Source organism: Pinus tabuliformis, chromosome 4_2 (genome assembly GCF_031772625.1).
Source record: "Pinus tabuliformis cultivar Carrire ecotype Pingquan chromosome 4_2, CPIR1, whole genome shotgun sequence".
Taxonomy (NCBI): Eukaryota; Viridiplantae; Streptophyta; class Pinopsida; order Pinales; family Pinaceae; genus Pinus; species Pinus tabuliformis.
In genome coordinates this window covers 488,655,906-488,727,994 of record NC_142304.1, presented here as the reverse complement: position 1 = coordinate 488,727,994, position 72,089 = coordinate 488,655,906, and the positions used below count along the sequence as shown (strand labels likewise).

The 72,089-nt window shown below is 41.2% G+C and overlaps 1 protein-coding gene across 1 annotated transcript; it reads left to right on the top strand.

Annotated features, from left to right (window-relative positions):
* Window positions 1-27,901: 27,901 nt before the first annotated feature.
* Window positions 27,902-56,690, top strand: LOC149170098 (uncharacterized). Its single transcript, XM_089427249.1, has 3 exons — window positions 27,902-29,008; window positions 29,264-29,414; window positions 56,425-56,690. Exon 1 carries the CDS (start codon window positions 28,026-28,028, stop codon window positions 28,731-28,733), a length of 708 nt encoding a protein of 235 aa, XP_089283375.1. The 5' UTR covers window positions 27,902-28,025; the 3' UTR covers window positions 28,734-29,008; window positions 29,264-29,414; window positions 56,425-56,690.
* The last annotated feature ends 15,399 nt before the right edge of the window (window positions 56,691-72,089 follow it).

The following is a 72,089-nucleotide window of genomic DNA, read 5'->3' as shown; positions in this document are numbered from 1 at the left end:
CAGTCAACCGTTAGGGATCCTTCCTAAGTTTCCTATTACTTTGGGAGGAAATATTGTCTATATCGATGTGATGGTAGTCCAAGGCCCTTTGGATTTTAAATTACTCCTTGGGCCTGACTATGCTTATGTCAGCAGAGCTCTTGTCTCTTCACTCTTTCGTGTGATGTGCTTCTCGCATGATGGAAGAATCGTGACTATTGACCAAATTTCGTTCATTGGTCCTAATTTGACTCCCAATCAACCAACTCCCCTAAATGGTCCTTATATGCAAGTGATATATTCCCTGCCATAGGTTAATTATGTGGCAACCTATCTCATTCACGTACCTACTGCTGAAGATGAGCCTTTCACTATCTGTTCAACTTCTTTCGACCTAGACCCGGTCAGTGATATGTTGAATCATTTACTCGGGGCATTGGGGCATGATATTTCATTAGATCCTTTGATCCCTTCCATAGCGTTTTTCTCCCATCCGATGAGACCCTCTTGGAAGTCATGGTCTCTTGGAGGCCATGATATGATTTTGGAGCAGAGTTCCTTTTCTTGTGTCAAGCTCCTTAAAAAATGAAACAAGGTTCCTGGAGCAGAGTTCCTTTTCTTGTGTCAAGCTCATTAAAAAAATTAAACAAGCTCTTATGAGGATAGTTCTTTTACTATGTCAACCTCGTTAAAAACTGAAATAGGTTCCTATGAGCATAGTTCTTTTCCTGTGTCAAGCTCGTTAAGAAATGAAACAAATCCCCTTTCAATTAGAGTTTCTGATTAGATCTCGTAAATTCCGAGTCAAGTCTTTCACTTGATCTTGTAAATGAACCTTCACTCCATCCACTTGTTAGTACCTAGTAGTCTACTTAGGTGCATGAAATGAAGCTTAGGGGGCATATACTTCGAATTGAATCATTATGTTGGGGGCATGAAAACTTATGCCAAGCATAGTTTGTCTCTGTTTCAAGCTTGTGTAAAAATGAAACGAAGCTCTTATGAGGATAGTTCTTTTACTATGTCAACCTCGTTAAAAAATGAAATAGGTTCCTATGATCATAGTTCTTTTCCTATGTCAATCTTGTTAAGAAATGAAACAAATCCCCTTTCAATTAGAGTCTCTAATTAGATCTCGTAAATTCCCAGTCAAGTCTTTCACTTGATCTTGTAAATGAACCTTCATTCCATCCACCTGTTAGTACCCAGTAGTCCACTTAGGTGCATGAGATGAAGCTTAGGGGGCATATACTTTGAATTGAGTCATTATGCTGGGGACATGTAAACTTATGCCAAGCATAGTTTGTCTCTATTTAAAGCTTGTGTAAAAATGAAACCAAGCTATTATGAGGATAGTTCTTTTACTATGTCAACCTCATTAAAAAATGAAATAGGTTCCTATGAGCACAGTTCTTTTCCTGTGTCAAGATCATTAAGAAATGAAACAAATCCCCTTTCAATTAGAGTCTCTGATTAGATCTCGTAAGTTCTCAGTCGAGTCTTTCACTTGATCTCGTAAATGAACCTTCATTCCATCCACCTGTTAGTACCCAGTAGTCTACTTAGGTGCATGAAATGAAGCTTAGGGGGCATATACTTCGAATTGAGTCATTATGTTGGGGGCATGAAAACTTATTCCAAGCATAGTTTGTCTCCGTTTCAAGCTTGTGTAAAAATGAAACCAATGTCAAGCATAGTTTCCCATGTTTCAAGATTTTGTAAAAATGAAACCATTGTCATTTTATCCCTCGTTATTTCCATTTTTATCAGCCTTTTTTTCCAAATGAGCCTTGGTTTTTTTCATTCCATCGTCACCATCTGCGTGGATGATCATACACTTTCACTTGGTTTTTTACCCTTTCCCAAGTAACCGCTGCAATGAGCGGTCTTATTAGCCAGCCTCTTGACCTTTGCGTGTTTTGAGTGGTTCCATCATGACCAAAACCAATTGTTATCTTTTTATACCACTCATTCCTTTAGGAGGAGTTCTCTTTCAGCGCTTTTCAGACTCCCAAAATATGGAAAGATTGTCAAGCACTTGCCTTTTTGAACTCGTAAAATTAAATGAAAAGACATCTACTCAGTGTAAGTTTAACCCTTTTCCGAACTGAGATAGTATAACTACGAAAAAGGAATACCTTAGTCAAACATGGCTAAGACGTTCTCTTGGGTATTTTTTTATACGTTTTCGGAACTAAGGGACTACCTACGAAAAGGGACTTTTCGAGTTTACTTTTTTGCCTCTTTTTCAAACTCTCTAAACATGAAAAAGATGTCAAGTTTAACCTTCGCTCGACTTGGAAAAACATCAAACAACGATGGAATCATCTATAATTATGGAGCCGAACCACTCCTTCTCAAGGTTCGTTAAATATAATTGGAGGGATTCATCCGAAGGATGAACTTACAGATCAAGCATATGTTATCCTCCTCAATCTTGTTAAAAAATAAAGAGGTATTGACTAGGATGGCTGGGAAAATTGGGAAAACAAGGGATTCCATTTTGCTAATTGTTACATAGCATTTTGTCACTGTCCCTGTACCCCCCATTCCTTGATCCTAGAGGACTTCTACAGTGACCCTCATGTGTTTTCCTATTATGAAGAACATTTATTTACATAACTCTTCATCTACAGAACATTTCCCTCTTACATAATTTCCCAAGAATATTCCTTCAAACTTAGTTTTCAAGGCCGACGTTATCACTCGGTTTCTTCCCCGCACTGATTTGCAGAGTCTAACACTAAGCCTAGCACCGGTCAGCACTGGTAGTCCATCCATGACTCGCACCGATCATGTTTTAGAAAGTTTTCAAAAATGGAGTCGAAGCTTCCAGGTCTAGAAGCTTTGTGAATGGAAGTCTGATAAATGGTTAGTCAAGATAGAGCCAAGAGAGACTGTTTGGGCTTCTTTCCCCTATTAAAATGGAACAAACCAAAAGGGATAAGGCCTCTCCCATCATAAGAGGATCCATTTCCCCTCTCTCAAGCTATATAAACTTCTCCTTTTCCAACCTCAACTAGCTAATGAAAGGGCTGGAATAATCTGCAAAATCTTGATAACCAAAACAACTCTTGAGAGATTTAGCCTTCTAGTTTGTGCTTGTAAAGGGAGAATAAGTTTGTAGTTTGTTTGGTTTGGAGCAAAGAGGAAGAAGCCTTGAACTTCCATTGTTTGAGGTGAACCATGAGATGCTAACAGTGGTGCTGGAACCTGGACACGTCGAAGGAAACCTGCAACGCTAAGGCGAAGGTTGTACTTTCCTTTTTGTCATAATAATACAACTGATATTTTGTTTCCTATATCAATTGCATATGCTATTTGGTAGCTTAAGATTCCTTAGCCTCTTAATTAGGTTGAATATATTGTATGCTATCATGTGTGCTTTGGATTCTTGATTAGGTTGAATATATTGTATGCTATCATGTGTGCTTTGGTTTCTTATCCATTTGTTTCAGGTGCTTGATTGACATCAAGGAGCTGATCGATGGAGCAAAGGCGCAAGGACTTCATCAAACAAGGATTAGCGATACAAGAGGTAGGATCTTATCCATTCTCAATCTAAGGGAACTTATGTCAGATTTACTTGTTTGTGGCTAAACCCTCTCCCCTAGGCTAAAGGGATTGTCTCTGTCCGCAGAGAGAATCTTCCTACTCCACAAATTGGCGACCATACTAGGGATCCATCCCTCTCTTTGGATTGTTTTTTATTTCATGATTTGTGATGAATTTTCTCATATCACTCTTTCTCTTTTGTAATCTATCCCTTTGATTCTTTAATTTAGTGTGACAAAGTTGGTTTTGTTTTGTGGAATTTTTTAATTTTTCTTTGAATCCCTTGATCAACGTTGTTAATTTTCTAACAGTAACGCCGACCAGCACGAGCTCCTCTTGAACAATCACACCACAACCCCTTATGGTGCTTGTTTCTAGTTAGACAGTCATGTTGATTCCTGTAGGTTAAAATCAGGGTTTCTCTTAAATCATTTCCAGTGTGTCTTGTCCTCATAGATTCTATTTCTTGGCTTGTTTTCCTTTATTCTCCTTGGCTAGAATGCTTGGTTAGCTTGATTGGTTTGAGATTGCATCACTTCATTTTTTGAGTTTTTGGATGGTTTGTGTTCCTAGGGCATCTAAGTCATTGTCCATTCATTTGTTGATCTACTCATCAAGTCAATTGTTGATTTGTTGCTTCATACATTTCATTTTTTAGTCCTTGCATCTATATTGCTTTTTTTTCAATTGAACAAGTGAAAAAGTCTCGTTTTCTCTTCTTTTTTTGAACATCTCTTTTCTGAGCATAGATTGCATTGCTCGGTTTGTTTCAATTGAATCTTTGCATTATTTGAAAGGAGTTCCTCTATTGTGCTTTGCAGTTGATTGAAGTTTGGTTGTTTGAAAATTTTCATTGAAATGTTTGTGTGAAAGATTCATTTTAGCATTCCATTGAAGAAAATACATCATTCTAGTTTATTTAATTTATATGTTGCATTGAGTATCGTCATTTAAAGCTAGAATTACATCATCATGAGCATTTGAAATGAAATGAACTTCTTTTACTCTTAAAAGGACTAGTTTGAAGTGAATCTGATAGGAAGAGTAGGAAGTGGAAAGAATTTTCATTATTTTGTTTTGAAAAGCGAAGTAGTGAAGAGTCATCTTACTTTTAGTTACTTGTTTGTTGCATTGATTGTTTTCTCTTCTCTCAATTAGTGTAATCATTCATCGAATTCAAGGGTTTTTTCTCATATAGTTGCACATAAGAGTTTTTCATGTGACATTGATAGGGCCAAAAAACTGAGACTTAACTTCAATATAAACCTTTAAAACATATTCAATTAACCTAAGGCGCATTTGAAACTAAACGCTCATGTTTAGAGGTCTAGGCTAGAGACGTGTTTCGACATCTTTAAACCTAGCAGTTGTCATTCGCTTCGACATTAGACAGCGTTATTACGGACATGTGCTCCCCATACCATTGCGTATATAAAGGGAGACCCCACTAGGTTTGCAATCCTTTATCTGCAGGAAGCCGAGACTGCTGCCTTGTAAACGTGATACACCGAATACATCATTCGGGGAGATCACCTGCTCATACTTCTCTGTTTGTCAAGAGGTATTCTACAGTTCACGGTTACCTGGTTATCCCTTTTGCCTAGATTATCCTGAGCATTCGTTTTGGTCTTTTTGACTCTTTGAATTTAAAATATCTTCGAGCACTTGTCCTTTCGAGCTCATTCAAACTGAAAGTGACTAGAGTCATCTTTGCCTTGTTCTAGACTCTTAAAATATGAAAAGGAATCAGTCTATTTCAGCATCTTAAATTTTTTTTGCCCACGATCACATCACATTTCTGATAGTTTTATTCTCGACCACATCGCAAGTATACCCTTAATATATTTTGAAGAAGCCTTGAAATTAATATCTCTTCTCTTTTGTTTGAGACAAAGTCATCATGGTTGAACCATCAGGTTTGCCTCGTTCCTCTTCCTCTCCTCCATCTGGAAGGTCATCCAAAGAAACTTTCCCTAAACTTCTGCAGTCACTTGAGGATCAAGGTGTTGAAATTGGCATTGTTCTAAGTATTCAACCTTTGTCTTCTCGTCCGCCTCCATGAGATACTGGGTCACCTTACGAATCTGGCCCAGAATCCCCTGATAATCCTATCTAGACTCTCGAGAGCCCGCAGACTCTTGATAGTCCACAAAGACTGGTTTCTTATCCGCTGAACCCTTTTGTGGTATCTCCTCAGCACCCTTACAGCCCGTTCGATCAGCTTGGTATTCCGTTGGAGCTGTCTCCTAGTTCATCTTCAGATCATCGCCGATTGTTTTCTATGGAGTAAGAAGGTGAAATCCCAATCTCCTCTCTGAGTTAGCTGAAAGTTTCTGCTACTCGCACTCCACAAGTGGGCGATGAGTAGGGATACAAGTTCCCTCCAGAAGGTTTCCCTTTTACGGGAAGAGTCTCGTCCCACTCTTATCCTAAGTTTAGTGAGCCCATATTGCTGCATGGTTATACTTCTCTAGCTAAGTTGGTTTCGGGCACTCCTAGTGCCTCGTCATTATATCAGAAACCCCATCTGGTCTTCTGACGCTATGCCTACCTTAGGTCCGTTCGTTCAAAACAAGACCTCTCGACCGATTGTACAAACTGCAGTCACTTTAGTTCTGATTCAACCTACCATTCCTTCTCAACTTGTTTCTTCATTTCAATCGACTCTCCTGGTCCAAACAACTATCTCAATTTAGGTCTTGGTAAGTTCTTATACCCTTCCAGTGAGTGGACAGACTGTGCCACCACCTGGGGGGGAGATATGAATGCTTCTCTTATGTCAGGACAAACTAATGTGGGTGGATCACAAACTCACATGGTTGGAATGAATCAACCTTTTTACAGTGTTGTTCCTAACCCTGTTGATCCATCCGGGTCAGGTAACGTCCCATACTAGAAGCCATATATGGCTCAAGTTCCATTCCAACTAGCTTATGTTCCATATGGTTCACAAGCCTTGGTTAACCCGCCTTACATTCCTCAATTTGGACCTTACGTTCAGCCTGGCCAATCCACTGTGCCTGGTGGGTATGGCTAGATTCCATTCGGGAACTATCCAGGAACTGTTCAACTACCCTTGCATCAACAAGGGCAACCTTCAAAGCAGCAAGGGCAAGCATTGCAGTAGTAAGGAAAACTGCTACAACCGCAAGGGAAACCTTTGCAACAGTCACAACAACCTTTGCAGCCCCAGACATAGTTTTTTCAGAAGTCTTCCCAACCTTCATCCTCACAAGGCCAGCCTTTGCAGCAGCAGGGGAAACCTTTGCAACAACCACAAGGTCAGTCTGTGTAACAAAAAAGCTAATCTTTGCAATAGCCACAAGTTCAACCTTTGCAGCAGTAAAGCCAGCCTTTGCAGCCACAGGTCGTATATGCATATCAGCAAGGTCAGCCCGTTCAGGGCCAAGGTCAACCTTTGCAAGGTCAAGGTTAACCCTTGCAGCAACATGTTCAAAATCCTTATGTCTAGGGAAAGCAGGTTCAATATCCTTATGTCCAGGGGTAGCAAGTGCAAAATCCTTACTTCCAGGGTCAGCAAGTGAGAAATCCTTGCTTCCAGGGTCAGCAAGTTCAAAATCCTTACGTCTAAGGTCAACAGGCTCAACAACCTTTTAACTCATATGCCTATCAACGACCTATGGCAAGACAGTATCCAATCTACCCAAGACCGAATCCTCCCTAGGGGCAAGGTAACCTTCAGTTGGGGAAAAACCAAATTCCATATGGACAAAATCCTCCATTGTGGGGGGGGGGAATCCTTACCAACAAGGATGGGTCCCGTAGTTTGGGTCTACTCAAAGGCCCTAAATGCCTTTTAACATGCAATTGTCATTCTTGGCCATGTTGGAACTACCAGATGTTTCGAGGCTCACCAATGATCCTATCCTTCATTCGCCTTACTAGCCTCCAGTTCCAATGAAAGTTCTGAGCGATTGCCCCAAATTTGAGGGAAAAGCGAAGGAGGATCCACAAGCCCACATGATGACATATCACCTCTGGTGCTCCTCCAATTCGTACGTTGATGATTCCATCTGTCTCCAACTTTTTCAAAGAAGTCTCACAGGGGCTGTAGCCAAATGGTACATCGAATTGCCTTGGGTACCTACAGTGACTTCAACTCTCTCGCTATGGTTTTCCTCATTCATTTCCAGCTGCCAGTTCGCTATGAAAGTGGCACCTATCTACTTACGTCCCTTAAGCAAGACATGACTATATCTTCGATCACATCCATGAATGGAGACGTTGGCGTCGCTTGATCAAGTTTGAAATTGCTGATCAGTTGCTGACAGAATGGTTCACCAAATCATTCATCAACCCAATTTATAGGGACATAGCTATGGGTGGGTGTATTAGTCAAGAGCAAGCCATCGCTCATGCCTAGTATTTAGACCTAGTCTACTCACAATATGGCACATTATATGAGATTTTACCCGATGCTCCAAGACCATCATCTGATCTGATAACATCGAAGTCTCCGGCTACACCACATGTTGATGGAGTGATTGGTTCCATGTCTTAGACTCCTATGAAATCTTCTCCCAAGCAGAAATCGGTCTCGAACACTGGTTCCAATGATCCCTCTCGGAATTCACCTGGTCCTAGTAAGACCTATGAGGTTCATGTTGTCTAGTCTACCACAACGGACAAAACCTCTAAGGGTAAAAATAAGGGCAAAGGCAAGACCAAAGCCGACGCCCCGAAACAGGGCCTTCCTAAATCTTCTGTTGGCGATGCTTCTCAAAGAAAGTCCAATTATCCCTGCCTCATCTGTGAGGAGGATCATTATACTAAGGATTGTCCCCGCCAATATGAAGTTAGTCACTTGCTAAAAGGGACCCCAGCTATCTTAAAAGAACCAATTCCATCCCAGAAGACCCAAATGGGAGACCAACCTCAGTCTTCTGCTTCCGCAGGTTCCCAAGTGTTTATGATGAATATGCCTATAATGTGACTACCAGATCTAAATATTATGTTATTCTCTTAACCTAAAAGACGATACCAGAATACCAAATATGCGAAGAAATATACCCAAAACATAGAATAATGAGAAATAACAACAAGTATTTTATTATTCAAAAAGCAATGTTCACTTACCTCTTCGAGGGGGCAACCTCCAATAGAGCTGAGATAAATACAAAATAAGACACGATTCTCCTCGAGGGGAGTCTCTATCCTTTATATAGGATTCATATATGCAATACCATGTACTTCGCTTGGCTCCCGGGCTCGGTTGCTCAGTTGCGCTCTGCTCGGTTAAGCTACTTGGTTGGGCTACTTGGCGCTTTCTCATATACGTCATTCCTGATAGATTGAATGATGATTTCGATGGTGGCCATATATCTAATACCATGGCCCATTTGCAACTAACTGTGGTCCCTTCATTAAATGTGGGTTAACCACTTACAATTATTAATATGGGCTTTATTGATTGTTTACTTAACTATAACTATGACTTGATCCTATTACATAAATAAGGGGGTTAGGGTGGGACCCTAACATGCCCTCCCCCATAAGAATAGCCTTGTCCTCAAGGCTGAAGCTGCGGAAACTGCTGAAGAATAGTGGCTGGTTCCCAGGTTGCATCTTCCGGAGAGGTGTCTTTCCACTTGACAAGGACTTCCTTGATCATGCGGCCACGCAGGTGCCATTCTCGTGTGTCAAGAACCTGTTCAGGTTGGAGCCAGATTGACCCTTCTTCATCTAGTTCAGGTAGACTGGTTTGAATTCTGCAATTGTTCCCAATCACTTTCTTGAGGCATGAGACATGGAAGACTAGATGGATTTTTGCAGTGGGTGGCAAAGCTAGCTTGTAGGCAACTTCTCCAATGCGCTGAAGTACTTGATACGGTCTGTAGAATTTTGGAGATAGTTTCTGACAACCCTTGTCTTTGAGTGATGTTTGCTTATACGGTTGCAGCCTCAAAAATACCTGATCCCCTTCTTGAAATTGGTGTTTTGAATGATGTTGATCTACCTGTTTCTTCATGCGGTTTTAAGCTTGATGAAGATTCTCTCTAAGGTGGGCCAGCATGGTTGTGCGGTTCTGTAGGAGGTGATCCACTGCTTGTACCTTCGAGCATCCCTTGATATAAGAAGTAGGGGAAGGAGGGAGTTGACCATAAACTGCTTCATATGGAGTCATTTTGGTGGTGGCATGATAGTTGGTGTTATACGACCATTCGGCTAGAAGTAACCACTGTACCCAGAGATGTTGCTTTTCTGAAGTGAAACTCCTAAGGTAGGTCTCCAAACATTTGTTGATTGCTTCAGTTTGACCATCAGTTTGTGGATGATAGGAAGTACTGAGTTGTAGTTGGGTACCTTGTAGCCGGAAGAGTTCCTGCCAAAAGTTACTAGTGAAGATCGGGTCACGATCAGACACAATGGAAGTGGGCATGTCATGCAATTTGAAGATCTGATCCATGAAAGATTGAGCAACCAAAGTCGGTGTAAAAGGGTGGGGTAGGGCGCAAAAATGAGCATACTTAGAAATTCTGTCCACAACCACCATGATGACTGACTTGTTTCCTAACTTTGGAAGACCTGTAATGAAATCCATAGAAACCTCCATCCAGATTGAGGCCGGGATGGGCAATGGTTGTAATGTGCCTGGGAATTTGACTGTTTCTCCTTTGTGGCGCTAACTAATGTCGCATTCAGCTACAAAAGTAAGAATGTCCTTTTTCATGCCTATCCAAAAAAATTATCTTCAAGTGTGAGCATACGTCTTCTGAAAGCCTGAATGTCCTGCAGTGGGAGATGAGTGCAACTCCGCCAAAATGCGGCTTTTGAGGGTGGATGTTGGTGATATTATGACTCTGTCCTTGTAGCGAAGAATCTCATCCTGCCACGAGTAGCCCGCTGTGGAATTTGGATCCGCCTGTAATTGATTAATGAGTTGGGAGAGCCAGGGATGTGAAAACCATTCCTTGCGAGCCTCTTCAATCCATTCTGGAATGGGAAGGGAAATTGCGAGCAGGGTACTTTCCTCCTCAAATTGGCGGGATAACACATCTGCTACAATATTTTCACGCCCTTTCTTGTAAATTATCTCATAATCATATCCCAGCATTTTGGCAAGCCATTTATTTTGTTGTGGTGAGGATAGGCATCCCTCCAAAAAATATTTAAGACTTTGATGGCCTGTGCAGATTTGGAAACGTCGCCCCAATAAGTATGGTCGCCAGGTATCTACTGCATGTAAGATGGCCATCATCTCCTTCTCATAGGTAGATTGTCCCAGATTCTTCCCACTTAGTTGTTGGCTCGTGAAGGCCAAGGGTCGACCTTCCTACATTAAGACCGCCCCAATACCCGTACCTGAAGCATCACATTCAATCACAAAAGATTTGGTGAATTCAGGTAGTGCTAAGACTGGAGTGGAACACATGGCATGTTTGAGAGCTGTAAAGGCTTGTTGTGCTTCATCATTCCAAAGGAATGAATTTTTCTTTAGGAGTTGAGCGAGGGGCCTAGCAATGCAACCATAATTGCAGACAAATTTGTGATAGTAGCCTGTGAGACCCAAAAATCCTCTCAGGCTCTTCAAGGTCTTAGGTTGAGGCCAATCCTGCATTGCCTGGATCTTTTTGGGGTCCACCCTGACACCTTCACGCCCCACAATGTGGCCCAAATACTCAACTTCTTCCATGCCAAAAGAGCACTTGGACATCTTGACAAATAATTTATGCTTGCGGAGCAGTTGCAAGAGCAGATCTACATGCTGAAGATGTGTGGCCCAGGTGCGACTGTAGATGAGGATGTCATCAAAGAAAACAAGGACAAATTTTCTGAGATATGGTTTGAGCAGGTGGTTCATAAGGCTCTGAAAAGTGGATGGGGCATTACAAAGACTGAATGGCATGACTAGGAACTCATAATGGCCTTCATGAGTTTGGAAAGCAGTCTTTGGAATGTCTACTTCTTTCATGCGAATTTGGTGGTAGCCCGAGTGAAGGTCGAGCTTAGTAAAGAATTGAGCCCCATTTAGTTCATCCAGCAAATCATCGACAACCGGGATGGGAAATTTATCTTTGACCGTCAACTTATTAAGGGCCCTGAAGTCTGGACACATACGCCATTCCCCATCTTTCTTGAGCACCATGACCACCGGTGATGAATAAGGACTAATGCTGGGACGAATGACGCCTGCTTCCAAGAGTTCCTTGATTATTTTTTCTATTTCATTCTTTTGGGCGAACAGATATCTATATGGGCACACATTTGGTGGTTGGGCCCCTGGGACCAAAGTAATGCTATGATCATGTTCCCCTCTCGAGGGTGGAAGCTCATGAGGCTTGTCAAAGACTGGTAGATGGTTGTTTAAGATCTGTTGCATCTCAGGATGAATATGAAGAGAATTGGGTTCTAAGGCCTGGATGGCATTAAATTGAGCTATAACTCCATGTTGGCCCTTTTTAACAATTTTTCCATCCGATGTGAGCTAATGATAGAGGGAGCTCCCGCCTGGAGTCCGCGGAGGGTATGTGTGTGGTTTTTCTGATTAAAGCTCATATATAACTCCTGGAAATCCATTGTGATTGGGCCAAGTGTGCGAAGCCATTCAGTACCGAGGACAATGTCACACCCTCCCATGTGTATGGCAAACATGTGGGTCTTTAACTAATAATCCCCCATTTAAAGTTTGACATTTTCACAGCGGCCTTCAGATTTCATTGTCCCCCCATCAACAATTTGGACCTAGAAGTTAGAAACTGCTCGAACAAAACAATGCACTACTTCTGTGACTCTTTGATGGATAAAATTATGTGTACTTCCACTATCAATCAAGACTACTACTGGGCGATGCTTAATAAAACCTCTGATTTTGAGAGTTTGGGGCGAAGAAATCCCTCACAAAGCATGCAACGAGATAACTGGTTCTTCAGGTACATTGTCCTGTTGGTTGTCCTCTTCTTCCTCCTCTGGTTCCTCAAGTGGTGGCGCTTCCTCCAATGAACTGTGATTAGTAGCATCAATTTGAAAGAATTTGGGCTCCTTGCATTTATGCCTCGGGGAGTATTTCTCATCACAGTAGTAACATAATCCTTTCTTTCTTCTTTCCACCATTTCTGCTGGCGACACCTTTTGAACCTTGAGTGTTTGGGTAGTGCTTTGAGCTTGTGGGGGGCGACCCTTGGCGATGAAATTTGGGTGAGTGGACTGGGCCGCTAACGCATGTTCAACTTCACGAGCTATCCTACAAGCATGCAGCCATGAGCTAGGGTGGTGCAGTCGGACGTGGGCTTGTATAGCTTCTTTGAGACCACTGAAAAAACATTCCATGTAGAACTCATCTTGTAGACCTCCAGTGCGGAAAGCTAAGGCTTCAAAGGCTATAATATATTCGTTCACTATTCCTGTCTATCAGAGCTTATTGAGACGACCCAAAGATTCAGATTCATGGTCAAAGCGATCCATAAGAGCTTTTTTGAATGTCTCCCAAGTCAAGGGCCTTCCATAGCAACGTTGATGTCATTGCCACCATTGCCATCTTTCATTGTCCAAGTACATGATACCCACACTAAGCTGAGTCGCATTATAAATATTGCTCCATTTGTGCTATCCATGCAGCCAGGTGAGAGCCATCAAATTTATACATGTCCAGCTTGGGTGGTCGCGGATGGGATTGTTGGTGGGCGCCAAAGAGGTGAAGAGACTGGCTAGACTCACCCTCACTGTTTTCATTTCCAATATATGCCTCCGCACGTTCCTCCTTCTTGCCCTTTGAGAGTGTTTCATTGATGTTCTTCAGCAACAACAGTGCCTCATTCAATGTTGATTCAAGTTTGTCGATCCTCTCATTGGCCATAGCCTCTAGTTTGTACCATGCACCGATCCGATGCACTTGAAATTTGGGACTGCCCGAATTTTTTGGCACTAAAAATTGAATGATACCGCCTTGCTCAGCTCATCGTCCTAATTCTTATGGGCTAAGTCACAAATAAACGCCCCGAGGGAACTGATTGCTGCTGCTGCGACAAAACCCCACTTGCGAGATCTGATCTAGCAAAGATTATACATGATCCACAGATAGAGAATGGAACTATGGTCTCCAGGAGTGTCAGGTGCTACAGATCACAATATACATAAGGGTCTGACAGTAGTACTCAGCCCAATTTTTCAGGGCACTAACCAAGGAGGACCAACCGTACCCTTAGCCGTACAACCCAACTACCCTATCGTATGCGCGAGTAATCTCTCTGAGTGTTGTTCTTGGTGTACTGTAGTAGCAAGACGGCCGACGGTTTATCTATGGCGAGGTTTCAAGGGAGCTAGGGGGCTTTCGATATACCCAGAGGGTACTTGGAAGACAGTCCGTGTGCGGTTCTGTCTAATGCGCTACTACTCAAAGGGGTACCCACAAGGGTTACAAGGGAGTCCCACAAATGTGACCACCTCTTATATTTCCTGCGTGCATGCCTCCCCAAATCTGCAGGTTTATGCGCTCAACGACAGATCCCGTGGTCTAAAGACGTCGAAACACGTCTCTAGCCAAAATTTGTTTTGCTAAAATTGGAGATCCCACAGCCCTGGAAAGCGCTCTGATACCACTTGTTATGCTCTTAACCTGCAAGACGATACCAGAATACAAAATATGCGAAGAAATATACCCATAACATAGAACAATGAGAAATAACAACAAGTATTTTATTATTCAGAAATCAATGTTCACTTGCCTCTTCGAGGGGGCAACCTCCAATAGAGCTGAGCTCAATACAAAATAAGACACAATGCTCCTCGAGGGGAGTCTCTATCCTTTATATAGGATTCATACATGCAATACCATGGGGCAATACCATGGTTCTTATTAATACCGTCTATCTAATACCATGGCCCATTTGCAACTAACTGTGGTCCCTTCATTAAATACGGGTTAACCACTTACAATTATTAATATGGGATTTATTGACTCTTTACTTAACTATAACTATGACTCGATCCTATCACATAAATAAGGGGGTTAGGGTGGGACCCTAACATATTATCAAACCCCAATGGGAGGGAAAGAGAAGGAAAGTACCCCTTCCTCCTCTATCTCATCTACCTCCAGTCCTCTCCATATAGAGTGACCTAGTCATGATTCCGCTATCTGACCACCCTCTTGAGGTGTGTTGTGGAAGTCCTCGTATAATCTAAACACTCGAGCTACTCAACACTACAATAGGGTTGAGGATTTAGCTCAAGTGCCCTCAGGTATGTCTTCCCTCGAGGTCCTTCAAATTTGTCCCTCTTAGTGGAAAGCATTACTGTCGACCATTAGAGGTGTTGATACATCTGATTCCAATCTCATTTGATTTGATCTGGAAAACCATGTTCCTTACCCCATCATATTTCCTTTCTCATTTAGGTGATTATTAATGAGAAGACAATTCACATGACAATCATTGATGAAGGTGCTTATACCTGCATCATGTCTGTGTCTTGTTGGAAGGAAATTGGTTCTCCTACCTTGAACTAATCGCCTAACACATTGGAAGCCTTTGATGGACGTGATTCTCGACCATTTGATGTCCTTCCTAATCTTGTCATTACCTTGTAAGGTAAGACAGTTAATGTCGAAGTAGAAATTGTTGATGAAAATATTAACTATAATCTTCTACTCGGACAGAGTTGGACCCATGCTATGCATTGTGTAGCCTCCTCTCTTTTCCCCGTGCTTCGTTTTCCTCATCAAGGGAAAATCGTCACAGTCAACCAATTGTCTTTCTTTGCATCTTCCTCTTCAGATGGCAATGTTCCTTACGTGAATCATACCAGTGCTCCATTTGAGAGTGTGGGGGTTAGACTTTTCAAATATCTTGCCTTAATGGGTATTTTTCCCCTCCCACCTCCGCATGTTGCCTCAGTCAACATGATCTCGGTTAAGTCTAATCCTTGGGTCATTCCCCCTCTTGATCAAGTTGACTCATGGGGTGATGTCATGCCGTTAAGCCCTGTCAAGATTAATTATGTGGATATTGTTTCAACCTCGGCCTTGATATATACTAATCACACTACTTTAGGTACTTCTCTTGACGCGTATTCTCAATCTCCTTGGCTTGGTTCTTCAGATTCTTCCGATACCTTAATCGAGACGTTTCCTACTAACGAAAGTATCATGGAAATTATGTCTCTTGAGGAAGCACCTTGGAATGATACTCATCATTGTTCCTCGTTCTTACCTACCCTGGAAGTCATGTCTACTTGTCTTGAGGAGTTCTCTTCTCGTTTATCAACCCAACCACTTCAGACGCCTATCATGCCCCATGAAGTCTGGTCAGAAGGGAACATGGGTAATATTACCTAAACGATGCCAATTGACATTTCTATTAAACCTGGTATCGTCGAAAACGTTCATATTGGGGTAACTTTTTCTCTTGATGAGATCAAGATTTATACTTGTCATTTTCAAGAGTTTCAAGATGTTTTTGCATGGACGTATGAAGAAATTCCCGACATTGACTTGAGTATAGTCGTGCACAAAATTCTGACTTATCCTAACGTGAAGCCCGTTCATCAACGGCTTCGTCCTGGCACCCTAGAAAAGCGTCTGCCATCAAAGGAGAGATTGAAAAACTTCTTAAAGCTAGATTTATTTATCCTATTCCTCTGACAGATTGGGTGTCCAACATCGTACCAGTGACTAAGAAACAAGGCACCATTCAGGTCTGTGTTGATTACCGTGACATTAATCGTGCCTGTCCGAAGGACAATTATCCCACTCCTTTTATAGACCAGATTATAGATGAATGTGCTAGGAGTGAGATTTTCTCCTTTATGGATGGTTTTTCTAGTTATAACCAGATAAACATTGCACCCGCTGATCAACACAAGACCGCCTTTATCTGTCCGTGGGGGACTTTTGCATATAAAAAGCTCCCTTTTGGCCTTAAGAATGCTAGGGCTACTTTCCAACAAGCGATGTCTTATGCTTTTCATGACATTAAAAACATCATTCAGCCTTATCTAGATGATCTTCTTGCTCATTCACGTAAGCGCCATGACCATCCCGATCACCTTCGACAAATATTTCTTCGTTGTAGACACTATAACATTCGGCTTAACCCGCATAAGTGTGTCTTCTGCATTGAGTCCAGACGACTTCTCAATTTTATTGTTTTGAAGGATGGTATTTGTCTTGATCCTCTCAAAGTCGAGGCTATTGTTAATCTACCCCCTCCCTCTTCATTGCATCAATTACAGAGTCTACAAGGGAAAGTGAATTTCCTTCGTTGCTTTGTGCCTAACTATGTTGAGCTAGCTTCAGGGTTCACCCGCTTACTTAAGCAAGGAACTTTGTTTCATTGGGATGAGACTGCCCAAAAGTCTTTTGATGACTTGAAAGCTATCCTCATTAATGCTCCTTTATTGCACCCTCCGAACTATCATCATGATTATTTCCTCTATCTAGCTGCAACTTCTATCACTATTGTTATGGTCCTGGTGTAAGACGACGACGAAGGTCATGAACATGTCATTTACTACCTTAGCTGAAATATCCTCAATATTGAGACCTGTTATGCTCATGTCGAGAAATTGTCTTTGATTGTTGTTCAGGTTGTTCAACACTTCCAACATTATATTCTCCTCCGCACTACAACCGTGATTTCTGATTGCAATCCCATGACTTATATTCTAACTTGTCAGTTGCTTGGGGGAAATATTCCAACTGGATCGTCATCATACAAGAATTCGATTTGGTTTTCACTACTACCAAATCGAAGAAATCACTTGTATTTGCTGAGTTGATTTTCTCTTTTCCCTCTGCTTCTCTCCCTACTGGTGTTGATGAGTAGCTCTCCGATGAGACTCTCTTTCTGATTAGCACTCTCGATCCTTGGTATGGTGATATCATCGTGTATCTCCAAACTTCTACCTTCCAGTCTGCATTGTCCAAGGATGATCATCGACGCATTCGGCATCAATCCCAACCTTACCGCATCATTGGGGATACTTTATACCACGTTGGTGTTGATTCGATTCTTCGCCGATGTTTAACTCTCGATGAGGCTGAAAGATTCTTAAATGACTACCATTCTGCCGCATGTGGTGGTCATTTGTCTAACTATGCCACTGCTCAAAAGATCCTCCACGATGGCTATTTCTGGCCCTCCATTTTTAAGGATTGCATTCTTGTTGTTCAAAAATGCCACGAGTTCCAGATTTATTAGTGAAAAATGTGCGCCCCACTCGCTCCTTCACCCCGTTACTACCGTTGGTCCCTTTTCCAAATGGGGCATTGATTTTATGACATGTAACCCTCGTTTAGCCGGGGGGCATGGTTATATTATCATTGTCGTGGATTACTTCACCAAATGGGCCGAAGTGATGCCTACATATTCAGCTGATGGTAAAACAATGACGCAATTTATCTTCAATCATGTTATTCCCAGGTTTGGAGTGCGTCAAGCCATTGTCACTGACCCTGGCTCACATTTTCATGATTATATGATGGCTGAGCTGACTTCTAAATTGGGCTTGCGTAACGACAACTCAACTCAGTATTACCCTCATGCCAACAGCCAAGTTGAAGTGGTAATCAAAGTCTTAGTTACTATGCTTCAGTGCACCATTCGGATGCACAAATCCAATTGGCATCTCATTCTTTTTTCAGCTCTGTGGGCCTACCGAACCTCGACTAAAGATGCAACTGGATTTGCACATTTTCAGCTAGTCTATGATCTGGAATCTACCCCTACCAATTGAATGTGAAATTCCCTCACTCAAATTTGCTGTCGAATTACTCCCTGAAACCTTGCCTCAATAAGAGTTTCTCCTAACATTGGAACGATTGGATGAAACCTGTCGTCTTATTGCTTTAGTTATTGAAGCACAGAAAAAGCGAGTTAAATCCCATTTTGATCAGTCGGTCTCTCCTCGTGCTTTTTCTGAGGGTGATTTGGTCTTTCTATATGACCAAGCTAACGATAAGCTAGGGGTAGGAAAATTCGAACCCATGTGGCATGGGCCCTATATTGTTAAGCGTGTATTACAAAAAGGGGCCTATGAGCTAATTGATTATGAGGGTAACCCTTTGAGCAAGCCCCGCAATGGGCTGTACCTCAAAAAGTATTATGTGTGAGTCATCTCGCATGGTTACTTATGTACATAAGTGTGTTATTCATTTTTGTGTAGTTTGGTTTGGTGTGTTTTTCAAGCAACTTTCCTGCTTATTATGTCTTCACCTGCTTTGCAGATGTCTGTGACTCCTTATGTCGGTTTCACTGATGGTGCTTTCCATAGTACCTGGAATTTATCATCCGCGACATGGGCTATTTATGACCCTCATGGTGAGTTGATTGATCTTCAAGGTATTTGTTTGGGTCAAACAACTAATAACATTGTTGAATATAACGCAGTTCTCAAACTCTTGTCAAAAGCCATTTCTCTTGACATTCGAGAAATGGTTGTAAACCTTGATTCGCAACTTGTTGTCTTCAACTTAATGGGAAATATTCCGTCAGAAACCCTCAATTATTGAGAATGCATTTGCGTATTCGTCTATTGGAAAGAAATTTTGATTATATCACATATCATCACATTCCTAGGCATATGAATACATTAACAGATGCATTGGCTAATTATGTTTTAGACAAACATTTACAAAATATGTGAAAACATTGAAGAAAAACATTGTATCATAGTAAACATGAAATATAGCGTATATATGTCGATAATTTTTTAGGGTAATACATCAAAATCCAAAAAATAATATATGTGTTCCAAGTACATCTGTGGCTCGCAAGCCTCAAAACTATAAATGCTAAACTATGGACTACTCTGCGTGATGCTCGTGATAGCATGTCACTGTTCGCACTACCCGAGTCAGTAATCGATGGATCCGATCTGACACTCCCACCATGTGTCGCTGATAACGGTGAGGAATGTCCTTGATCCGTGCATACTCTGGAATCCCTCTCGTCAAGCCCTCCATATTTCGAGCAATCTCCTCTTCATTGTCGACCCCTTCCTGATAAGGAGCGACCTCAAACTGTCAAGCCACGCATCTAGCTATTGGGGACATCCCTGCTGATCTCTGTGGTCCAACATCTGCAATTACAAAGTCAAGATGCCACGAATACATATATGAAGAAACAATAAGAGACCAAAAACAAAATTGTTTTGCTCACCTCCATCATTAAAGTCTTCTCCCTATGGGAGTGGTACGTAGGGATCACCGCGGAAGTCAGTCTTGCTTTACGACCAATCCTCCACGACGATCAGTTGTTGTCTCAACCACACAAAGAAGGCGGGCCTGCAAGACATATGTTGGCCCCCTCTAGATTTGGGCATCAACTCGCTCCATCGAACCATCCTTGGATCTTGTGGTACTGGGGGGTTCACCTCCGCCATCTGATAATGGAATAGTGGGATTCATTCGAGGAAGAAGGTTACTAGGATGGAACCATATCCAAAGTGCCTCAAATTCCCTCCTTTGCATTTAGATAGTTGTTGTTTCACGTTTACCTTCATTGCTTCGGCCCAGTTGAAGACAGTGGGCGCCATGCAGTCCACAACATATTGGAAGCGTGATTTGTTCGACTCATGTAGTGTTTGGGCCCTAGCTACTTGGTTGATGGTCAAGAGTATTACCTTCAATAGAAGATCGTTTATGGTCATGATATCGATCTTCCCGCTCGTAGATTTCAGAGCTCCCGGGCAATGTTGGGAAAGCAACATGTTTACGCTCGCCCCAATGGGCCTACCTCCATACAGTTGGATTGGTTCCCCTCTACGAGAGAGTCTAGTGATGAAATAGATGTCTGAAGTCTCTAACTCCAGCTCTTGGTCATGGATCAAAAATACCTCTTATCTCATATCCCATACACTGATCAGGTACTACAGTAGCTCAGGTTGAGCTCGTAGGCCCGGTCTCAGAAAGAACTTGAGGAGCCCATAGTTCCTCAATGCATCAAGACAATTTGGATCTTCCAAGGCCATTTGGTAAATTCTTACGTGTTTGTGTTCTTTCCATTGAATCACCATTTTATCGCCTTGATTTTCCTGCACACACCCTACATTTAACTCAACATCAGTTCTTGCAGAGGAAAAATCTGGTTTAAAGCATTAAATTTTGGTAAAAATTGAAAAAATCTGGTTCTCTGCGCCAGCGTGACTGTTTTTAAAATAAGTGTGCCGGCTATGCGAGACCCAGTGGTAAGAACCAACGATCGGCGTAGTCCCGTGCCTGAATCTTGAGCCGACTATCGACGATAAGTTTTTGCAAAAAGCCTCCTAAATTCCCCTAAAAGACAATTAAATGCTCAAAAAACAGGTATTAATGCGAAGAGTAGGGCCATTGCTCTTACTTGCAATGAACAGTTTGACGATTGACTTCCTGGATCCGCAACAATCCGCTCGTGAATATTTAGGGCACAAGTGGGTAAAAATTGCTCCAAATGAGGTATATGGTGAAAATGTTTTACTCTTTTCCCTTTTTATAAGCTTTTTGCTATGTTTTATGGTTTTTAAAAGTATTTTTCGCCATTTTCCCTTAGAAATGGATAATGCATTTGCTCCTTGTGCAGCAAACGGTGATGGTTTGCCGATGATGATGCAAAACAGGAGTCGTATTTAAGCCCTTTTCCGGACTCGTAAAAAATGAAATGAAAAGATTACCGAGTATTTTTCCCTTTTTGACTCGTTAAAGAAAATAAAAACAAGGAGTCTTCTTCAAGCTCTTTTTCGACTCTCAAAACACGAAAAGATTGCCGAGCTCTTGTTGTTTTGACCTCATAAATGGTTTTGAAACGTCATTTACCCAGTATACGTTTACCCCTTTTTCGAGTTGGCATAAATTATTTACAAAAAAGGTACTCCTTGGATGACATGGTCAAGAGGTTCTCTCGAGTATTGTTTTCTACCTTTTCGGGCTCAAGAGACAACTTTACGAAAAGGGACCTTTTGGATTTTTCTTTTCTGTGCCTTTTTCAAACTCTCTAAACATGAAAAAGATACTGAGTTTTTCCTTTGTCGAACTTGTTAAAATTTAATGACATCGGATTCGTCACCATGACGGACGTGAGCTTCTCCTTCCTAGGGCTCGTTAATCTTACTAGGTCGGATCTATCCGAAGGATGGAATTATATTACAAGCATATGTTATCCCCTTCAAGATTGTGATAAAAAATAATTGGGGTACCTGCCAGAAATGGTGGGGGAAAATGGGAAATTTTTACTAGTTGTGTTGGCAGCTTGTCACTCTTGAACATGACACTCTTCTGCTTTGTGTCAGGTTGGGATATCCTCACTTCATCATTGAACTTCCTAGGTTTGGGTCATTCACTTTTTTCCTTTCCATTTGATCTCTGCCACGTCATCATGACCCCCGATCCTATGGATCCAAAAAGTTTCCAAACTCTGAAGTCGTGTCGTTGATATGTTCAAGAGTTAATCCTTCTGCAGTTTACACTCATTCCTGATTCTCTATATCATCCATAATCATTGCATCCCCTTGTCTCGTGTTGATGATGTGGGATACATCATGGCCCTCCTTCGACAAGGTCACTTCTTGTCGACTTCAGCTCATTATCCGGGAAGTTGGCTGAGAGACTCCCTTCCAGTACCTTAGAGCTTGCATGCCATAATGACAAGTTCTTTACACTCGCCGATAAGTTCTCATCATTGGCTTTCGATCGAGTGACTTCACAAGTGTTCGACTTTAGTACCTTATTTCACACTCTGTGAATTGTGTTGATGGTACCTTGAGAGCCATTGTCATTATTGGTGGTTTATCTCATGCTTGTTAACGGTTCATTGACCAGTAATCAAATGATTTTCTAGTATGTTCAACTGATCGATTCACATGTTAGAATTTGTACTTTGATCGGGTCATGTTGGAGCGCAAGACCCTGGGCTCAGTTACAAAAGTCCAGGTTGTGAGACAATGTGACATGATCATGCTTCTATACATGTCTCTTTAAGATGGATGGCTACGACCATACCATGAGTTTGTTATATGTGATCCTTCTCATTATTAGATGGCTGCGACCATACCTTGGGTTAGATATGATCCTTCTTACTGGATGGCTGCACCCATACCTTGGATCCATTTACATGATCCTTTTTTGGATGACTGTGTCCATACCACGATTCATGCATCTTTTATCAGAGATTTCAGTGATGTATATGTATCTATGCTTTCTTGCAAGTTTTCTGACGACAGTCTCTAGTTCCATGCATCTACTCGTAAATCATTTCACCCCTCACTCTTGTTCGACCTTCATTATTTAGGGGGCATCTGTTACAACATTTTTTGTTACTGTCCCTGTACCCCCGTTCCTTGATCCTAGAGGACTTCTACAGTGACCCTCATGTGTTTTCCTATTATGAAGAACATGTATTTACATCACTCTTCATATGCAGAACATTTCCCTCTTACATCATTTCCCAAGAATATTCCTTCAAACTCAGTTTTCAAGGTCGGCGCTATCACTCAGTTTCTTCCCCGCATCGATTTGCAGAGTCTAACACTGAGCCTAGCATCGGTCGACGTCAGTAGTCCATCCATGACTTGCGCAGATCATGTTTTGGAAAGTTTTTAAAAATGGAGTTGAAGCTTCCAAGTTTAGAAGCTTTGTGAACAGAAGTTTGGTAAATGGTTAGTCGAGATAAATCCAAGAGAGACTGTTTGGGCTTCTTTCCCCTATTAAAATGGAACAAACAAAAAGTGATAAGCCCTCTCCCATCATAAGAGGATCCATGTCCCCTCTCTCAAGCTATATAAAATTCTCCATTTCCAACCTCAACTATCTAATGAAAGGGCTGGAATAATCTGCAAAATCTTGATAGCAAAAGAACTCTTGAGAGCTTTAGCCTTCTAGTTTGTGCTTGTAAAGGGAGAATAAGTTTGTATTTTGTTTGGTTTGCAGCAAAGAGGAAGAAGCCTTGAACTTCCATTGTTTGAGGTGAATCATGAGATGCTAACAGTGGTGCTGGAACCCGGACACGTCGAAGGAAACCTGCAACGCTAAGGCGAAGGTTGTACTTTCCTTTTTGTCATAATAATACAACTGATATTTTGTTTCCTATATCAATTGCATATTCTATTTGGTAGCTTAAGACTCCTTAGCCTCTTAAGTAGGTTGAATATATTGTATGCTATCATGTGTGCTTTGGTTTCTTGTTCATTTGTTTCAGGTGCTTGATTGACATTAAGGAGTTGATCACTGGAGCAAAGGCGCAAGGACTTCATCAAACAAGGATTAGTGATACAAGAGGTAGGATCTTATCCATTCTCAATCTAAGGGAACTTATGTCAGATTGTCTTGTTTGTGGCTAGACCCTCTCCCCTGGGCTAGAGGGATTGTCTATGTCCGCAGAGAGAATCTTCCTACTCCACATTAATGACTGTGAGTCGCTCTTGAATACGACACTCTTCCACTTCATCTCTATGGCTGTTGAGTTGGGTAATCTACTTGTATTTTGGTTATCATACCGTTTTCAGAGCATCAATTTCGGTTTTGGGTCAATGCCGCCAACTCCATTCAGTGTTGTCGGTGTATTCAAGAGAAGTCATTCATTTGATCTCTGCTACAATACTCTTAAGCCTTCATTTCATGTCTACCTTTCCTGATCCATTTCTATTTCAGCATCATTCTGATCATTCTATCTCAATCATGATACATGTTTTGTGTCATTGATGGGGGATACATCAAAGTCTTCCCGCGATGGGTCACTTCCTGTCGACATCAGCACATCATCCAGGAAGTTGACTTAGAAACACACCTTAGGTACCTTAGTGCTTGCATACATTAATGGCAAGTTTCCTCGTTCTCGACAATAGGTTTACATCAATGGCCTTCGACCGAAAGATTCTGTGTGGTGTTCAACATCAACTCATTCATTCACACCATACAGATTGTGCTATAGTACCTTGAGAGCCATTAACATCATTAGTGGTTTCTCTCACATCTATTAACGATTTACATCATTGGTTGATAATCAGATGGTGTCTACCATGTTCGACTCCAACTCATTGATTCACATGGTTAGACTCGTACATTGGTTGGTCGTGTGAATGAGATAGAAGACCCCAGATCTAGTTTCATCCATCCAGGCTGCGATTTCAGGAGTTATACAAAGATCACAATGTATGATGGTCATGATCATATAGATAGTCATCCAGTCATGGGTCCACTAGTTTCATATATGGACGCATCTTTTGATCATTGTACATGTTATGTTAGCTTATGAGCTGAGTATGGGTATGCCTCCCTCAACAAACAAAGATGTCATATTGTAAATGTATTATAACAGATGAAGCTCACCGGTTTTCCTTGATCCCGACTTATCACAAGGTAAAGCACTTCAGTCATCAGTCATCATCTCTAACTTTGCGCTTTAGGGGGCATTTTCTTATAGGCCATTTTGTCACATCCTATCAGTGAGCCTCTTAATGAGATCAATCAACATCGTATTCCCCCCTTGTCACCATCTTGCACAAAGCACTAAACATGTTCCCTTCATCCCCCAAAATTCAGCCCTAAATTACGTCATTTGAGCCAGTTTGAGGACCAACACTCCCTGTAAGCCTATTAGGGTGTGATCACCTACAAGTTTCTCCACTGTGGCATTCGTTGGTCACCAACAGGTTGCTCCCCTTTGCACCTGTGTTGGTTCTAGAAATCCGAGAGAATGATCGAGATTCTGGAAGCTTCCCCTTCTAGGAGTTTCCAGAAGTTGTTTTAACTACTTACCTTGGATAAAACATTCAGATCCTATCCTTCCCTACTTTGGAGTTTTCACCACTTATCCTTTGATCCTATCCCTCCATCAAAGGTGGATCTCAAACCCTAGATTGGTAATTGGATAAGAACTCCCAACTTACCCTACTTCTCTATATATTCCCAGCCTTCTATGTGGTTGGGGGTTGGCTTTTGGAGAGTGATTCTGCCCTTATGCTGTTGTAGTGAGTGGTTATCATCTTATGTAGTTAGGGTGATTGGTGGTGCATATTGTGACAAGGAAAGGACAAGTCAACAACTTGGAGAAACTCTTCTACAAGATCAACTGCTGCTTATGGTTGTAATCTCCTTCCATTTATATTAATGCAAAAAATTCATTGTTTTCCTATATGTGATGTTGTTATTTCACTTATTTTAATACCATGTTGATCTATTGAATGAAGTACTTAGATGATACTACATAGATCTCATAGTTTCTTGGCTTGTGTTCTCTGAATGTGCAAGTTATAATTTTGGCATTCAGAGTTGGAATTGGAGCTTCCAAGCTAAAGGAGCAAAGTGTGCGAAGGATTCTAGGTAGGCCTCACTCCGTCATCTATTTACTTTAAGGAAAAACATTGTGTTCCTTGTCTCTCTGTTGTTCTAGGTTATACACTGACCTAGGGGAGATACTTTTGTCCGCAATCGTAAATCTCATATGACAATGCTTATGATGTTAGAATCACATTGATTATAAACACTTTAATGAAAAACATTTTTTTAATGATGAAGGGAACTATGTAATCACAAAAGGTTACAATTGTGACAATATTAATAACACATATTTTCTAGATTGATTGTGACTTTTCTTGTTACACATGAATGATGTGGCATTTATTGTTTTTTTGTAAGTTTGGTAGGACTATGTCCAATTTATCACCCTGATCGGGGTGGGGAATTAAACCAGTGACTTCACATCAAGAAGTGCTTTAACAGAGCACCCAATCACAATCTATCCAAAACCCCGTGGACGATGTGACATCTATTATTAAAACATGAAACTTGTTTCTTAAATAATGTAATTAATTATTTTATTTAATATATATATATATATATATATATATATATATATATATATATATATATATTTTAATGTGCTAATGTTTTTATGGTTAGTAAGTTATTTAGGTTTTTATATATTTAACCATATAAGTATAATTAGTTTGGTAATACTTTTAAATAAATTTAAAAAATTATGAATAATATATGTTAAATGTAATTTAAAGTTCTGTGTCAAATTAAAGTTTGTGAAGTGTAAAATTAGCTTCTAATTAGATTCCAAAGTATTAGTGTCTAATTTCAAGAAATGTGTATACTAAATCAAAAATATATATTTGGAAACTTGATATGGACACTTTTAGGACTAGAATTTGCACTCTAAAAACTATAATTTGTTTTTAGCTTATTTTAAAAAGGTTTAAATTGAAATTAATCCAAATTTAATGAGATTGGGCTAAACATTTAACACACACACACACACACACACACATATATATATATATATATAAATATTAATTTAGGTTCCAAATACAAAATTCCATTTATGCAAATTAATTAATCTTAATTAATCCAAATTTAATGAGATTGGGCTAAACATTTAACACACACACACACACACACACATATATATATATATATATAAATATTAATTTAGGTTCCAAATACAAAATTCCATTTATGCAAATTAATTAATCTTAATTACAAACCATTGAATCTCCTAATATAACTATTACTTCTATTAATAATAATAATAATAATAAAATTTGAAAAAAATAAAAATAAAAATAAAAAATAATTTTTCATAACATTGGATGATGCAAATTTACTTTTTAAAGTACATAAAATTGTTAAAAAACACTTCAACGTTTTAAATTATTAAAAAACCATTTTATATTAAAAATAATTAACCATAAACAATATTATCTTTTAAAAACTAAACAATATCACTTCATACACTTTTAAATTTATTTATTTATTATTATTATTATCCAATATTAAGGTCATGGCCAAGCCAAACGCCAAATTTGTGGAACAAAGGGCCCACCTCCCCACAACTATTTGACTACTAAAATCTAAAAAAACATACATAATCAACCCCTCTAATTTTAAACTTATGACTGAAAACATATTCTTTTAACCATTAAACCCACTCAAACTATATAAATTTACCATTCTTAATTTACTTCCTCCTAAAAAAATATTAAATAATTCCACCTCAAAAATATAAATAATTCCTCCCTCAAAATTAATGTAATGATTACTTTGAAATCTAACACAACACCATTTTATACTTAACTTTACATATAAATCTAATTACTATTATATTAAATTTCATACTACAGTGATGGTTTTAGTTTGATAGAAAGATTTAATATGTCACACAAACTGTATTTTCGAAATTCCGTCACCATTAATATTAATATCAAATTAAATTAAATTTAAAACGTTGGACATTACAACAGCATTAAAAACAAAACGTTGGATATTAATTAAATTAAAAACATAGAGCACTCGCCCCTAAGACCGATGGGTTGAATTACTAAAATGTAACCGTTATTTCTAAAATGTAGCCGTTGCACCGCCATAAACCCCTTTTCAACCTAGCCGATCCCCATTAAATACCCCACCATGTTAAGACCAACCACCTGTTACAAGCGCTCTGTGATTGAATTCAATCTGTCGATTTTAAAGTTCGCAGATTCATTCTGCATTTTCTGTTTTCGAAAACGTTGGTGGCATCTTTTCGATTTTGTGTTTGCTATTCGAAATTTGCTTTGCCAAAATGGCCACCGATAAGTGCGAAGATGTGATTGTTGTTTCTGAACCAAATGTGCCTGTTGATTCTCACATTGTGGAGATCCCTGCGGATGTTATGGATGGGAGCCCTTCTGATATTCCCTCACCACCTTCTCCTGCGAAGCACCCACAGCATCCATTAGAAGAAATCGCTGATAGCAGAGGCCATCTTCTGCTTTTGAAGTTGTGGCAGAGGGAAGAGGAAGTTATTGCCCGTCGCATTGAAGTGAAGGAATCAAGAATTGACAGCATCAAGAAAGAGATCTTCCACCTTGCTTGCTTGTATTTTGCCTTCCATGGGATCGTTCTCACCCTGCTCTTCACTGCAGCAACACAGGAGAATGCCCACACTTGTACTAGATGGTGGATTCCTTCTACGTTGTCCCTCATTACGTCTCTGGCTCTCATTTGTGCCATTCAGTACAAGATCATTCTCCAGGGAAAAGTTATGAAGATGCTTCAGTCAGATAGAAGCGATTCCAGGGCTCTGAGCAGATGTATTCAGGAGCTCAGAATGAAGGGCATAAGCTTTGATCTGTCCAGAGAACCTCAGACTACTAAGAAGATGAAAAGCTCCAGTGTGGAGACCAGATTCAGCCCTCTCAGATGGTGTTCTCGGTTCTCCCTTCCCCTTACCTTGACTATCACCTCGGGCATCATCCTCTGCTCATGCAAGTTCATTGCCTGTAGCTAGCCATGCATTACATTGCTCCATAACTACTTTCATGGCAGGCAAATCATTGCTTGAATTGCAGGGGATATCCCAAACAAGGCGGTAATGCGCCCCCGGGCTTTCCGGGACAGGTAATGAAACCTCCCCATTTGCATGTGAGGGAATTCGATGGCTGATCTTTGCTTCGGTGTGGAATTGCAGGGCGAAGACCACAGAAACAGAGGACAGGACTGAATATCTTCGATTCGGACCTCACTGAGCAATGCTCTGCTTTTATAAGCATTAAATCCACTCTGGTATGTTCTTACCCTATCCTCGGGCGTTTCATTTTCATTTTTTCCAAAGGCTATTATAAATAGGACAGCGCCGGTTATCTGTTTGGTTAGGGCACATCTGTTGTCTTTATTAGGAAGAATGTCATTGCGGATTGAATACGTAAAATACAAAGATAGGTTACAACATGGATTGAAATGTAACAGCTCAGTAACTGTGTGCACAACATCCTAGTATGGGAAGGAATTGAGATATTGATCTTCTATATTGAATTTCAGGGCTAAGCTACAGAGGAAGAAAGAAACAGAGGCGGGCGTCAATGCTCAAAACCCGAACTATCAGTACTCTGTTTCAAGTATCTAGTCCGCAAAGATATCGTGGATCTCCAAAGAAAATCTTCTCTGGCAAACAGGAGGGGTCGTTCTGTTGGTATGTATTAAATTTTAATCGGTTTTATCCTGCTCTTCTTATTTTTCTTCTTATTAATCAAAGTGCTGGCAAGTGGGTTCTTTCAATGCCTGAGAATACATTGCGTAAGGGCTATGAAAAATCATTACATGGGAAGTCCTGCAAATGCACATGCCATTTACAATTTGTTTAACGATTAGGAGAAGCTGCAGATTAGTCAGAATAGTTAGTTAGGGGTATTTTAGATTGAATAGTCAAAATATAGATGTCATTTACAGATTGCTTAACTATGAGGAGATGTCATTTAGAATTTGCTTAACGATTAGAAGAAGCTGCAGATTAGTCAAAATAGTTAGGTAGAGGGGTATTTTAGATTGAAAGGCAGAATATAGATGTCATTTACAGATTGCTTAACGATTAGGATAAGCCGCAGATTAGTCAGAATAGTAAGTTAGGTGGTATTTTAGATTGAACAGTCTGAATTTATAAGATAATTTAGAATTAGGTATCAAGTGGTAGAATAGACTGGGCAGGCTTGGATAGAGTAGGTTAGATGTAGGATGTGGTAGAATAGACTGGGCAGGCCTGGATAGAGTAGGTTAGGTGGTAGAATAGACTGGGCACGGTTGGATAGAGTAGGTTAGATGTAGGCTTATAGGATAGGGGGAAAGTCATGTGATGGGCAGCTTTGATGCACGAGTTCGAGCCTCGTTGACTTTGAACTAGGGTAATGTTGTGGAGATATTAGGTGTTTTCAGACCTTATATACAGAAACAGTAGTTGTGAAAGAAATTGAACTGTTCAAAATATAAAGATCAAAAGGGACACATAAAAGATAGATTGTTTACACCAACATGTCAATTGCTTCAAAAATTAAATCATCATTTTCTTGAAGAGTTGAATTGAACAATTTGGGATATTTTTCATGCCAAATTTACTCCCGTTTTTTGCTTTGCTGATTGTACTCTCTTGGATACTTCTTTATAATTCAGCGTGTTCATTCAGTACCATTTTTATCTACAAGCTGAATGCCATAAACGGAGTTTACCCAAACAAATTTAACCACCATGAAAGTTTTCCACGAGAAGAATTACAGACATGCAATACCAAATATCGAATCCAGAAACTTGATAAGAGCCTCTCTCGCAATTCTCTGCTCATTGGCGACAAACCTGTGTTACTTTAATCATTTTACCTTCCAAAATTCTAAAAAATCTTACATTTGCTAATTCTAAAAGAATCTTGAGCAACTTAGAAAGGGTTGAGTGACTTTCCAGTATTGGCTGCTAGAAATGAGTAAAATGCAGTTTAGTTTCGAATAAAATGTCATTTCCAATTTAGACCAATGTTTTAAAACTGTGACTCAGATTTGGAACCGGCCAAGGGTCGACTTCAACTCCAACTCGGTATTGACTCGGCCTAGTTGATTTCAGTGACTCAGTGGTTGTAAAAAAAACATTAAATAATTATAAAACATAATTTTAAAGATTTTCATTCATGTTTCCAAACAAAAAGCATTAGAATATAGAGAATACAACATATAATGAAAGTAGGCTCATGATATATCCATTGATTTCCCAAGACTCCTCACTTTGCACCAAAAACCAACTCCACAACTCTTTACAAACACCTGATAAATGCTCACACAAATGCAATGAGATAGCTGTGAGGAAATGTGCCGGGGTTAGGTAGTTTTTATAGGCTTGGGAGAGGTTAGATTGACAAGTAAAAAACCTAAAACCAAAAAATAACCAAGATTGGAGTCTGCTTTCCCTCCAAATTCCGCTGCTGACCGGGTTTCACTGTCTTGGCCGGTTTAAGTCAGACTCGGCCAAGCCGGCTGGTTTGTTACCAAACCAGCCGAGTCGGTGACAGGCTCAGCCGGTTTGGTAATAGACCGGCCTTTGGACCGGTTTTTGTACCGAGCCGGCCCGGACTGGAACTTCAAGAATTTTAAGGATCTGTGAGGTTCCAAAATTCTAAAAAATCTTACATTTGCCAATTCTAAAAAATCTTGAGCAACTTAGAAAGGGTTGAGTGACTTTCCATTATTGGCTCCTAGAAATGTGTAAAATGCAGTTTAGCTTTAGGAAACTTTAGTGTAACTTTTTCAATTTGCAATAAAGTCCATGAATTGTCTGTGAGAACTGTCTCTATAGCAACTTATCTTCATATTTTCTGTTAATTATGATTATTCTATAGAGAGATTAGATTCATATTTCATTAAGAAGGTGATGGAATATGAATTTATTCAAACATTTAGTGTACCCAATCCAACCCACTACTATTTGATTGTTTTTCACAATGTTTGAGATGGGATGGGTGGGAAGTGTTGGGTTTGAATGACTTGGAAAATGAGAAAAAGCAAGAGCAATAACCACAAGCTTTAACCCTTTGAAATGTTGCATTTCCTGTTTTCGTATTGAAACCCAATTTCAACTCCATCATACAAAACCCATGATTTGAGTTGCAACTTAAAAAACAGATTTAGATTAAGTGCAATACAAAAATAATGGATGGGGAAAGTGATCATATTGTCCAATCATCAATGTCCATGATTGCAATATTCCTTGTTTTCTTGACATAGAGACTTTGATTATATTTAATTTTGTTGTTGAAAACGCAAAATTTAAATGACTAGAAACCCAATTGAAACCCATTATCATAGAAAACCCATGATTTGAACAGAATTAGATTAAGTACAATACAAAAATAATGGATGGGAAAAGTGATCATATTGTCCAATCATCAATGCCCATGATTGTCAAAATTAAAGTTATATGCCTAGATTATCCTTGAAATCTGTCCAGAATGTCCCTGAAATCTGCCCAGAATGTCGTGGAGGCACGGAAGTCTCTGAGTCCCCAAAAAAAATTTAAGGTTGTTTCCTCCACAAGTCCCCGGAACACGGGGGCGCAGCAGGGTTTTAAGCTATGGAGTTTTTCATTTTTTCATAAATTTTTGTTAAATTTATTAACAAAATTTATCGATTTATATTTCCATTAATATTTTTTTTTTGTACATCGAGCTATAAAAATTTGCTCTTGCTCATAAAATTCTATAAGCTTGGAATATATTTGACTATTTCAAAACTCGTAGATTTGAGGCTTGAGGAACCCTGTGTAAGATGTTATTTGGTTGCATTACGGGAGATTTGTGATTTGAGGCTTGAGGAACCCTGTGTAAGATGTTATTTGGTTGCATTACGGGAGATTTGTGATTTGAGCCGACTAGACTTGAATTGAAGAGTGGTAGAAAGAATATTTCAATTACCTGCGGGATGTTGGCAATTTGACCTAATCACGAACAAGAATTAGAGGCAGGTATTGTACAGTAGAAGATGCTTCCGAGTAGTGATAAAATTTGACTCGCACGATTTTCTGTTCTGGACTATTACTAAAAACGATATGCGTTGACGGTTTTGTAAAAATATGCGACCCATGAATTTGATATGTTACGAAAGTTAACTATGCTTGTAATAAAATGACCATTAACGGACATGAAAAATGCCCTAGGAATTAGAGGCAGGTATTGTACAGTAGAAGATGCTTCCGAGTAGTGATAAAATTTGACTCGCACGATTTTCTGTTCTGGACTATTACTAAAAACGATATGCGTTGACGGTTTTGTAAAAATATGCGACCCATGAATTTGATATGTTACGAAAGTTAACTATGCTTGTAATAAAATGACCATTAACGGACATGAAAAATGCCCTAGGAAATTTATGAAAGGTGTCTACATTACAAATACGTCAGTATATTTATGAAAGGTGTCGACATTACAAATACGTCAGGATATTTATGAAAGGTGTCGACATTACAAATACGTCAGTATATTTATGAAAGGTGTTGCCTATTTCAAGGATCTGTGGGATGTTGGCAATTTGACTCCATCATTAACCGGAATTGGAGGAAGGTACTGTAGAGAAGAATATGCCTCGGAGAGTCTATGAAATTGGGCTAGCAGGATTTCCTGTTTAGTTAGGAACGCAGTGTTTGCTGAAAATGAGGAGCAATCAATAGAAATCAGAATATGCATTGACAGGTTTGTGAAAATGCCATCCATCATTTGACATCTCGAAAATTAACGAAGCTTGTAATTTGGTGGGCATTATGTTAGGACACTGCATCTGTGAGGAAAAAAATGTCCTAGGAAATTTATGAATATGCAAATTGAAGTGCCTAAATTTCTTTCGAAACCTGAAATTTCTAGTTTCAAAGTAACATGCGTCGGGTAAAAGATGACTCTGCTCCAGAAGACAGCTTCAAGGAAATTGAAGGTCCATTTAAGGAAAATGGCATTCTTGTTGCTGATGGTAGCATCGGTAGAGAAGTTATAAATAGCGGCATCCTCCTTCAATTGAGGGTGATCCCACCCAAAGAAACAAAGTATATTCATGGACATCTATGACTTTAACATCAGCATATGTCAGCTTAATAAAATAAGCTATAAAAACACTTCAAAATATATTCATAAAATATAATGTGGATTAAATAATATTTTTTTTAAATATTTATATATAAAATATCATTATCAAAACAAATCTAATATGCAGCCTTGCTAGCAGAACTCTAACATGTAAAAAGTAATTGATAGCACAGGTATAAAAATTCTCCTCATGTTTATGCATAAAGATCTTAATTTTTTTTAATTATTAGAACTTGTGATTTGCACGGTTCTATTTTTGTAAGCGACATTATAATAGTTTAGATGTTCTTTAAACTCTTTTTAATTATTAAAACTTATGATTTGCAAGGTTCCATTTTGTAAGCGACATTGAATTTAGGTTTCTATTTTAGCATATTAAAATAAATAAAATTATTAAAGTTTTCAAGTAGGAAGTTTTTTTTTTTTTTGATGTTACCTAAATTATTGAAAATCCCCAAGTGTTTAGAGGGTGGACCATCCATGAGGGTTTTGCTTTAGGGTTTTGTCGCTGGTCACCATGGCGGGGCGCGGAGGAGGGAGATCAGCTCCCTCCTACAGTCAAGTGGCTGCGGACAAAAGTAAGGGAGTTGGATCGCATCGCTTCAAGAAACCAACGGAGGAGGTAACAGAGGCTAAGAATACAGAAAAATCGGAAACTATCAGACCTTAAGGACAAGAAGAGAATCATGAGGAAGCTAGTAAGGAGAAGGGGATAGAGATTATCAGTTTGAAAGTTGCTCCTATGAGTACATCAGGGGTTTGTAGACCTAAGTCGACCACTATTCCTCGAGTCGTTTTAAGTGACCCAGCGCTGCAGGTACACAGAGACCACATGTCAGAGTATGCTATTATCTGTAAATTTATGGGGATTTGGCCGACGGAGAAGGCTTTGCAAGCATGGATAAGGAACCATTGGAAACCAAAGGTGAAAATTGACCTTCACCTTGGGTCCAAGGGCTTCTTCACGGTGGTGTTTACAAGCTAGGGCATTTTATAAAGATCTCAGATGCTACTCTAAGAGGCAAATACGCACAGATATGCGTGGAAATGGACTTATCTGGGCCACTTCCAGATGCAATCATTTTAGAAGTGTATGATGAGGAACACATCCCATTTAGGTGTTGTAAGTGCCATGAGCACGGGCACCTATACAGGCACTGCCCATTTAACAAGCTGGAGAGCAATACGAAAGCCACTACAGGCAAGGATCTCGAAAGTTTTACTAAGGTTGGGGGTAAAGGGAAAGGAAGCAAGCAGTACCAAAAGAAAATTAATGAAGACGAAGGCGAAAACAACGGGACAAACCAACAATTGGAGAATATTCCCACTGAGAAGGAAAGGGATACTAATATGGAGGATATACCAGAAAACAACAAACAAAAGGATGATATGCCGAGCATTATGGAGCTTAGTAAGGACCACGAGATGACCCCAAGTGAGGCTGGAAGGGAAGACCATGAACTGTAGGAGATTCTAGAGGGGGAGAATTTACATCTAGAAAAGTTTCTGGAGCAGGGAATCACCAAAGGGGTAGACTCTGCCAAAAGAGGAGTTTGACAGGGTTCAACAGCTCTTCCTCTGGAGATCACAAATGAAGTGTTCTGGAGTCAAAAGAAACTATGTTAGCCAGGAGAATATGGGAGTGAAAACGATGGAGGATACACCGATGCATTCTTCCAAGAACTCGAGTAGGAAAGAGGAAGAAAAACACAGAATGAGCTGCGGACCGAATGTGGGAAACTTATGATTAACTCAGGTAAGATGAGGGATCTTACCAGTTACTCCTTTACAAACCTTTCTTAATGAAGTTTACAACAAAGAACTCTTAGCAGTAGAATGAAAGAAGAAAAATCAGATATGGTTTTTATTCAGGAAACAAAATGTTCGATGGACAAGATCAAAGAGATACACAACAAACTTGGAGTCTAGAGGTTAAAGCGGATAACTCGGCAGGTGGGATTCTTACTCTATGGGATCCTCAAAAACTTGGAATCTTGGATGCTAAAGCTTCTAGGAACTATCTATCGCTGGTGATTCAACCTTTGGGTGATAAGGAGATCTACATGATCACTAACGTCTATGGTCCTCAAAAATTAGGAGACAAACTTAAGCTTCTCACCTCCCTTGAGAAGCTGAGAGAGAGATGTCCTGATATGCCCTGGATTCTGGCTGGGGATTTCAATATGATCAGATCTCTTACAGAGAAAAAAGGTGGTACCAGAAAACTAGGAAGAGATTCCATTGCCTTCTAGAACTTCATGAATAACATGGGGCTAGTGGACATCGAAACAGTAAATGGCACTTTTACTTGGAATAATAAGAGGGGAGGGGCTTTTCAAGTCGCCTCTAAACTAGATAGGTTCATAATCTTAGAGGAAATCTTTCTCAAAGGCCTTGATATGTTAGCTTCAGTCCTTCCCTTTGGAGGCTTGGACCACTGGCCTGTCCAGCTTGAAGCTACTTCTATGGGTACACCGAGGAACAGACCTTTTAGGTTTGAAAACGTGTGGCTCTCTCACCCTGACTTCACCAGCAGTATTGGTAAATGGTGGGCGGAAGATATGCCCGTTCAAGTCACTAAAATGTTCATGTTGCAGCAGAGACTTAAACACATCAAATCTAGGCAACAAAAAAAGAGTTTGGTAATATTTTTAAAGCCAAAAGAGAAGTTGAGCAGAAACTCCAGGAGATTAATCAGATCATCATCTTAGAAGGTTTTACCGAGAAACGGAAAATTGAGGCTGACTCTCTTCAGAAGGAATAGGACGATCAATGCATGCAAGAGGAGATTTTCTGGAGACAGAAATCGAGGGTGAAGTGGATTAGAGAAGGAGAAAGAAACACTAAGTTTTTTCATCGATCAACCTTGGATCACAGATCTCATAACAAAATTTCAAAACTTAAAGATTCTCAAGGGAAAGAGCTTGTCTCTCACAAAGAAATGGAATTTTTCCTAGTTCAACACTTCCTTAGCATAGTAGAGGAACCTCTCGTTGACAAATCTCGGTTCATTAACGAATTCACCAAGTTCATTCTTAATCTTGTAACCAGGGAAGACAACCACAATCTTAACAGGCCAGTGTCTGAAGAGGAGGTTAGTGAAGTTATCAATGAGATGCAAAATTGGAAAGCTCCTGGCCCTGATGGCTTCAACGTGGACTTCTTCAAAGCTTGCTGAAAAACAGTCAAACAAAATATCCTTGATGTTGTGGAAGATTCTAGAAGATCCAAAACTGTTTTGAAAGCTCTTAATGCCTCTTTCATAGCTTTGATTCCAAAGTAGGAAAAAGCTATGACACGACACAGATTCAGACCCATAGCCTTATGTAATGTGGTGTACAAAATTATTTCCAAAGTGATCGCTAATAGACTCCAGCCTCTTCTTCCTGCTCCCGTCTCAGAGGAACAAATTGGATTTGTGGAAGGAAGACAGATTCTCAACAACATCATACAAGCTTACGAGCTGGTATGATCATGCAGCTTGACCTAGCGAAAGCATATGATAAGCTAAGCTGGTCTTACATCAGGGTAGTGCTAAGAGCTTATGGCTTCGACCACAACTGGATAAGATGGGTTATGGCCCATGTATCCACGGCCAGCTTCTCCATTTTGCGTAACAACTCTCCCTCTAGAACCTTTATGCCTTCTAGTGGTCTCAGACAAGGGGATCCACTCTCCCCCTTCCTCTTTGTTCTCATGATGGAAGGGCTACGATCAATATGGCAAATTCTGAAGGAAAAATCCAGGGTCTGAAACTATCTTCGGATGGTGCTGCTTCTACTCATCAACAATTTGTTGATGACACAATGTTGCAGGGCATTCCTACGGTCAAGGAAGCCAGAGCCTTCAAAGAAATCCTGAACGACTTTGCATTGGCCGCTGGTATAGAGGTAAGCCTTGACAAATCAAAGGTGTTCTTTTTTAACATTGACATTGCTATTCAGAGGAACCTCACCAGAATTCTTGGGTTTCAAAGGGATCAGTTACCTTCTAAGTACCTTGGAATGCCTCTTATTGACAAACCTCTGAGCAAGGGAGTGTGGGAGCCGGTAACTAATAAACTTTAGGACAAAGTTAGGAAATGGACCTGCAGGTCTTTGAATATGGCGGGGCGTCTTGTGCTTACTAAGGCTATCCTGCAGGCTATACCCATTTTCATGTTTTCAGCTCTTCCTGCTCCTAAAGGAGTTATGCAACAAATCAGGAGTATTCAACGAGATTTTCTTTGGGGCAAAGGGGAAGAGAGAAAGATGTGGGCTACATGGTGGTTTGGGGCTACATGACCTTGAAATCCTCAGCAGAGTTTCAGGAGCCAAACTTTGGTGGAGGTGGCTCAAGGAATCGACCACCCCTTGGGCCAAGCTTTGGAAGCAGAAATATGCAAATAATTGGCAGGAGAGGGATCATATCCGAATGTCAGGGCTCATCAAGGGCTCCCACATTTGGAACCTTGCTTGGGAGAATAAAGCCATTGTCCAGAAGCATAGTTTCTGGGAGATCCGAGATGGGAACCTTGCACAGTTTTGGGAGGATAACTGGCAGCAGGAACCAAATTTGTTTAGGAAAGGACTAACTGCTCTAAAAAATGACACTGACAACAAAGGTTTACTTATGGTAAGTGACTTCTGGGATCAGGTAAGGAACAATGGTAAATGGAGAATGTGGAAGGATCTTGGTTATAATGAAGAGAGTCCTTTGAAGGCCTAGGCAGAGTCTCTTGTTCTTGACTTAGACTAGAGGAAGATTTTGGTGTCATCCTTTGTCTGACCAACTGAGATGGGATCGAAACACTGAAGGCACCTTCAACCTCAAAGAAGCTAAACGCATGGTTGTAGGTATCGATTATCCAAACCCTGATCAAGTTTGGAATAACCTTTCGCAGAACTCGCAATGGATGAAAATCAAGTTGTTTATGTGGTTAGTTCACGAAAAGAAAATTCTCACATGGGAGAATCTTCTGAAAAGGGGCTTTGTTGGCCCATCCAAATGCCATCTATGTGGCTTACAGGAGGAGCATCACCAGCACTTTGAAGATTTGGAGGAAAGACGTCTCAGGTAATGAAATCATTGACAAGGCTTGGACTCTAGTTCCAGGCTTTATCATCTGGGATGTCTGGAAAGAACGCAATGGCAGGATTTTCAAGAACAAAACAAGCTCGACCCAGAACATCATTGTCCAAATTTTACGACAGCTCAAAGATACAATACGAGCCCTTATGTGGAAAATTCCAGAGGAGCCTTTATGTGCTCCAAGATGCTCGCATACTACTGTAGTTGGGTCTCCATTCTCTGGTTCCCCAAGGCACTGTCAAGGGTGTGAGAAAAACATCTGTTGGTAAAGATATCTAGCAACCTCCTCATGTTTTTTTGAAATTCAATATAGACGGGACCTCTAAGGGAAACCTAGGGATGGCTGGATTTGGCGGCGTCATAAGAGATGAGCAGGGGCACATAAAGGATATCTTTCACAATCATTTGGGGACTGCCACTAATAACATGGCGGAGCTCATGGCCTTAGAGCAGTGCCTGGAAATCCTGATGGAGTCAAATTTACACAACGCCATCATTGAAGCTGACTCTGAATTGGTCATTAATGCGGCCAAGAAAATGTGTAATGGAACGGCACTTGGAAAAGTGTTGAAACATTGGATGCTCTTGCAGGTCTTTCAGCGTATTCATTCCCACTTGCGAACCTTGAGAACCGTCAGCTTTGTTCATGTGCGAAGAAAAGCCAATATGTTAGCTGATCGTCTGGCGAATGAAGGGGTGCTATGTAAGGAAAGCTATATTCGGTACGACTGGGAGTCTATACCCTCTAGTAAATTGCGTGATGATTGTCAACGACAGGCAGCCAAAGACATGGCGTACCTCCAGACCATGAATAATGAGCAAGAGGAAGACTAGCGAGAGTTGAAGGAACAACAAAAACTTGAAGTGAAGATGAGGACGAAGAGGTGAGGTAACAATGCACAGGAGTCGTTAGATCATGTAAGATCAACGGACATAAATGGTGGAAAAGATTAGCGGGAGTAGGAGAGGGCGGAAGTCCTTGAGCCTGGTTGAAGTGCCGCAATAAATCTTGACCGTCGATCTTATTTCCAAATGCTGATGTCACAAGTAACTACGAGGGTTCAACTATTTGTAACCCGCGTGCTAGTTGAAAGGTCGCAAACCGTAGGATTTAAGTGCCTCTGCTATCGAATGGATATTGGGTTTTAAAGTGGTTGGAGGTTAAGTCTAAGAGCGGACCTGAAGTTTTATAGACCAAGGTTTATAATCTATATCGGCTCCGGGAAGCGGTTAAGTGTCGCGCAAGTTCCCGATGCGATGTTGCGACAACCGTCGGATCAAGAACCAGATTGATGGCGGAGATTTAATCACAAATCACATTCAGTAAAGAGTCTGGTCAGCGATAAACCCAGATTTGCGATATTGCGATGAGTCGAGGTTTGTGATGTTGTGATGGACTATGGATCGTCAGATCAAAGGGTTGATCGAACAACGGAGGTTAACTCTCGCATTTCGCAGGAATCAAGTGTTGGCGGCTTGCGGAAACTGCGATGTGCGATAAGCCGAGAATGGGATGAAGCGTCGACTGTTGGATTGTGAAGCTGATCAACGACCGGCATTGAAGAATAGCGAAAAGGCTTGGGAAAGAGGAACCAATAATGTTATAGGCGCGATTGTGATAATGGACGAGCTGGCATGTAGAAGTAGGGTTTAGCTAACACGCGCGGTTATAGGATTAACCAGAGTTGTAATGAAGGCGGAAGGGATGAGATATAAAGTTCCGCAATGAAACTCTGCAGGATATCTATGGTGCAAGATCACCATGCAACTCTGTTGATCAGAGAGAATATCAACCATCTGATTGAAGGTAATATCGACAGTGGAGATTGAGCGATAAGAATTGGGGAGAGATCAACAGTCTGAACACTCAGGAATAATGACCAGGGGTCTAATTTTGTTTTTGTGTGTAATGTTTTGGGTTTTGTTGACCCTGTTGTTTGTTTATCATCAACGGGTCTGTCTTTTGCTGGTCTTTACACTTGTAAAGACGTGTACCATATGTAATTTTTTTTTTGGTTAATTGAAGGCTCCACTCTTACTTGACCCAAAAAAAAGTAGGAAGATTTTTATAGTGAATTCACAAAAGTTAAGATTCAGTAAGTGTTTAGTTAAAACAATGAAATTTGTATTTTGCATTAAAATCATTTATGACAATAATTTACACAACAAATGGCATCAATTTGCTTTTGTTTGTTGTCTATATTCTTAAATAATCACTGCATCTACAAATGCTTATAAGTCTTTACCTTGCATTATTTGACAACCTGATATTTCAAGGCCTTATATGACCCCTACACAAATTGGCCATAAATCAAGCTAGTTATTAAAGGTAGGTAAAAATGTTTAAATGAAAAATATTTAATATCATAAAATCAAGCTAGCTATTAAAGGTAGGTAAAAATGTTTGAAAGAAAAACATTATATAATATTAAAAGAACACATAATTAATTATGAAAAGACATGTTTATAATGGAGGGGACATTGTTTTTAAAAAAGGAAGATGCTCTAAGATTGTCTTTAATGACATATTGTGCAAAAGAAAGAAGCCTTGGATGCAACAAAATAACAAATGGTTTAGTAAATGGAGTATTTGCTTGAACACGTGTCCCATAAACAGTAAAAAGATAAAAACTTTTGTTATGGATAAGTTCCACAAACGTACTAGGGATAAGAAGCTAGGGAGAGAAAAAATATTATATTGAAGTGTTTAATCCCACTCATAATTCTCATCAACTCTATTGTGAAACATGGCATTGGAAAATGCCAAAAGAAGTGTGGGAGGAAAGAGTATGTATTTTTGTTGTTCCAGAAAAGTGGAAACATAAAAGCATTTCATTTTAAAATGTGAGGCCTTCAAAGACAACATGGAAAGTTATGTAGAGATTCTGACAACTAGCTCTTGGGATAATCTATTTAGCGAGGGGTTTGTCGAGAAGTTGGGACCGTTTATTGTGTGAGGCTTCACAGTAAAAGGGTCGAATACCAGATGAAAAAGCAATTTGTCCCATAGGCTATCTTTAGAATATATATATATATATATATATATATATATATTTTGAAATATGTTGTTAGTAAATGAATAGTTATGTTTTAGACATTTTATATTTTTATGAAAAAAATAGAAAAATATTTATAAGTATTGGGAGACTTTAAATTATTAATAGATTAGATAGACAATAAATGTAAAATTGAGACCATAATATCAGTACCAATTAGAATCAATTTATGAAGGTAAAAAGCGATTTCGATAACTTTTTTTGATCAGATATCTAAAGAAGTTGTATTAATGTAGGAAGGGTCTCAAATACAGCAAGAGTTTACTGGAATAACTTAAATTGCATTTTCAAAATCACAAATGTGTTTGTTGGATTTTTTTGTTAAAGATTTCAGAATATTTTATTGAAGTAGTGGCATAATAATTTTAGATGTTTTTCTTATATTAAGTAGATTATATATGCTAATATTTTTTTTAACTAGAATGAGTAGATTTTTTTTTTTTTTTTATATTTAAATATGGCGCTCTCGTTCGCAAACAAAACCGAGATTTTACATAGTGATTTCCAGTCTTCTAAGGATGGGTGATACATTATTTCATACCCACTATACAAGTGTTCTCTGTAGTGCTTATAAAAATTCCCATTCACGGATCTCTTATCACTGTAAATTCTCCAAAATTGAAGTAACAAGAATTTACATTTACATTTTGTCATTTGAAAACCAAGTAAGAAAAGACAGTCTAAAAGTCCAGAGGCACTGCATTGTTCAAGTTTAGCTTGGTGTAGACAACTTTGGCGTTCTTGTGTAGGTCCTGTTCAATGGAGTCCTCCTCATTGTTCTTGCTGATCTTCGCCACCATGAGTTTCAGTTGCTGAATTTGTCGACGCAGTGCTTCCACTTCATCCTCTCGCTGACAGATTCTATCTCTCTTCTCTAGTTGTCTCTCTTGCATTATGAGATTCTCTTGCTGCTGAATGTACATGTTGTGTTGCAGTGCTGCCGGGCCTTCTCTAAACTCCAAGTGCTCTTGCTTGTAAGTGGTGAATGCTGGCTGAATTCTCCTGCCCACCCGATGACTTCCAGCACCATGTGGACCCGAGCTTGTGGACCCGAGCACCATGTGGACCAAGAGCTTGACCATGGACCGTCTTCTGCACTCTGACCCTGCGGATCCATCTTCTGACATCCCAGAATGTCGCAATTATTTCTGTTCCCCCAGAAGTCCAGGATGTCCTTGACCCACCAGTCCACCTTACGGGCCAGCCACCACCTTAAGGATATGTCCCAAGACACGTCACAAACTAGAAGAGTAGAAGCTTTCTTACCACTAGCAGACTTAGAGCCGACCGAGATCAACCATGCTTCCCAATTCAGTAGTATACCATTACCCGCCCCAGCAATTGCATCCTGTCTGTTAATTACCCTCAGGCCCACTGCACCACGATGCTTCTCTAGCTTGAGAAGATTCATAGCGACTGAAGTGTCAAAGACCACCGAATTCTGGCAATCCTCCCTTTGCAGGTCGACGTCCAAAATTTTCTTGAGGGTTTGATCCAAGTACCCCTCCCAGATCAACAAAATAACAATTCCCACCATGGCGCTACCCCTCAGACCAACCACAACCCTTAGACTCGCAGACCCCAACAACTTCACACTTAAAAGTTCCAACTCACTAGGCTCCCTAGAATCCTTCCCAGTAATCCAGTCCCCACTACAAACACTCAACGACCTTAGCTTTAGCCTCAAGGCTTGCACGGAGGCCACTTGAGCAGGAAGGAGCATTAACCCATGCAAACTTCTTCGACTGTTGTTCCTTATATAGCAATAATAGTGCTACGAGATGTTGTCGGTCTTGTTGAGGAAGCTGATGGGGCTATGATCTCAATGATCTTCCATTAATTCCTAGCCTTCTGCCTTAATTTCCCAGCATTGATCCTTGTCCTTCATTCTCCTTCTGAGTTTCCTCCCACGAGTGTTCAGGATTGATCTGTGTTTAGGAAATAAATGTTGCTCCTCACTTCCCCTTATCCTGCATAGATAACCATGGTGAATGAACTAAAAATGTACCGAGAGATCCCTGTTATTAATAGAGATGGTACCTGAGTGATGAAAACTTACACGTTGCGGGTGAAAGCCTAGGACACGCTTGCCACGAGGCCCCTGGATAAGCCAGAGAACGCAAGGAAATGCTCTACGGGGTCTAAGTGGCGGGGGTGAGAGGTGGGCAAGGAAGGTGAACATGACGGAAAAGAGGGGAGACAGGATGGAACATAAGAGGGGCGCGAGCGGGGAAAAGAATGGGGAGAGATAGGGGGAAGGGATGAGAAGGATATTTCGGGGAGAGGGAGAGCAAAGGCAGGGGGAGGCAGGAGATGAATTTATAATCAAATTCCCTAATTCTAAGGTTTGATATCGCTCAAGCAAGGCTTAGAGCCACCTCCACTATCCAGGAATTGTAAGTCATTAAATAAATTATGGGATACTAGTCGTGCCCACGACATCATTCACCACGCTCCTTTCTTCTATCAATTGGCAAGCAAGGTTAGCTTGTTTGTCGGCTTCTTGATTATTTCCTCTTAGAATATGGAAGAAGGTCATTGAATCGAAGGATGGGATCATCCCTTGGGATCTCTTGATAATTTGGTTTAATATTGTGTTTTTTGCAGATGAGGCATAGTTCATATGCCATATTATAATCATGGAGTCTCCCAGCACCTGCAGGGTTTTTATTCCTTTCTTTTGAGCCCAGGTGAGGCCCAGAAACAATCCATACGCTTCAGCTTGATTGTTTGTCTTCCATCCAAGCCCCCAAGCATATTTATCTTCAATGATTCCTTCAGGATTAATGAGAATCCCTCCCCCTCTTGCCACCCTAGGGTTACCTTTTGATGCCCCATCGAATTGAAGGGTCCATCTATTTGTGGATTCAAGCTAGACCACTAGAGCTTCTGAGGACAACCTCAAAATCCACATCGTCCGAGAGGGGGAGGGAGGGGCATGGGAGAGAGAGGGATAAGGGGAGGAGATGAATTTATAATCAAATTCCCTAATTCTAAGGTTTGATAGCACCCAAGCAAGGCTTAGAGCTGCCTCCACTATCCAGGAATTGTAAGTCATTAGCAAAATTATGGGATACTAATCGTGCCCACGATATCATTCACCACACTCCTTTCTTCTATTAGTTGGCAAGCAAGGTTAGCTTGTTTGTTGACTTCTTCATTATTTCCTCTTAGAATATGGAAGAAGGTCACCGAATCAAAGGATGGGATCATCCCTTGTGATCTCTTGATAATTTGATTTAGTATTGTGTTTTTTGCAGATGAGGCATAGTTCATATGGAGTCTCCTAGCACCTGCAAGATTTTTATTCCTTTCTTTTGGGCCCAGGTGAGGCCCAGAAACAATCCATACGCTTCAACTTGATTGTTTGTCTTCCATCCAAGCCCCCAAGCATATCTATCTTCAATGATTCCTTCGGGATTAATGAGAATCCCTTCCCCTCCTGCCACCCCAGGGTTACCTTTTGATGCCCCCAACGAATTGAACGGTCCATTTATTTGTGCATCTGAGCCAGTCCACCAGAGCTTCTGAGGACAACCTTAGAATCCACTTTGCTCGAGAGGGGGAACTATTCCCCAGAGCCTGAAAGGCGGGGAGACACCCACGGAGCAAGCCAGACGGATTCAATCTTATCCAAGGATGGATCAGAATCTGGTTTGTACAATTCCATACAAGTTGAAAGGGAAGTCATGGCTATTACCCCAACCATAGGCCGAGACTTTTTAAATATTGTCTTATTTCTTGATAACCATATTTGCCAATAGACATATTTCAGAGGAGCCAACCATATTTCTTTGAAATTGCTTTTGGCCTTAAGGGAGCCCAAATAGGATTTGGGCCAAGAGCTAAAGAAGATCAGGGGGTCCAGAGGCTAAGTTGTTCCACAAAAAAGAGGCACAAGGAGCACAACATAAACTTCTTTAGTCACATGACAGTGGAGAAAGAGGTGGGGGATTGATTCCTCCTTGGATTCACATAGCACGCATCTTGAGGGGCCGATCAGTCCCCTTTTTCAAAGATTTTTTGTTGTAAGATTTTTTTTATTAGAAAGTAGGCAACAGAAAAAATTGACTTTTGGGATGGCATTCCTTTTCCATATTTCCCCCAAATAGAGTTTTTTTGGAGGTATTTGGGAGTTTAAGAGCATTTGCAAATACTAGTGGCTGCACACCTGACATTCTTCCAACCCCACTTGTCTGCCTCAAACAGGGCTATGGGGGCACATCCCCTTAACTTCTTTAAAATATTGTCTCTTTGTATGAGAAGCGCCTCTGGGATATTTTCTAGCTTCCAGCTCTTCCAACCACCTCTCTAGTTCCACTCCACACTCCGGCTTAAATTTTCCTCCCCCCTACTGCACAAGAATTTTTGAGATTCATTAGGGATAGGTCAGAGTCGAAGGGCTGGAGCCCCATAATTGAATCAGAGAAAATTTTTGTGGAGGCTTCATTTCCCGGAATTTTGCTTATATTTTTGGTGATAATATCCCCGAAGGAGAAGATTAATCGCCAGATGGGAGAGTCCATACCAGAGACCTCCCGTCCCCCACTATCAATTCGCTGGGACGAATATCTAGCATTTATCACTTGGGACCACCATTGACTCGGCTTCATGATCAAACTCCCGTACATTTTTGCTCCTATTGCCAAATTAGATATCTCCAGATCTGTGATTCCTAGACCTCCATGTTGTTTTGGAGCCCTGACCGTCTTCCAATTTACTAAATGATATTTCATTGTTTCTTGTTTCCCTCCTTCCCACATGAATTTTCTTACATATTTGCCCATTTATTGAAGACACTCTTGGGGGCTTGAAGGGCTGAAACTGATATAGAGGGATTGTTGACAGGATTGACTTAATGAGGATTTCTCTTCCAACATAATTAAGCCAAAGATCACCCCTGTTTACAATTTTTGTTTTTATTTTATCTTGCACTTTTTGCCAGGCCTGTGGTGTAGCCCACTCCCGAAAGATTGGGATCCCTAAATAATTGAAATCTGTCCACCCCTGGATTGCTTTGAACCCTAGGATTTCTTCTATCTTTTTTTCCTTATGTCTTGAGATTTTCCAGCTGTAGATGTGGCTTTTGTTATCATTAGTGGCTCCCTCGGAAGCACTAAGAAAACTATCTAAGACTCTTAAAACGACGAGCGATTGTGATCGAGACTCCTCTCATCATAATAGTATCATCCACAAATTGCCCATGATTTATACTTCTAATGCCTTCCTTGTGACGGATGCCAGGGAGGTTGAGGGAAACTCTCTCAAAATACAATTTTTGACTCAGGGCGTCCACCATGATAATGTATAAAAAGGGAGAGGGGGGGCACCCCTACTGGAGGCCCCGCGAGGCTTTGAAGAATCCAGTTGCTCTTCCATTTACCATGTCCAAGGGGAGGCAATACAAAGATTTATCGATTTGATGAAGGTCTCATCCATGCCTAACTCGGTCAAAGGCATTTTCCATGTCCAGCTTTATAATCATACCTTGATCCCCCCTACGCCAGCTTGAATCCAGAGCTTCCTGGATCAGGATTATATTATCGAAGATTTGCCTACCTGGAACAAATCCCCCCTGGTTTTCAGAGATCAGAGAGGGAAATAAAGGCTTAAGGCGACATGCCAGAAGCTTCGAGAAGATTTTGTAGGAGACATTGCAAAGGGAAATAGGGTGGAATTTGGAGAATGAGGAGGGGTTCGATTCTTTAGGGATTAAGGCCAGGAAAGAAGAGTTTATGCCTCCCCCCATCGCAAATCTTTTGAAGGAGTATCCCACCAGTCTGCAAAGGTCTCCCTTGATAACATCCTAGAAGGAATGATAGAAGCTTGCTGTGAATCCATCTGGGTTTGACGTTTTATATGGGGGAAAGGAGTAAATTACTTTTCGAATTTCCTCCAACGTCGGGGGGGAAGTCAGAGAGCGATTCCACTCTTCTGTCACCATTTGAAGGATGCTATCTAGAAAGTAGTCTTCGTTGGCAAGATCCCAAGTATTATCCTTTGTATACAAATTTTCAAAATGTTCCACTACTGCTCTTTTGATGGTCTCCCCCCCCTGAGTTATCTAAGTTATATTATTTTTTGATTCCTTGAACTTGGCTTGTTTGTGGAAGAATTTAGTGTTCCTATCCCTTAGCCAGTTATTTTTGGATTTTAGTCTCCAGTATTCCTCTTCCTTTCTTAGTTTGTGTGGAGAGCCTTAAAAGTTTCTACTCCCTTACGGAGATTTGATTCCTATATCGGCATTGTTTCCATTCTCCCTTGGGTTGAAGCAAGTTTCCCTTCCATGTCTTTGATGTTGTTCTGTCTTTTAGATTGATGATCCTTTAGCCACTTTTTGATGTCGCCTTTCAGTATGTGAATCTTGGATTCCTAGATGGTGATTGGGCTTCCATCAATCCAAGCAACCCATGAGAGGGAGACCATTTCCAGGAAATTTGGGGATTCCAGCCAAAGAGGAGAGAACCAAAAGGGGATAGGGCCCAGATCCAAGGGCTGAGAGATCGACAGGCTGATCAGGTGGTGGTCCAAACTGGCCCACGGTGCAAGATGGAGGATTTGAAGTTGTAATTCAGGGTTAGGAGGTTGTCAAAAACAAGGAAGCGGTCTAGGTGGACTGCTATATGATTTACCCCCCTCTTTTGTTAGTCCAAGTATACAAAATTTTTTGAGGTTTGACATCGAAAAGGTTCAGGTTTAGAATGAGGTCCTCCATGTATTCTTGCTGGGCATCTCAGATGATAGAGCCCCCTCTTTTTTCATGGTTGCCCATTGTTGTGTTGAAATCTCCACCAAAAATGCAGTTATGCCCAAACTCTGTGTCTTTTAGCTCCATTAGGGAACTCCAACATTCTTGTTTTTCCTGAAAATGTGTGGGCATGTATACATTGACCACTGTGAAGGGATGCGAGTTCTCCTTTATTTTAAAAATAGTTGCTATCCAATGAGTTGTTTTTAAGGTACTTACCAGTTGTAGCTTCGACGGATTCCATAATGTACAGAGGCCTCCTGATGCTCCTCTTGAACTGACTGATTCCAACTTGCCAGTGTTCCAAAATTTGTTTTTAATAGCGTTGATAGACTCCTCATCCAGCTTGGTTTCTTGTAGGAGGATGACATCTAGTCTTTCTTTACTGATTAGGGATTTCACTTCTGTAATTCTTTTTTTCAGATCCCAGGCCCCTACAATTCCAAGATATGATATTCATTAATCACTTTTTAAAGTTCCCCGCTCCCTTTCCAAGGCCCATATTGTTTCCTTTTTTTCCTCCTCCTCCTTTGTTCCTTGCACTTGCTAATTGACGAGGAATAGTGTGTTAGACTCCCAACTCTTTGTCTTTTTCTGTTTTCTCCCTTCTGACTTCCTTGTTTGTTTTTCTTCTTGTTTTCTTCCCTTTTCTGATGGGTTGCTTCAGGCTAGCTCCCCCAGGTCTGTCATCAACAAAACTCATCTGTGCTAAAGGTCCCAGGCCTTCCGTAGATGTAAGGAACCCTTCCGCATCTTCATCTTCCTTTGATGATTCATCAGAACTGTTGTTAGTGTCCGGGCTAGAACTTACCTCCTTATGACTATCTGGGGGAGGCCCAGGGGGAATAGGACTAGGGGTCGGGTCCTCTTGAGGTGAGGAGGGGGGAAGGGTAGTACTGAATCTTCAACATCAACTTCTGAATCTAGGATCCCAAAACGGTTTTGCGACCCTGACCCAAGTCCGTCCCCTGCAGGCATGCCTCGAGGGGGTGTAGACTCCACTTCCTTTGAGACTGGAACGCACCAAGGTTGCCGGCCTGAGCAAAAAATTTTGAAGACTTACACCTCTTGGCCTGTTGCCATTGCTCTTTAGGGTCTCGAGGTTGATTCTCCATAGGGACCCCACCTTTCAGACAACCTTTTGCAAAGTGCCCATATTCATGGCACAACTTTCGCTTAAAGGGCAGTTGGTCATAGTCTACCTCCTGAACGTGCATCCAACTATCCATGTAGAGATTGATAGCCGCTAGGAGGCCCTTCTCTAGATCGACTTCAACACAAATCCTTGCACAGGAGAAGAGACAATTGTTTGGTTCAGAGCAGTCAATATATCGCCCTAGGGAGTTTCCTATGAGCCTGAAGGTCGCATCATTCCAACAATGAAGGGGAAGGTAAGGCAACTTCACCCATACTGGGACCGATGAAGGGACATCACAATCCGGGTTGAAACTGGGACTCCAACGGTCCAAGTAGAGCCCTTGGGTCCCCATAAAATAAGGACCACTCCTAAAAATTAAGTCAACGATTCTCAAAATAAAAGGTATAGAAACCTTTGCCACATAACGAGGAGATGATTGCCCCTTTAATGAGAGGGGTCCAGTTCTTCGCAACCCAGGCCTTGACCGTCCTAGGGGAAGGGCAAAGGCCCATGAAATGGCTAATAAGACCTCTATCCGCAAGTTGCAAGGCTCGAGAGTGGGCTTGCGGGACACTTATTTCAATCTTGGGGACCTCCTCAACTTTCTTCACAAACTTGGAGGCCACCAAAGAGTTGAAGGCAACAATCTCGGCCAAGAGCGGTGCATCTTGGGCTGGTGCAGACATTACACTTCCAACCCCACCACCAGCAGGGGGAACGACTAAAGAACCGCAAACGACCTGCAGCTACAGACAAGGAACACCCAGTAGCTAGACCAGAAGAAGAGGCCAACGCCATGCTGACCCATGCAACCAATGCACCAAATAGAGAAGAGCCCCAGAAAAAAATAGAAGGCTAGAGGCGGACGAATCTTGACTCCAGTAGCCCCGACTCACCGAGGTCAACCTGCAATGGCAAGAAGGGCCCAATCCAAGCAAGAGGGGCCCGACCCAAGCAGAGGGGCCGAAGCCCTGCAGCGGGGACCTAGAACTAGCTAACATTGGGTCAACACACCAAGCAGAGAGGCGCCATCGCTGCAGAGCTCTGACCTAGCTTTTTCTTTTGCATCCTCCTTTCCTTTAGGTGCTCATTCAATGTTAAGAAATGCTAAGGTTGATTATATATGTTAATATTATATATAAAAGTGAATTTATATAAAAAATAATTTCACATTTAAAATAAAATGTGATTGTTAATTTTTTTCAAAAACTTGAGCAAACATTGTAAATTATTTTCAAAAGTTACACATTAATTAAAAGTCAAACATGAGTTTGACACACTTACTTGGAAATGAATTTTTCATAAATAATAAATTTTTAGTAAATATTAAGATTTGAGGTGTGTACTATTTTTCATAAATATTGAGATTTGATGTGTACTATTATGATACTTGGTGGCATATGATTTTTTGTTTTTTTTATTTTTATCAATAATGAAATTTTGAAAAATATTGAGATTTGATTTTTTGTATATATAAATTTTTTTATTTTTTATTTTTAAAATAATTTTTATTTCTAACAAATTCTATTTATAATCCCATAACATTTCATCTATATGAGCCAATAAGAAAATAGAAATTCAAATTTCAAAAATTATTTTTTATTTTCAAAATATTCAGTTTAATAGTTATTTTTTTCAAAACTTTAATAGACTTTATAAAATCTTTTTAAAATTTTCAGAACTAATTAAAAGTCAAAGCATTTTGATTATAAAATGGTTACAATATAACCTTCCATAAACAAGTATAATAAATACAGTAACATCAACATATGACAATGTAATTAAATATGTTATAAAATTCTAATAATATATTCCTAATGTGGATTAAATAATATTTACTTTTAAATATTTATATATAAAAATATCATTACAAAAATAAATCTATGACAGTAACATCAGCATATGTAAGCTTAATAAAGTAAGGTTCTAAAACTCTCAAAATATATTCATAAAATATAATGTGGATCAAATAACATTTATTTTTAAATATTTATATATAAAGTAAATACATTAACCTTCGTCAATTCAATATAATCTTAAAAATATACCAATTAATAAATATAATGAGTTAAACAATACTAATTATTTACAAATTTTATACATGGGATAAAAGAAAATATGAAGAAATTCTGTTTGGCATCATGTTCATATAGATATATATATTGGATAAAAATAGACCAGTTTTCACTTTACATCGAGGGATAGGGGTGGCAGATCCCGACGGAGCGGGTAAGTCATTACCCTAGAGAAAAGGAGAGAAAATATTCTTAGAATCTGGGGATTGCCTCGAATAACCTGGCAGAATTAATTGAGAAAACTGTATGCCTCGCTCCACTATTTCTCTTATATATAATCTCTCTTATATATAAATATATTTCTAGGTGTTTCTCTCTTCGAGTTCTCTGACACATGCCCAGTTTCTGAAACAATCTGGCTTAAAAATACATATTTTTCTCGAGTTATTCTTAAGAGAAAAACAAAGCAACTCTAATGTTTAAGCATTGATTGCCACATACAATAGGCACACACAATCTCTTGCAATATATATACATAAACAGCAAAAGAAATACTCATCTGTATGACATCCAAGATATCGTCCCTACGTTGAGGTGCCACACGCTTCCTTAACCCATCAAGAGATTGCTCCAGTTTCTCAATTAAGGATATCAATGTTAAGGATGTCTTTGGCCTTTCTTCCTGTGAAGGTTTCAACATAGGCTCGTGTTTTGTGGGCAGTTCAACATATTTCTCTATAGTTCAACATATTTCTCTACAGGCTTTGTATTCCCCAACCCCAGGGAACACTAGAACTCAAAAAAAAACAGTCTTCAAAGCTCCCGGAAGTTTCCCCAGATACAATTGCAGCTCCCACTGAAAAGGTAACATTTCCATACCGTTCCAAAGCTCCCGGGAGCGTGGGAACCATTGGAACGGGTTTTCCACCTCTCAGGAGCAGTTCCAGTGTAACAGAGGAAAAAATTGAAGATGAATTGGGTTATCTAAGAACCAAAATGGAAAAAATAGCTCCACAGCAACAGGAAAAACAAGATCTGGACTCCCCTGAAACAGCTAGTTCAGTTAAGAGGATCAGGAGCTCCAGATCTCAATCAGCCTCCACAGGAGCATAAGTGCTTAGATAATACTCAAAAGGCCAATACATCAGAGGGGAAAAAATAGCCTGGTACCTCATGTTTTGTAATAAATATTGGTTTTTGCTGGGAAGATTTTGCAGAATATGATATACATATAGAATATGCGAAATTGTAGAAATGCATAGGAAAGAATCAGTGTTTTGGACTCTCAACTTATTGTCTCCATGGCTTTTTGAGGCCTCATGCAGATTTAATTTAGTTATGGTTAAGAAAAAAAAAAAAACTAAAAGAGAAAAATATTCAATAAATTTGAAATTAATATGGATTTACTCAAATACAGGAGACCAGTCAAACCATTCAAAATGACTGGAACAAAAGAATTGAAATAAACTTTATATTAATGTCCACTAAATACACAAATAAGCCAAAGGGACTAGTGATTACATCTAACAATCAAAGAGGCCATAGTAGGAAAATGACCTAGCCTCCCCTGCAACTGCTAGTTTAGTTCAGCTAATAAAGAGAATGAGGATGCAACTACTAGTTTAGTTAGTTAATAAAGAGAATGAGGAGCACCTATATCTCAATCAACTCCAGAGCAGAACAGTTTAGATAATACTCAAGAGTCAAAAGGCCAATGTATGAGAGGAAAAAAAATAGCCCCGATGCCTCATCTTTTGTAAATTTTGGTTTTTACTAGGAAGATTTTGTAGAATATATATAGGGGAAATTGTAAAAATCCATCCACAGGAAAAAAATTCAGTATTTTGTACTGTTGTATGTCCCATGCAGATTTGTAATACTATTTTTTTTTTTAGTTCTGGTTAAGATAAAAAAATTAACTAAAAGATAAAAAATGCTTAATAAATTTGAAAGTAATATGAATCTACTCAAGTACAGGAAATAAGTCAAGCCATTCAAAACGACTTTGAAGAAAAGAATTGAAATTAAACTTCACATTATATCCACTAAATACTCAAATAAGCCAAAGGGACTAGTGATTACATCTAACTATTAGAGAGGGCACAACAGGAAAAGAAATACCTAGACTCCTCTGCAACAGCTAGTTCAGTTAATAAAGAGAATCAGTAGCACCTATATCTCAATCACAACTCCAGAGGAGCAGAACAGTTCGGACTGAAAAGGCCAATGGAAAAAAAATTAGCCCAATACCTTCCTTATCTTTTGTAAATTTTTAGTTTTTACTGGGAAGATTTTGTAGAATATATACACATAGAATAGGCAAAATTGTAGAAATGCACAGGAAAAAATCAGTAGTTTTGGACTTTTCAAGGCCAGCATCAGACCCAAACTTATTGCCTCTGGATTATTTTTTTCTCTTTTGAGGCCTTCTAGATGTATTGTTACATGCCTCCTGCGGATTTTTAATTTAGAACAAAAAAACAAAAAAAACTAAACTCAATGAATTTGAAGTTAATATGAATTTATTCAAAATACAAGAAACAAGTCAACTTTCTGAATGGAAGAAAATACTTGAAATTAAATTTTATATCATGGTCCACTAAATACTCAAATAAGCCAAAGGGACTAGTGATGACATCCAACAATTAGAGAGGCCACATGATTAAACTCATAAATACCAAATAAATCACAATTTCAAGCATTGCTTATGTTCTATTGTTTGTTCTTAGGCTCAAATTCACCAAACCCTTGAGGTTTAAATTTGAAAAGAAGTTACATCATACATGTTTTTGTATACCAAACTTGTTTTCCGAACCTATATTTTCCGTACCAAACCTATTAGAGAAAGCTCAGGATATTAGTGAGACTGAAAAATGGTTTGCTCAGGGGATTTGAAACCATAGACAAACACCACCAGGATCCCAGGTCCTTTGGACATCAAAAATTATCCTTGGGACTCCTCTTTGGGACTTAATTCGGTCTGTAGATGCTTGCAAATATGCAATTTCAATTGTTTTAAATGTTTTATTAGGATACAGAGATTAGTGACACGGGCAATAGGGGGGCTAATCACAGCTCTGATTGCAGTGCAAACAAAAGGCATTCAACCAAAGAAAAATCATCCATTCATGGAAGTTGCTTCCAATTACATAGAATCTGGCATGCAAAGCTCCTCTGAGCGGTCTCTGGAAGATACGGGTGTTTCGCATCATACTCCCCCCCCACACAAATATGATCCCCCGGTTCATAGCGGCTGAATACACCTGTCATTATTTTCTTTCTCGACCAAATACTGCTACAGAACTCAACATATCTATAACCACCATGCTTCCTTCTCCAATCTTTCGTGCACATACTCAACTGCACCAACAAACATTGGCTTAATCCCGCACCATAACATTAGAAACAAAATCAAAAGTTTGAACAGTCATATTGCTAGCTGCTGATTCCAAATCCAGTTGATGCATAACACCACTCGGGCAGTAAAATAGGCCACGGAAATAAGCAATCTCCATCTCCTCTTCATCACACTTATCTTCATTCCCCCTTCTCGTTTTTCGCTCCCATGTGCTCAACAGTATTGTATTTTTCGTTAGCCGCTACTCTCTCAGCTGCAGTTATCTCCACAGGAAGGTAAATACTCTTCTCTCTGCTCATTCTTTTCCTTTTTTCGTCTTTCTTCTTTCTGCAATGCCCATATGGCCCGGATCTTTGCCATTGTCTGCAGTTCATGTTCTTTGATTACTTTCCTTATCGCGTGTACCTCTTCCTTCATCTGGTCTTTTTCTTTTATCCACCATTTTTTGTTTTGGTTTAAACCCTTGTCTTTCTTCGCCATCTCTAACCTGCACAAGAAAACAAAATAGGGCACTCTCTTTGACTCCTACGGCTCTGATAGCAAAATTATTTTTGAGATCTGTCACGATCCACCAGCATTTGTTCAGTCCATTAAACAGGAGTCCAAAGGAGAAACAATCTCTGGTTGTCATGGGGGATATATAGAATGTGGTCAGAGGAGCCTCAGTATGCATGTGAGCTTTAATCATTAGGTAGAAGCCATTGTTGGGCATCTCTACTAATTTAGCAGCATGGGGAGAGGTTAGAGGTAACGGAACAATGCCCCTTTTTTGAAGCTTTTCAGCATCTTAATATTTGTGTTGTGCCCTGTGGATTGTTCATCCCTAACATGAGTATTTCAATAATTTGCGTTAATAGACATTAATAGAGTTTGCCGGAAAAGAGCATCTGCTGTGTACATATATTCAGTGCTTATATTTGTCATCGGGGATATATAGAATGTGGTCAGAGGAGCTTAACATGCATTGGATAGAAGCCAATGTTGGGCCTCTCTGCCAGTTTAGTAGTGTAGGGAAGGGTTAGAGGGTTGGGCCAATGGAACAGTGATAGTTTTTGTAACTTTTCAACATCTGAAGATTGGTGTTGTCCCCTTTGGATTGTTCATCCCTAACCTGAATATTTCCATAATTTGTGTTCATAGATATTGCAAGTGCTTGCTAGAAAAAGAGCATCCCTGCATTCCTCACTAATTGTCTTCTACTTGCTTCCCTTACAGGTTTTGAGATTGGAAATCTTCCCTTGATCCCTTCATGATAATGCTGTGTCACACAATATATTTCTCCGCTATTTGAAGCAGAGTGTTGTGCAGACGTGAGGAACAGAATATTAGTATTGGGAAGACAAGAGGTGTCTGCATCAAATAATAGCACAGATTTAGCGTAAGGGAAATGATACACTGTAAAGTGTATTGATGTATATTTCCATATCTCAAGTGAGTTCGTTATTAGAGAAATCTGCCCTGTTTGAAACTTCAGCACAGCACTAGACAGGAAGTCCATTCTCTATCTTAATCTTGCAAGTATTTGCAATTAGCATTCTCTTATGGTAATTGAAACGAATGAAATGTTCAATCTAACTGGGTCTTTAGTTTATTTGAAATGGCGCATCAAGTTCTTCCAGGAATAGAATTCTATATGGGAATAATTTTTCATTCAGATCAGATAAGTAAATGTTATAACCTATGTAAGATCCATTGCTTTAAATTTAATATATGTTTTTTTTATTAATTTCACCGATGAAAGCTAGTGCATGTGTGTTTCACTTTTTAGCATCTCCAGATTTCTCAAGCTAAATGCTGAACTCATCTACACTGTTAATCCAATCCAATTCAGTGTTCCACTTGTCATAAAGAATCCTTGGTGTAAAATATGCCATTGGAGCACGACTATCCATCCTACTGGTGGGGTCGTGAGGTCTCACAGTTTGAGCCATGAGTTGCTCAGGTATTATCTTCAGACATATTGTTTGCACTAATTGCTTGTTATCCATTCCATGAATTGTTAGAGTTCCAAAGGAAGACTATCCACCCTATTGGTGGGATCCTATAGTTTGACCCAGACATTGCTCAGGCTTTGTTTTCAGGCATGATGTAACAATTCATAGAATAGATGGCAAGCAAATCCATGTTTTCTATGTCGCTTCTGCATATGGTGATGTTTACTGTGTGTTATCAGCCTATTTTACCCCTTTGGATCAGTGACCCTCATTCCTTGAGCTTGATTGACCTTTTTCCAGACCTGGGACTCATTTTTCTCCAGTTTGTTCCCCAGATGTTGGCACAGCAGCCTGGGATTTAATGTCCAATATGGAGATTGAACTTATATCTCACAGTTGACCCTTATTCTTTGAGCCTGATTGACCTTTTTCTAGATGCGGGACTCATTTTTCTCCAGTTTGGCCCCCAGACACTGGCACAAGACACTGGCACAACAGCGTAGGGTACGTTCAATCTCCATATTGGACGTTAAATCTGGATGTTATTGTAAGTGGAACCTTCCAAAAATAGACTCAAAAGTTGACTCCCCAGACCTCATGCAAAAAATACACTAGGAAAAAGTATTATAAAGTCTAAAAACCCTCCAAGGCCCAAAAAATAAAAAAAGGAACATGCCAAAAGATGCCAAAATGATTTATAAAAGAAACTCATACCTCCTTAGTGGATCATTGTGAACTTGTGAAGAAAGGAGAGAGCTTCCAAGGGTTTGAGAGCAAGGGCAAGGACGAACAAGAGGAGTCATCTTCAACCAAGTAAGTAAAATTTGTCTCTTTCTCTGTACATTACGCACTGGTTTACGCAGCCATGGTCGAGTTTGTTGTTTTGTTTGAGTTTAATTGGGGAAAATCTCCCGGAAGCATTAATGTAAGGGGGGATTTTTCATCCCGGAGATCCCGGATGCTCTCATCTGGGGATGAAATCTCCCCCTTGCAAGACAACATCTAGGGTAAAAATAGGCAATTTTTTAAAATAATTTCCCCCAATTTGACTTCTCTGTGTTTTATTGTGTTTTTCCATAATGGGCGTGACTGATAAATCGTGGTTGTATGTAGGAGCAACCATGTTAGAGTGGAGAGAAAGACAACATACTCAAAATGAGATTGAAGCCATGGGTCATGGGCCAACAATCAATGCCTTAAGAGACTGTGGGTTGCTCAAGTTTTTCAGGGTCCCAAGTATGACCAACCAAACCTTCTTACTTGCATACATCATACGTTGGTGGGATGTAGCCACTTAGCAGTTTATAGTGGGTCCAAAGACTTTTACCATAGAAGTTCTAGACATATATTTCCTTACCAGTTTATCAAGGCGGGGGGCTCTAGTAGTGTTGTCCAAAGTTCGAAGTATTAGCGGGGCTGCCCACTGTAGTAGGCCAGGTGGTGGAGGGGCCAAGGGTAAAATTTTCATAGAAGATATAAGAGACCTGACACTATGCACACTAGCGTACACTGTGACTCGAGTAGCAGGGACCCAATCACCCCACATAGTGACAATACCACACTTAGAGCTGTGTATTAGATGCCTAGAGCCCACCTTGTTTAACTGGTGTGAAGGGATGTTGGCTAATGTCAAGGCTCAACTGACAAAGTTGAAGAGGGGGTGATGCAGGAGCATCTAGGCCTAGCCAGCAATGTGATGGTGTGGTCACATGTTGTGGCTAATGAGAGTTTGGAGGAAGAATTGGTTATTTAATTTTTATTAATTTCAAAGTATGTAAGTAGTTATATTGTTGCAAATACTAAGGAAATTAGAGAATAAGTGGCAAGTGATCCTCCCTGCGTGGAGATCAAGCCAAGTAGTTATATTGATTAGTTAGGGTAGGATTTGATTTCTAAAAATATAGTGAATTCCTTCATATGTGGAAAGAGATTGTTAGATAGGACATATATGTATTTCCCTTTCTTTTTTGAAAGAGAAAGCGAGAGGATTCATGATGGAATTGTAAGCATTCGGGTAGATTAGAGGATACAAGGGCTCTAATTAGAGAATTAGGCCATAGAGGGACAAAGAGCCTCAAGATGTAATTATGTGTTTATATGTTTTTATATAGAGAATTGATTTTGAGTGAGGAACTGTGTATTTATGTTTCCAAGTTGTGCTAAGTATATATATATGCTTGATCGTTTAAACCCCGTTTGTAGGCATGGTGATTAACCATCGATCACTTAAGGATCGATGGTGATCCATTGATAACCGGATTAATGGTTATATATGGATGTCGTGTTTAAAACCAAAGTATAGCAGAAGAATGTGTTTTAACGCAGAAATCATCAAATGCGAATGAATCCAAGTCAAAGGGAGAATCGACGGAGTAATGCTCAATGGCCATTAGATCTCATAGATCAACGGACCAGATCAAAGCGGAGAGCGGAACTATTAAGTATCACATCAGCAAGTCTGTGTTACAAAGGGACGGACCTTAGGGTTCAAAGAATGCCGATATGCGATCACCGATATATCGCATCGGCATAAACATTTAGTTGATATCGGAACCGGCCTCAAGTCCTGAGCGATTGCGATTCTGCGACTGAACGAGGATTGTCGGATTGGAGCTAGGATCGACGGCTCTGATTTTATACGGCGATCGGATGTCGGGGAAGCTAAAGGCTGGCAGATAGTGGAATGTAATGTGTGATGACCGATAAGTGATATCGCCGATAGGCCGATCGGCGATCGAAGATTGCGAAGATCGGAGATCGGAGCAGCGACGAAAAGGAACGAAGCGAGTAGCGAACCCGACGATTTAATAGATGCGGGTGAATAAGTTTTGAAGTCTGGCTATTGTGTTCGGTGCGGGGTTTTCCCGTATATTCAGTGTATCCGAGGAAAAGTGTTGCCCGGTTTTTTAAGGCTAAAGCGATAATAAAACACTTCCGATAGTGTAATGGCCCCGATAAGTCTAAGTGGTCCCGATTTTAAAGAAAAAGCACCAAACTATGCTTCCGATATGTATATGTGGGCATGGAGCTTTAAAGGTGAAATAGTCCCGATAAGGTGTTTAGGGTGTGGCAGCGATATGGTTGCGTCATGTTTAGTATCAGAGCAAGGATGTCTTGCTTATGAAGGTTATGATTACAAAGGTATGAAAGTAGCAGCGGTCGAATGAATGGAAATGTTGGGTATAGCACTACAACAATAAGATTGTAGAAGAACTTTTGGAAGTTCTTAGAAATTGTAGCAGAACCTCATTCTAGCTGAGGCTTGGAATAGATAGGGACAGAGGAGTCCTTAAGAGTAGTGAGTGTAGCAACCAGAGAGAGAGCAAGATTGCTCAATGCAAGTTCTAAAGAAAGAGGACTTGGAGACCAGGCAGAGGAGAAGCTTGGTGAGAATATCAACTTAGAAGGAAGTTGATTGGTTGCAGGTGTAGGAGCTCACACAGAAGAGAAGATGACTATGGAAAGTCATATGGAAGGTTCAGAAGAAGGCTACAAGATGAAGGAGAAGGGTGCTCAAACAATCCGTAGGAAACGGATGAGTCAAGCAGAGCTTGACAAGGAAATAGCTGAGATAAGAGAAGAATTTGATGCGTTAGTAATGCTGTTAGAGGAGAACCAAAGACAAGGTTGGGTCTTGAAGAGGAAGCTAGTGAAGTGGCCTAAGTTGCAGAGAAGGCTGCAGCAAAGACAGGTAAAGTGGTTGATGGAAAACCTCATAGAAGCAGAGGCAGAAATGGAAGTTTCCATTTGTAGACCAGAACAGGATGAAATGTTGGGGTGAAGAGGATAATGAGAGATCAACTGAAGATCTCATGGACTATTGGCATAGTTCAAAACAATTAGAAGATATGATGACAAGGGAAGCAGATGAGGCAATGAAGCCTTGTGATTTTAATTCTCATAGTTTGTGTATGTTTGCAGGATATGCAGAGGATGATGGACAGTTTGGTGAAGCTGTCACAAACAGGAATGAAGCTCTTGAGGCGAAGTATGATGAAGAATGCCTTTTAGAGGAATAGAAGGAATAAACCGACATCACAACCATCTCAGGGTGTGGAAACTTGGTTCCAACATCTGCCCATACTGCTTCGGGTGAGACTTCGGTTCGCACTCCGCGGGCTGATGCCGAAAGGGCCAGTAGTGTAGGGATTTGTTTGGCTAACTAACGCTGAACTTGGGTTAGGCCCCAACAAGCCAACACAAATACTTCTCCAGAACTCAACATATCTGCAACCACTATGTGCTTCCTTTACGTTAGCATTAAGCTTCTCCAATCTTTTTTGCACGTACTCAACTGCACCATCAAACATTGGTTTAATCCTGCAACATAACATTAGCAACAAAATCAAAAGTTTGAACAATCATATAACCGACTGCTGATTCCAAATCCAGTTTTGCATAACACCACTCTCGGGCTGTAAAATACGCCACAAAAAGCAATCTCCATCTCCTGTTCATCCACGTATCTCCATTCTCCCTTCGTTTTTCGCGCCCATGTGCTCAGCAACATTGTATTCTTCGTTAGTAGCTACTCTCTCTGTTGCAACTATCTCCACCAAAAGGTAAATACTCTTCTTTGTGCTTGTTCTTTTCATTTTTTCATGTCTTTCTTCTTTCTCCAATCCACATAATTTTCTTGTTATGGCTTGGATATGCCTATTCTACTTTCTCAGGCCGAGCCAGATGTTGGTTTACAGGAGTTTAGAGTCAATGGGAATTTAGTTGGATCGTCTCCCTCCTTTCCGATATTCCTTAGATGCTCATGGTCACCTTTTACCTACTAGACCAGAGCTAAACAAGATCATCAAGGAGGACATCTACATGCAATTTGTCCAGGTCACCTGGGTCAATCCTCCGAGAGGGTTGCGCCCAAAGATGGCCTTCTACGCTGAGCACTTCTTGGAGTTGGGAGACGGGATCATTGTTCGACCCCAGTATACATTTCACCACTGGATGCATGCTCTTCACATTCCTCTAGGCCAGTTTAGAGTAGGTTCTCATAGACTTCGGGCAGAGACGGACCACCAAGTGGATAGACCAAACAGAATTTGCCAAGTATGTCATTTACTGGAACTGGAGACCGAGGTGCACTTCATTCTTGGATGCCCTGTCTACTACGAGATCAGAGGAAGGTTTCATTGCTTGTTTAGAGATTCTTGAACCCTCACCGACTTTTTTAGGTATCCCGATTAGAGATGTTTGGCCCTATATATACAAGAGGCTCTCAAGTTTCGAGTGCATATTCTTCAGCCTCCCATCAGACTAGACCCCACATAGAGGATCATGAAATTTTTCAGGGTACTACCTTCAAACAGGGGCACCAAGAGACTGATTGATACCAGTACTTATCTAGACTCTAGATCAGTGAGCATCTATGGGACCTCACCCTGCCACACGAGATCTCAGTGGCAGATCTGTCTCAAATCCGTTCTTGGGAGACAGACTAGGTCCTCCAGACCTCAGCAGTGCGTGAACCCCCAAGCGACAATTTAGTGGACAGTCCACACTTTCCATTGGTTCTTCATCGGGCCAGCAAACTTTGTTGAGTTTCTTCAGTGCTCTTCATTCAGCCTCAGATGATAGGAGAGATGGGCTCGATCCTCAAACTTATTAGCTCCTAGATCTTCTCCGCTAGGGCCAGATGTTGATTTACTTCATGCATTGTATCTTTTTTTAGGAGACTGTTTGGTTCTCCCGCTTTGTATGGATATCATTGTACTCAACAGTGCCTTTGACCTACTTTGTGGTCATTAGTTGGACATAAATATAATTATCTTATTACTTTCCTTATTGCTTGTACCTCTTCCTTTATCTAGTCCTTTTCTTTTATTCAGCTTTTTTTTTGTTTTGGTTCATGACAAAAAATAGGGCACAAAAAAAAAGGGCAGACTAATTTCTCGACTCTGAGGGTTCTCTGATACCCTAATTTTCTCTGATACCAAAATTGATTTTTAGATTTGTCACTATCCACCAGCGTTTGTTAAGTCCATTGAATAGGATTCCAAAGGAGAAACAATCTCTGGTGCTGTGTATATGTTTTCAGTGCTCGTCATGGAGGATATAGAGAATGTGGTCAGAGGAACCTCAGCATGTGAGCTTTAATCATTTGGTAGAAGCCATTGTTGGGCCTCTCTGTCTAACGAAACAAATGACAGTTTTTGTAACTTTTTAGCATCTGGAGATAGGTATAGTCCCCTGTTGTAATGTCCCTTCCTAAATTAATTTGGAACAAGACTAATTATTGCATTTTGGGGCCAATTTCGGAGATAGTGGGGCCTTTTTCGATTTTTATTAGGAGATTAGACTTAGGAGAAGTTATTTTGTTGTGGTTAAATTACACATGGGGGCCACCCACACTAGGGAAATACACACTCCCTATTCCGGTTCGCTTGAAGGTTGTTAAGTTTTGCATGTAGGTGGTTAAGTGAGGGCCCACGATGGAGGTAAAATTGGAGGGAAAAGTAGCTCTCCTCATTTAATTCATATTATTGGAGTATATTGATTTCTCTTTGGTTGCTCGAGCTGCTTAACTGAGTCACTGGTTGTTTAGCACGAGTTCTTCAGGCGAAGAGCTCACCCTTTCTTCGGGGGACTTCGAGTGCCACCCTAGGAAGGTTTTCTTCATTTCTTCAGGAGGAGGATCACATTGTGATTCCCAACAGTGGCATTCCCTTCTAGGTTGTGCGTATTACTGTGGGACGTAGTGGAGAGGAGGCCGAGTTCATTGGTGGTGCTTAGCAGTGGAGATTTGACGTGAGATTTTCCCGAGGTGATAGAAGCTGTTTCTAGTAGAGCAGAAGCCAAGAAGTGTGACGCATAGCCAGCTAGAGCCATGTAGAAGAAGTCGGGAGCTGCGTAGAGCTTCAAAAAGGCTAGCGTTGTTGACGCAGACCCATCTGGGGTGACGCAGAGCCAGCGTGAGGCAAAGAGGGGTTGACGCAGTTCACAGAGAGGCAGTTGCTGGAGTCTAGAAGGCTGCAGAGACATTGCAGAGTGGAGTTGGTGAGGTACTATAGTTAGAACAGTACCTGATAGAGCAGGGCCAGAGGAGTTGCTACTGAGGGTTTCTAGCCAAGGAACCTGGATCAGTGGTGCGGTTGCACAAGACGATCAGAGTAGGGGGCATCTCGACAACAGCAAAAGGATTTCCAGGAGGGAAATCAAGACTCAGAGGGAGTCCATAAGAAAACTTCTAGACGGGAAGTAAAGACTCAGAGGAGTTGAATAGAGAACTTCTAGGAGGGAAGTAGAGGAGCATCATGGCACTACACGGAGTAAGAGACCATGATAGACTGAACGGAGCGTCGAACTTCGCAGTCTGGACAGCCAGAATCTTATCTGTACTTGACATGAATTGTGTCAAGAACTTTGCCTTGAAGGTAATAGCTATCCTAGTCGATCCCAATGATAATGACAAGTATGAGGAGGCAATGGCGAGGGCCAAGAGCATCATCGTTGACGGGGTCAAGGATCATGTAGTACCCCACATAGCCGAGAAGGAAACGACATTTGAGATGTGGGAGGCTCTCAAGAAGTTGTACCAGCATACTTCTGTGCAGAGAAGAATACTGCTTGAGAATCAGTTGAGGTCGTATCAGATGAAGAAGGGACCACTGATTGACACCTTTTGCGGAGGACTGAATGAGATCCGAGATTAGTTGACTGCTATAGAGGCGACACCGGATCAAGAGCTGATGGTGAGGACAACCTTGAATGCTGTCTCAGAAGACTGGGAGGTATTTGTCTAGAGTATACTGGGCAGAGGGACTCTCCCACCTTGGGATGAGATGTGGACAGCTCTTCGCCAAGAAGAGATCAGACGACAATCGAAAACGGGTAGCAGCAGCAAGGGGATCAAAGTCAAGCTGGAGGAAGAAGACGTGGCCCTAGCATCTGAGAGAAAGCAGGAAAAGTGAAAGAAGAAAGATCTCTCAAAGATCAAGTGCTTCCATTGTGGGTAGCTGGGTCGTTATGCGACCCAGTGTCCGAGGAAGAAGAGTAAGGGAGAGTCTTCTGAGACTAAGGCAGTGCCAGCACAGGCAGAGAAGGAAGTTTTGACAGACGATGATTGTGCCATGAGTGCACACGCACCACTTGAGAAGAAGTGGGGAGACATCGAGCTATAGTCAGGTGGACTACATGCGATGAGGGGCAGGATCCTCGAGGTACCCAGCCTCTTGGATTAGACCTTGCTACGGGAGCCCCGACGAGGAGTAGCAGGACTCGCTGATGTGGGTAGAGACAGATGCGGATGGAGCGGCAGAGAGAGCTACAGTGCAGAAGTCTCGAGACAGCACGAGGCTAGCAAGTTGCAGCAGTGCGAGAAGCACAAGAGTGTTGCACCAGTGCAGGATGGCACATAGAGGTGTGCAATGGTGTGAGATGCAAGGGAGTTGTTGCAGCAGCGCAGAGGTCAGAGAAAGAGCACTTCTCAACGGCAGAGGGAGCTTCAGCATTAGTGGGTGTCTCTAGCCCAACAGGGAAGTTAGATTGAGAGATCAATTACTTCTCAGTAAACTGAGTTGCAGTGCAACAGTGGGCAACACGATGCAACATGATGAGAGGAGGTGCAATGTAGATGCAGTGTTGGGAGAAAGGACCAGCAGTAGCGCGGATGCAGAGGGAGTTGTCGTATAGTGGCAGTGGCAGAACCATGGGTAGCAGTACATGATACAATAGTGCAAAGGATGTTGGGCAGGAACACCTAGCATCAACACAGGTATCGATGCCGAATGATCAAAGTAATACTCAGTGAGGAGTATTGCTAGAGCATAGTCCTCGCTAAGAGGGAGTGTTGATTTGGGGTAGCATCGAATGTGCTCTAGCCATGAAATTTGGTGGAGAGGTTGGGGCACATGAGATCTTCAATACCCAGAAAGGGTCTAGGCAGATTCTAAACAGATCAAGAGATATTAAAATAATTAATATTTTTAATGGAGACCCTAAGTCTAAACTTAGGGAAAATAAAATATTAATGTGTATTAATATAAATTTGTTAGAATGGTCCAAAAGACATGGATCAAGCCAAATCTAATCTTAGCCATTGATTAGGGACTTAATATTGGTCGTTGATATGTCAAGAGGAAAAGTATAAGAGGAGACTTGAGTGTCACTTGGAGAAATACACCAGAGTGATCAGTCATTCTATTCTCTAGAGCGGGGTTTGCTAAGAAAGATAGAATTAGTGATCAGAAGATGCAGCTAAGGGGCATTTGAGTACAGAGAGACAAACAGGCAGAGATCGTGCTGGGAGAGCAGCGTAGTAGCCGAGGAGAGTGACGCAGAGCCAGCCAGGGCCACACAAAGGCAACTCGGAGTTGCGCAGAGCCTCAGAGAGGCCAGCGTTGTTAACGTAGAGGGCCAAAGGGCTGACACTGGGCCTCCTAAGGATGACGCAGACCCATCCGGGGTGATGCAGGGCCAGCGTGGGATAGAGAGGGGCTGACGCAGTCCAGAAAGAGGCTGAGCTGGGGTTTCTGGAGCAGATTTGTGCTGAGTACTTGCTGGAAGGTTTATCCGAGGTTTCAGCCAGGAGATTTGTCAGAAACTGAGAGGTATTACTGCCAAGGAAATTCTCTATTGGGTAGGCCAGTTTCGGCATGCAAATTGTACTCTAATATTGCTTAATAAGAAAACCCTCAAATAGTTGCACCGGTTTTCCCACATTGGGTTTTTCGGGGACATTATTCCAAAAATAATGGTGTCATATGGCATGTTTGTTTCTGTTTATTTTAGTTGCTGATCTGTAATATGTTGAGCATGCACTAGCATTTATTCTCATTATTTACACTGTAAATAACTTGTTAAGTAAAATAACAAGTAGGTAGGAATAAATCAGATAAAGTGCATGGAGGGTTTCTAACTAAGTAAACTTAGAAACTTCAACAAAATACAGTTAGAGGGTGAGGCCAGGGGGCGCTTTTGCTGGTGGAGACTTGACTTTAGATATCAGGAGCCTGAGGAGGAGGTTGAGCATGATGCTGAGAGCCCACAGGATGGTGAGGAGAGCATCGATATACCCACTATGGCACAGGAGTCACCTTTATTAGAGACCTATTTGATAGCCCCAGTTGAAACCTTGGTGGAGAAGATAGAGCCCTACACACATGAGCGATATGTTGAGGAGGAGCCGCCCATGGACGAGAGGCCAACAATTGTTGAGGTACCTGGTGCTATGACCGAGTTTATAGGCGATAGATGCCCACGACAGTTCCACTAGTTTCAGGCCGACCTTATAGCATTAAAAGGAAGGTTGCATTAGTGCGTGAGGCTATTCTACAGCAGAACGAGCTAGAGGGCATGAGAGCGGTTTGTGCGGAGTCCACGACCAAATTGACTCACGTTGGGGAGCAGTTGGATTCCCTACTGGTGCAGCTAGAGTGCACATTGGGGCGAGAGAGCAGCCCTCTTCGGGCATACATAGACAGGGTTGGCAACACTGTTAGGTTACTTTGGTCATTGGACAGAGAAAGACAGAGCCACCTAGTCAGATTTCATGTATTGACCAAGATAGCGAGATGAAACGACCTGAGTTGCATAGGGTGTAACACCCACATGTTAGGGTTGTTTTATGTGCAGGAGTTCATGCATTTGATCCCTCTCTTAGGGTTGGATGGCGAGAGATTCTGAGTTGGTACCCTGTGGAGTGGGCTATGGAGATGGTGGTGGACCTGGGTGTAGCTCAGCAGGAGCTTCTAGGCACTGGGGATATCGGCAGCGCAAACTGGCATTGGGTTCCTAGTGGGACTACCTATCATTTCCCAGGTATGCCAGTTGACTACAACCTGGATGGTACAACTAACCTAGCAGTTGAGCGTGCACATTCTCTAGGGGAGTCTCAGTCAGCACCAATGGCCGACCAGTTTATGGACAAACTCTTTTGGTTTTCTTGGTACAACATTTATACACGGGATCACTGGGTGATTAGCATACTCTGGCAGGAGTTTGTCAGAGGACGTCACATTGGCAGACCATGAGACGGTGTCGAGCTAGGGACTCTTCACTTTTGTGTGGGGCACAAAAGATGCAGAGGAGTGGAGCAGTAGTGGCATCACTGCTGACACATAGGGAGAGTCACTTCTCGAATCCCTCAGGGAGGATTTGGAAGGAAGATCCATTCATCGGCGGGGATAGTGATGCGATGGTGGAGGTGATGACACTGATCGGGTGTGGCCTGACACGTAGAGACATAGCTCTAGGCCATCACATCTAGGGATGTGTGGGAGCATCTAGAGTTGAGCAGTGGTCTACAGGTGGGCATGGAGATGCATGGTGGTGTGTTGTAGTGTGTTGGACACAGGCGGGAAGCAGGATGGTACAGGATGGCATAGTTGTAGCCGAGGGTATCCAACAGTGTACAGGGGTAGGTCGCGGTGTACAGTGGCATGTCCAGGAGTACTGGGATGATCGGTGGTATGCAGAGGCGTATGGTGCTGCACAACGAGGTCTTGGAGTGTTGCCTTCAGGGACACCCATGGACGGAGATACCGAGCATACCTTTGGGTGTAGTTCACCCAGGATCGAGGGGGACACAGATGAGCAATACTTGATGGTATCCACGGGGACATCACTTACAGGAATGGGCAATCTGGTTGTTGTCCTTTGACACTTTGGGCACGAACAACAAGGGATGGGGAGCTCACCCAAGATATTTGGATGACACTTGGTGTGATAGATGGGAGACTTCTCAGTGAGGGCATCTAGTCGGTGCGCGAGTTGACAACCACAGGTCAAGGGATGAGGTGATCACCAATAGGGATGACATAACATTCATCACTGATCCTATGCCTGGGGAGCTGGTCATAGGGAGACATGTGTCACTCTTTCCACAGGGCATGTCTGGACCATGCATGAGCAAAGGATACCGTGTATGGCTGAGATAGTTGTCCAGTATGTATCTGGGTTCCCGACATTGTATCGGCACATTCTCCAGGGGGCAGGTAGCTGAACCAGTGGCGATGGTTGGCAGGATCATGATGGATCCGTATACACTAAGTCGATTGCACGTATCAGATACCCATCTATTGGTCGCATTCAGGGGGTAGAGATTTGGCACACGTGGTTTCCAGTGGTTGTCAGTGCTACAGTGGCAGGCACAAGATAGTTTAACATGCCTCAGATTAGTTCATGATGTATGGAGCCTATATATGGGTGGCATGTAGGAACTAGAGATGGGCCAGAGGGATTCCATCTGTTGTCAGGGCTATGCCACAGCAAGTCTGGCTATGGGATGCAGGGATTCAGTTGATCGATAGATCGCTCGTGATGAGTGGAGTCGTGGCAGAGAGTGATATAGTTCGCTCTTGGGATGACACATGGGGGTTCACAGAGGGTTTCATTATATGGGGAAGCAGACATTCTCTGTTGTTGCACAGGTTCAGAGTTAGATTTGGATGGGTAGGCCTTGGCACCATGGAGATGCCCAGGCAGGATGTGTCTCGCCTCTTTCAGTATTCCACCATCGAGTTCCAGGAGAGGAGGATATTGTCTGTGCACGATGGGGAGTATGACATAGTCAGAGTAGCACAACGTTAGCATGGTGGCACCACTCTGGGACTAGTGTTGAAGTTTCCAAGTTTACTTAGCTTAGAAACCCTTCATGCACTTTTTCTAATTTATTCCTACCTACTTGTTATTTTTCTTTAACAAGTTATTTACAAAGTAAATACTAAAAATAAACACCAGTGCATGCTCAACATATTACAGATCAACAACTAAAAGAAACAAGAACAAACACACCACATGACACCATTATTTTTGGACCAGTGTCCCCAGAAAAACTAGTGCAGTTGTCTGAGGGTTTTCTTATTAAGCAATATCAGAGTACAATCTGGGTGCCGAAACTGGCCTACCCAACAGAGAATTTCCTTAGCAGCTACACCTCACAGTTTGAGAGAAATCTCCTGGTTGAAACCCTAGAAAATCCTTTCGGCAGCTCTTCAGCACAAAACTCCTCTTGCAACCCCAACGTCTGCCCAATCTGGACTACGTCAGCCCCTCTCTGTCCCACGCTGGCCCTGTGTCAGCCTTTCATGGCCTGTGTCAGCTACGCTGGCCCCTCTGGTGCTCTGCGTCACCCTCCTTGGCTACTGCGCTGCTCTCTCAACACAATCTCTGCCTTCTCTGTCTCTCTGTACTCAATGCCCCTCAGTTGCTCTCTCGATCACTGATTCTATCTCTCTTAGAAAACCCCGCTCCAGAGAATAGAATGACTGATCATCTATTGTGCTCTCTAAGTGACCCTCAAGCCTCCTCTTATACTTTTCCTGTTGACATCTCAACGGCCGAGATTAAGTCCCTAATCAACGGATAAGATTAGATCTGGCTTGATCTATGTCTTTTGGACCATTCTAACACAGATTCATATTAATACACATTAATATTTTATTTTCCCTAAGTTTAGACTTAGGGACTCCATTAAAAATATTAATTGTTTTAATATCTCCTGATCTGTTTAGAATCTGCCCAAACCCTTTCTGGGTATTGGAGATTTCATGTGCACCAACCTTTCCACCAAATGTCGTGGCTAGAGCACATCCGATGCTACCCCAAATCAACACTCCCTCTTAGCGAGGACTGTGCTCTAGCAATACTCCTCACTGAGTATTACTCTGATCATCCAGCATTGGTACCTGTGCTGATGCCAGGCCTTCCTGACCAACATCCTCTGCACTGCTGCCTATGGTTCTGCCATTGCCACTGTTTTTTCTATACGACAACTCCCTCTGCATCCGTGCTGCTGCTAGTCCTTTCTCCCAGCACTGCATCCATACTGCACCTCCTCTCATTAAGCTGCATCGTGCTGCCCACTACTACACGACAACTCAGTTACTGAGAAGTAAGTAACTGATCTCTCAACTGACCTCCCTCTGCGGCTGACAAGTGCTCCCTATCTCTGACCTCTGCGTTGTTGCAACAACTCCCTGCATCTCACACCGTTGCACACCTCTTTGTGCCTTCCTGCATTGGTGCAACACTCTTATGCCTCTCGCACTGTTGTAGCCTGCTAGCTCTGCGTTGTAGCTCTCTCTGCCGCTTCATCCGCATCTGTCTCTACCCACCCAGCCAGTCCTGCTACTCCTCATCGGGGCTCCCGTAGCAAGGTCTAAGCCAAGAGGCTGGGTACCTCAAGGATCCTGCCCCTCATCGCCTGTAGTCCGCCTGACTACAGCTCGATGTCTCCCCACTTCCGCTCAAATGGCGCGTGTGCGCTCATGGCACAATTATCGTTTGTCAAAACTTCCTTCTCTGCCCTTGTTGGCGTTGCCTTAGTCTCGGAAGACTCTTTATTACTCTTCTTCCTTGGGCACTGGGTCGCATAATGACCCATCTCCCCACTGTGGAAGCACTTGATTTTGGAGAGATCTTTCTTCGTCTGCTTCTCCTGCTTTCCCTCAGATGCTAGGGCCACATTATCCTCCTCCTGCCGAACTTTGATCCCTTTGCTGCTGCTACCTGTCTTCAACTGTTGTCTGATCTCTTCCTGGTGAAGCGTCGCCCACATCTCATCCCAAGGTAGGAGAGTCCCTCTGCCCAGGAAACTCTGGACAAACACTTCCCAATATTCTGAGACAACATTTAGGGTTGTCCTCACCATAAGCTCCTGATCCGGTGTCGCTCCTATAGCAGTCAACTAGTCTCGAATCTCATTCAATCCTCCGAGGAAGGTGTCAATCGATTGACCCTTCTTCATCTGATACGACCTCATCTAGTTCTCAAGCAGTGTTCTTCTTTGCATAAAAGTATGCTGGTACAGGTTCTTGAGAGCCTCCCACATCTCAACTGTCGTTTCCTTCTCAGTGATATGTGGTACCACATGATCCTTGACCACGTCAAGGATAATGCACTTGGCCCTCGCCATCGCCTCTTTGTACTTGTCATTATCATTGGGGTCGACTGAAATAGCCATAACCTTCAAGGTGAAGTTCTTGACACGATTCCTGGCAA

What these genes read in the sequence shown, in the direction of transcription:
- LOC149170098 (XM_089427249.1), top strand. Translation starts at nt 28,026, where the DNA reads ATGGCCACCGATAAGTGCGAAGATGTGATTGTTGTTTCTGAACCAAAT.